The sequence below is a fragment of the Phyllostomus hastatus genome, unplaced genomic scaffold (assembly GCF_019186645.2).
Source record: "Phyllostomus hastatus isolate PE091 unplaced genomic scaffold, TTU_PhHast_1.1 phas_scaffold_78, whole genome shotgun sequence".
Taxonomy (NCBI): domain Eukaryota; kingdom Metazoa; phylum Chordata; class Mammalia; order Chiroptera; family Phyllostomidae; genus Phyllostomus; species Phyllostomus hastatus.
Genome location: NW_025334041.1, coordinates 97058158 through 97130246, shown reverse-complemented (window position 1 = coordinate 97130246; position 72089 = coordinate 97058158).

Here is a 72089-nt window from a genome sequence, read left to right as displayed (position 1 = left end):
CTCCATAATCAGAATATAAGTTATTCAGAAAAATAAGAAGTCATCAAGTGTTATAATGCAAAGATTGCTTTTTGAGAGAAATGTGTCCAGCATTCTTTTGGAATAAGGCAAAATATAAATAGCTAAAGCATAAATAAAAGTGAATGGGAAAAGGACTCATGGACATGGACAACAGTGTGGTGACTATGGTGGGAAGGGGGTGTGTGAGGGATAAATAGGAATGGGAAAAATACAATAAAATACTATTTTTTTAAAAAATAAATGACAAAAATACAAAAGTGCCATTTTAGACTAAATATGAGGCTTTATTTACTTGGTCATATCTCCCCTCTGAAGCTGATAATGACTAGATCATATCCAAAGTCATTTTTAGTTTTAAAATAAGTAGATTTCAGAATATGCTTGAATCACAGACTATTGAAATTAGACTTTGGGGCTTTGTGGTACTAAAGATCTAATTTGACTCATGCTAACTAGCTTCCAATGATTTACACTCCTTGTCAGTCACATCTTCATGGGATTCCACCCCACATTTTACTAGGTTTGGTCTATGTGACCAGCAGAAGTGATGGTATGTCACTCCTGAGATTGTATCACATGTGGTACCTTCTCTCCTGGGCATGCACTCTGATTTTCTCCTTGTGATCACTCACCCTGGAGAAAGTGAGCTACCAGATCATGAGTGGTTCTGGGAAGAGGCCCACATGTCCAATAACTAAGGTTTCCTGCCAACAACAGCCACACAAATGGACTGAGAAGCAGGTCCTCCAGCCCTAACCAACCATAACCCTAGCTGTTGGTTTGACTACAACTTCATGAGATTTTCTGAGCCAGAACCACCATTCTGATTCCTGACCCTCAGAAAATGTGTGAAATAATAATGTTTGTCATTTTAAGTGGCTGTGTTTTAGGGGTGATTTGTAATATAGCAATAGGAAAGCAACACAACTGACAAAGAAAAGAACAAGCCCAAAATTTCACACCCTTCATAGCTAATTAGAATTAGTGAAGTGGCCATGGATAATTAAATTGTTTAAGGTCCATGAGCTAATTATTTTGCTCTGAAAGGAAAGGTTTCTCACATGCATATAAAAGTAGGTGAACTAGAGCTATCATATGACCCAGCAATTCCACTTCTGGGCATTTATCTGAAGAAAATAAATAAACCAATAAACACAGGTTGCCTGCCTCCCAGTTCTAGACAGTCCTGAATTTATACTGACAAAACTTACTTGTGTATTTCCTGTTCTCTCCCTATCCCTCTTCTCTTTTTTTATATATTTCCTTGGCCCTGAACATGTGATTCAATGATGCATTTGAAGGATCCCCCTTATCCCAGTCCATGTTTTAAAAGGAAATACTTTAGAAGTGGAACTATATACATCCCTGGCTAGGCGATCAGGCAGTGTTGAATGAACCACTAATGAACTCTTTTCAGTTCTCACCCTGGAAACCCAAATACACACAGGGGTTGCCAGGCGCCTTGGTGAAGGGCACATTTGAAGCAACAGCACCAGGAAATGGAACCATGCCAAGGGTGTTCACATTTGACAAACATGTGGCCAGGCAAATTATTTTGCTTGCTATTCCAAACAAAGGTAGATAAATAGATAAAAAGTTCAAAATAAATTAAAATTATATTTTATTTAGATAGAAAAAATAAGATTTGACTAACTCTATGCTATGGTTTTATTAAATTATTTTGTGTCAAGTAGACTAAGTAGTTATTGGTCATATATTTCAGACTGGGTCATGACTGACTTCTTACAAGGCTGGGTCTTAATATCTGTTTGATCTAGTAATTGATTAAATACTTGGATTTCCTATTTAAAATAAGAATATACAGTTTGTATTGCAATTAATGGCATGTGTTGGATGCGAAGATTTCACCAGTGATTTATTTCATTAATTCACTCAGCATTTCAGCTGCAATCCCCTTCAGTCACAGGCAGCTAATGTTGCAATAATGACTTCTGAGAGAAATTAATGCTAGAAGCCTCTGGCCATATTTGCACATAAGTATCATGACATTCCAAGATTGATCCAGGGGAGCATAAAGACTGTGGTGACTTTTGTAGCATAGCTTGCAGAAAGTAATTTTTAGAGAACACAAAGATTGATTAAGGAGAAGAGAAACTAATCACAGACTCCTCCAGTCTTATAGTTTTAAAAGACTATGAAAAATGGTCTGCATACCATACAACTACAATTATCATAAGTTAGCTCATCTAAGGCCAAAGGAATGAGACCAAGCATCAGGTTTTGTTTTTATTTTATTTTACATGATATCTAAAATCAATGTTAAGGAGGTAGCTCACTCATTCTAAAAGATTAATGGAGGACAGAAAATTATGTATAATTATTTTTCAAGTACAGGGTCCAGCAGAAGTAATGCCTGCTTGAGTGTGGTTGGTAGGGTAATAATATGGGTGTAATAATTTATAATTTTAACTTGAACATTTCACCTAAAATGTCATATGGTATGCTTGAGTGTGATATTGTTATGTTATAGAACTACATGCTTATGATTTTGTAATAAAAAGGGGGCATTATTTGTGCCAGACCATGTATTTTAGACTCATTGCCTTGATATGTAAAAAAGTTCCCTACTATCAATTAACTGAGTATACCATGATTAAACATGAATTAATGCCTTTTTAAAAGAAAAAATACAAATCTTTGCCTTAAACACTGAATGAAATATTTTAGTACTTCTAAATTAAGTCACAATTATTTTCTTCATAGCTCAATTACTTATAAGGATTCTTTACTATTAATATTACAAGTAATATAAAAATAAATACTTTCCCAACTTAGTTTAGCAAAAAAACCCTGCAGGTAAAGGCAAAGGAAATCTGTTTCAGTGGGAATTTTGAGACCAGTTATAGTGTCTAAGCCTCATTTTGTGTTTGTATGTGTCTGTGTGTATATGGGGGGACCCCAAAAGCCCAGAATTTATTATTAAAAATTCTGTATTTATTCTTACATGTTTAAACTTTAGTCACCTTCAAATCACTCTCCATTTGATACAATAAACCTATTGAGATTTTTTTCCCACTGTTCAAAACAGTTTTCGAACTCATCGATTTTGATGCCTTTTAATGCTTCTGCTGGTTTTTTGTTTCACCTCTTCCACATTGGCAAAACATTTTCACTTTGAGGATTTTTCTCATCCAGAAAAACAATAAAAAAAAAGTCATGGGGTGAAATTGGGTGAATAGGGAGAGTGGGGCAAGGGGAGTATACCATTTTTGGTCAAAACTGCTAAACACTCAGCATGGTGTGGGCAGATGCACTTGTAAATGACCCATCATGAAATAGGCAAAAGCATTGAAAGAGTCTTCAAAAAAATTACTGAAGCTGATGCTGCCTCTCACAACACCACCAGCTGGTACACTGATACAGATGGGTTCCTAGAACACTCACCTAGCAGGGAAAGCCTGTACTACAAGGGGTCCACCCTCCAGAGGATAATTCTGTTTTTTGGGGGTCTCCATTCATGTTTTTATGCTCACAGATTCTCCTGTACAAGTGAGAAATTTCTTTACTGTAACACTTTTATTGCATTGAGAATGAATCATGGTATTGAAAAAATGAGGTCATCTGTATGCTAATGAAAGACCTGTTTGTTTCTTATTTGTTCTTGGAACTATTCTCTGAACTTCAGAGAAGCAGCTACATATTTGGCATTTTCACTTAGATGATCAAAGCCATTTCAAACTCAAAATATCTAAAGTAAAACATATGCTCTCCCTACCCACTTCTTTCCTGTAATCAAAGCTCCAAGACAACTAACCATTATGACCTCTAAATTATTCTTTCTGTATTTACTCATACTTCCAATTTTTTTTCACTTTTTGCTATTTGAGGCATCTTTTGAAGATACAAATCTTATTATGTAATTGGTTCTGAAAACTGTCACTCAAGTTTGAGATCTGGTTCTTGTTCATTCTTAGATTCTTTCATTTTGATTGATGTCTAAAGATAAAGAACACATATATGCAAGTTCTAAAAAGCAAACTTACCTTTTATTCTCCTTCTGTATTCATTCTTAGGCTCTTAAAACAGAGTCTGTAATGGGTGGGAAGGACCTTGCTTTCTGATGAGGGCAGGTGCCACAATCCTCTTCTGGTGGAGGCCAGTACATCTTAGGAAGGACGGGGAAAATAAGAGTCAGGCTCATAGCTCGATGGACCCTAAGACTTTGGGTCATTATCCAATCAAGGAAGAGACAGCCTTGCCATCAGCTGGTCCCAGTGGTGTCAGCAGACACCAGGGTGCATATATTCAAAGGGACAAGATTCTTCATAAATGAAGTATAGACTTTCTTTATATAGGAGGTTAATTTGTATAGCCAAAGTTCAAGAAGTTTTTATTTGGTATTTCTAGCTTGTAGATGCTCATCTTCGTTATGGGTAATTAATCAGAATCTCACTACCTCAATTTTATGCCCAGAGTCTTTTATTAATTAGTTAGTCTAGAGATCAAGTTAAAGGGGTATTTCTACCTGATGTAAAAAAAAGCCAGGCAAACTAGCACTGGTCTTTCTCCAACTGAATGGTTTATACTCAAGACTTCAAATTGCTTTTAGGACAAGGAAAATAATCCTACTACAGTTTATAATGCCCCTGGCCTTTTAAACTATAGATACAATTTCATGCTTCTTTTAGTCTCAATGCCTTTGCAAATCCCATTGTATTTGCTTGAGATATTCTCACTCTGCCTTTATCTCATTAGCACATCCTTCAAGTCTCAGCTTTAATCCTTTCCCCATCCAAGGTGAGGTCTTCACGTGTCAGTGCACTCTTCTACTACAAAGCCTTCCCTGCTACATTTATACATGTGATTATTTAACTGATTCCCATCTCTATCATTATAATATAAGTTCTATGAAGCCACAGGCCATATATATTTTGTGTGTGGTAATCTGTGTTCAGTAAGTGCTCAATGCATATTTGTTAAGTGGATCAATTACTTTAAATAAGAGAACAACAAAAAATAACTGGATCTTAAAAATCATTGAACATACATATCAAATGAAAAATATAATCTCTACTCAGGAATGGTTATAGACACTTAGACAATAGAAAAATAAATGCCCTTGTTATATAAAATTTTAAAGATAAAATGCATTAGAATACAGGATAAAAAGAAAGGGGAATTATTAGACTTGCACACATAAATAATTGTGTACCCTGATACTTTCATCACCAGAGTTAATATCAACTATTTCCATGCCTGGAAATGGAGTGCATCATAAGAAAGAAATGAAATCAATGTCTACATTTCACAGGTTTCACCGGGGACTGAAGAAGAGTGGAGGCATTTACATCATTTCAAATGCACCAGTGAACTCCAGTCAGGACCTATCTTCATATTAAAATATTGTGAAGGAGAATATTTTTGAATTATGCATACATACATATTAGAGGAACATATCCTGCTCAGTATATAGAGCCCAGTTTATGCATCAGTTAAAAGAAACAAATAACAAACAACTGCCCATATGAAGGAACATTTTGAGCACAATTTTTCTTTCCCACCAATGAGAAAAAAAATGAAGAAATGTGGGGTATTTGAAAAGCTCATCCATTTGGATTATTTCTGTTTTATGATAGGTAAAGCCAAAGAGATTTTGACAAATAGCATGTTTTCCCTACTTATCTCTGCTGTGTTAGCAGGATTTTTTTTTAATAATACAACTGAAGCTTATTTCACTACACAACAAAATGCTCAAATGGGTTCTGAAGCAAAATTTAATGTCAAAGAAAGCCACTGTTCAGTGAAAAATTAAATGCAAGTTAAAGACATTTTAAACCTGGTAAGTTAGATGGAAAGCCTAATGAACACATAAAAAAACTATTATCCTTTTAGAGATAAATTCAGTCACCAATATTAAACATCATTAGTTTTGGTTGTATGAGGATTTAGACATTCTTTACTTTAAATACTGTTTTGTGAAAAACTGGGAAAAGTTTTAAATTTATTTTCCATAATCAGCATTAGGGAGAGAAGAAAAGTGTTGCAATTTACTGGATTACAGAATACAAGAAAGCCAAGGTACAAGTATGCTAAGGAGTTAAACTCTAAACAAATATAAAATGAACTTAAAGTTTAGTGCTCTATAAGAGATGAAGATATTTGGTGACTGCATAACATGAGGAAAAAAACCTAGTTTCAAAGATACAACCTGGACTAACTGATTTAAGATTATTCTTGTCCTGTGGTAGGTTTTCAATAATGAATAAATAAAATTAACATTACAGATGTTGTAATATCTGTCTTTTAATATTAAAAGTATATTAATCCTGCTTAGCCTGTATATAGCATTTTTGTGTTTTGTTAAGAAAAATGATCTAATAAGTATCACTATAATTTGTTATATCATAGATTTCAGAATCTGACCAACATACTTACACTTAGAATATCCTGGAAATGAAAATATATTTAAATTATACTTTCTTGGGATATTAACTTTGCATGTGATATGCTTTGCCTAACTAAAGAAGCTGACCTTTGGATTTTTCATTTCTTACTTTTGAGTTTGCATAATACTCAAATTGGTGGTCTTCTTTCTCTTTTCTCTTACTCTTTTCTATGTACACTATAGGTAATTGCATTCAATTTATTTTTAGGGAAACCTATAAATTTTCTAGCAATTTCTACCCACCTCCATTTTATTACTAAACTAGACCCTTTTCTTTCCACCTTAGTAAGAAAAGGTATTGTATTATGATAAAGTGGTATGTGAACAAAATGTGGGTATTGACTTTTTTAAAAAATTTACTGTATTTTTGCAATTACAATATAGTCCCCTTATATCCACCTCTCCCTCACAATCACCACACTGTTGTCCATGTCCATCAGGCCTTTTTCCATTTTGTTCAATTCCTCCAACCAGTAATCTCTACCCCTATAGCTGACATCCTGCTCTCCATCGATCAATCTGTCTCTATTTTGCTTGTTAGTTCAGTTTACTCATTAGATTCCACATATGAGTGATATCATATGGTATTTGTCTTTCCCTGACTGGCTTATTTCACTTAGCATTATGTTCTCCATGTCAATACGTACTGTCAAAAAGGTAAAACTTTTCTTCTTTTTTACAGCTGAGTAACATTCCTTTGTGTAATTGTCCCATAGTTGTTTTATCCACTCATCTATTGATGGACATTTAGGTGGCTTCCCTACCTTGGCAGTTGTAAATAATACTGCAATGAACAAAGAGGCACATATAGTCTTTCAAATCAGTGTTTTGGGTTTCTTTGGATATATTTCCAAGTGAGATAGCTGGGTCAAAAGGAAGATACATTTTTAATTTTTTAAGGTACCTCCATACTGCTTTCCACAGTGGCTACACCAGTCTGCATTCCCACCAACATTGCAAATGAGTTCCCCTTTTTCCATATACTTGCCAGCACTTGTTGTTTGTTGATTTATTGATAGCAATTCTGACAAGTATGAAGTAATATATCATTGTGGTTTTAATTTGCATTTTTTTTGATGATTAGTGACATTGAGCATCTTTTCATGTGTCTATTGGCCACCTGTATGTCCTTTTTGAAGAAATGTCTATTCAGGTCCTTTGTCCATTTTTTAACTGAGTTGTTTGTTTTTCTCGGTGATGAGTTTTGTAAGTTCTTTATAAATTTTGGACATTGACTCCTTATTAGATACATTGCTGAATATGCTCTCCCATTCTGTGGGTTGTCTTTTTATTTTGTTGACTATTTCCTTTGTTCTGCAAAAACTTTTTAGTTTGATGTAGTCCCCCTTGTTTATTTTTTCTTTTGTTTCCCTTGCCTGAGGAGATGTATTTGATAAAATATTGCTACAAGCAATGCCCAAGATTTTGCTGTCTATGTTTTCTTCTACATTTTTTATGGTTTTGAGTCTAACATTTAAGTCTTTGATCCATTTTGAGTTTATTCTTTTGTATAGTGTAAGAAGGTGGTCTAATTTTTTTTCCAGCACATGTGTCCTATTTACCAACACAGTTTATTAAATAAACTTTCTTTACCCCATTCTATGTCCTTGCTTCCTCTGTCAAATATTAATAAGCCAATATCCCTGATGAACATAGATGCTAAAATCCTCAAAAAATGTTAGCAAACAGAATATAGCAATACATCAAAAAATATAATACACCATTATCAAATGGGATTTATTCCAGGAATGCAAGGTTGGTACAACATTCACAAACCAGTAAATGTGATTCACCATGTAAACAAAATGAAAGATAAAAAAATCACATATCATATCAATAGATGCAGAAAAAGCATTTGATAAAATCCAGCACCCATTTATGATAAAAACTCTCAGCAAACTGAGAATAGAGGGAACACACCTAAACACATTAAAGGTCATATATGACAAATCCACTGCCAGCATCATACTCAATGACAAAAACTACAAGTGCTTCCCTTAAGATTGGGCACAAGACAGGGATGTCCACTTCCACCTCTCTTATTCAATATAGCACTGGAACCCTAGCCACAGCAATCAGACAAGGAGAAAAAATAAAAACACATACAAATTGGAAAGGAAGAAGTAAACTGTCTTTATCTGCAGATGATATGATGCTAAAGATAGAGAACACAAAAGATTCCACCAAGAAACTACCAGAACTGAAAAATTAATTCATCAAAGTAGCAGGATACAAAATTAATACCTAGAAATCACTTGCATTTTCATATGACAATAATGAACTAACAAAAAAGAAAATTAAGAAAACAATCCCATTCACAATTGCTTCAAAAGAATAAAATACCTAGGAATAAACCTAACCAAAGATGTAAAAAGGCCTGTACTTGGAAAATTATGACACTGAAGAAAGAAATTGAAAAAGATACAAATAAGTGGAAATACATACTGTATTCATGGACAGGAAGAATTAACATCATTAAAATGTCCACATTACCCAAAGCAATCTATAAATTCAGTGCAATTCCTATCAAGTTTCCAGTGATATATTTCACAGAAGTAGAACAAATATTTCAAAATTTTATACGAATCACATAAGGACTTGCATAGCAAAAGCAACATTGAGGAAAATTTAAAAAAAGTGACAGAATCGCACTATCTACAAATATCAAACTATACTACAAGGCCATAGTAATTAAAACAGCATGGTACTGGCATAAAAACAGACACATAGATCAATGGAACAGAATAGGGAGTCCAGAAATAAACTCACACCTTTATAGTGGTTATCAATTTTAAATCCCAAACCTACCATTTTAAATGATAAAGAGGTTGACATCTAAGCACAATATATTCCCTCATTGCTGGCCACTACTTCTCATTACCAAATGAGGTGGTCCCACAGCCCATTGTAAATTTCTATCAGTGTTTGTAACATAACTATAAACCAGGCTCTGAGACAGAAACTCAACAGATGGGGATTCTGCTCGGGAGTAATTTATTTTTAAATTCCAATTTAGTTTAAATTGGTTCAGCTATTTTTAAGTGATAGGAGAGTAGTTGAAAAAGTAAATTTGGGAATGTAGCATGTCTAATTTTGCATTTCTGTAACTAGGAAATTAATTTCTTTCTTAAAATACAAAGTTTCAGATTGTTAGTTGGAGACACAATTTTATTGTTAAAGGGAGAATATTGAAATTTGTTGAATAGTCAAGAAACTAAACAGCTAATGAGAAATGAGAATGTCTAGTGTCTCCCTATATTTATTTATTTACTTACTTATTTTAAGATTAATAAATCCCTCTAAAGCCACTGGTAATATATCTGGTAGACTAATAATTTTCTATTAAAATAACTTTGAACACATAAAGTTGGTGGAAAAACCCAGCAGAAACTAAAAAATATTATTTCTTTTTAAATGTAATTTAATGTCAATTCAGTATTTACAAAGGTTACTTAAAATTAGTAATGCATTATTATACTGAAATTGGCAATTACTATAGAGGTAATTCAGTACCAACTCAGTATAACAATTCATCAGACAATGCTATATATAATGTTACATGCTAATATGTAAAGATGTATTCATGGATTTATAGCTCTCCAACTTCACATATGCATTGGGGTTACTGCTTTGAAGTGAATAATTATACAAATTACGAGAGTAAAATTGCAAATTATACTGCAATTTCTCTTTCATCATGAAGTTGCATACTAATATGCCATTTAATATCTTCTAGACCTAAATTTAGTAGGGGAACCATTTTGAATTATATATCCAGCAATTGGGTGCAGTCATGTGCCATTCACTCCTGTTCATTCAATAGTACTTTTATCTAGAAATCTGGTTTAACATAACAATCACCAATTGGGGAACACAGAAGAATTCAAGGACTTACATGAGAATTTAGTTCTCAATTTGGACCCTATGACCTGAATTTTCTACCTATAATCCCTGTAGAAACCAACCTCAATACTTTAAACAGCATTTTTTCAGTTTTCAATTACAGTTGATGTTCAATATTGTATTGGTATTTAGACATTTATATAACTTATAAAGTTATCCCTCAGTTAGTCTAGTACCCACCTGGCACCATACAATTATTACAATATTATTGACTATATTCCCTATGCTCTACTTTACATCCCTGTGACTATTTTGTAACTACCAATTTGAACTTAATCCCTTCACCCTTTTCACACTGCCACTCAAACTCCCTCTCATGTGATAAACATTAATTTGTTCTCTGTATCTATGAGTTGCTTTCTGTTTTGTTTGTTCATTTATTCTGTTTTTTAGGCTCACACCTAAGTGAAATCATATGGCAATTTTCTTTCTAAAGCCTGAGACTGAAAGCCTGAATGAAAGGAATGGGAGAAAGAGCAGCCAGGCAGAATTTGAACACTTAGGTTAAACCTGGATCTTGGTGGATCTGCACTTCTGCTGTTCTTGCTTTTCTTATACTTCCCACATCATCAGCAAATATCTTTCTGCCCCTGGTGTTACACACAGCCTGCAATGTATTTATTTAATTTGACTTAGATAACCTTTGCTACTTGATCATTGCCTCTGGTTCACCAGACGCAACCTAGCAAGTATGAAATCAAGGAGACTAGTTGAGGAATTTCATGAGCTCCCTTGATAGGTGGTTTTGATTGGTATTCGGGTGTCAGCCTTAGGGATGGAAAAATGTTGATGGGTGCAGAACAGATTTTGGAGTTTGAGCTTCCAGGATTTGCTGAAGAATTTCACACAGGGGCTGAAAGAAAGAGAGAAATAAAGACTGACTTCTAGGTTTTGTCTTCAGCAACAGGGTAGGCAATAAGGTTGAGGGGGTGAGGATCAGATGAAGATAAAATTAGAAGGGGAATTCTGTTTTGTCAGTGTCAACTTTGCCATTGCTATTAGAAATCCAAGCAAAGATTTAATAGGCATTGGATATACACGTCTAGAGCTCAAATAGGCAGACAGGCCTGAAGTAGAAGTTTTGAGTCAAATACATTGTGATGAGTGAGGCAGGCTCCCACAGGTGCAAGAATGAAAGTCATGGGGAAATCAAGGGTCACAGGGAGACAGGGTGGCTGCCCAGAAAATGAAAAGACAAGGTAAAACAGAGTCTGGAGCTGGCTTACCCAAAAAACAGTTACCCAGTTATCCACTACCCAAGAGAATGGATATACACAGGGGTCTAAAGTCAAGGAAAGGTTGGAGAGAGTTGTGAAGAAGCAAAAAGATTAGACAAAACAGCGAATCATAATTCAGTTAATGGAAAGACGGAATAAAGGTTTATATGGTCTGAACATCATTTCTGTTTTGGCTTCTTTCTTTTTGATGGGGCTGGAGTCACTTCTGGAGTATGGAAAATCCATGACCCAAAGGTAAAATAAGGAAGCCAACTAAATTAATGTAGACAGAAATAAGGCTAGATATTAACAAGTGTTTTAGGAACCTAAAAGATGTGGGGTGATCATATACTACAGATCAGTATTTAACTATCTACTTTACAAAATTCTGGAGATTTAGTTAAAACCAGGGAAGTCTACCATCTTTGTCCTAGGTTATTTAGTTTATAAAACTGAAAAATAAAGCAGATTATATTGCAAAGTATATTTGTGAGAGTAAAGGCAGTAAAGATGCTTTATAAAAAAATAAATATATAAGGGAATTCCTTTAAATCTAAGATTTTGTATTGTTTCTGGCATAATTTATGTATATAATAAAGAAGCCATCTGTAGACATCTCATTGATTTCAACATTTTTCTTAACAAAAAAAGTCTTAAGAACATTATTTTTGCACATCTGCCATGTTCTTATATTATTTTAAATCTATCTCTTCTCAATTACATAGAACTTGGACCTGTATAAGCAGAGCTAAAAGAAATGAACCTTTTATTCTCTTTCTCTCAGTAGCTAGATTAGAATCTTGGGCTGGTCACTGCATCTTTGTACAACACTTGAGTTTCTTCAGCCACAAAATGATGAAAATTTAGTAGATGATTACAACCCCAAATGTTTATGGAGAGAGATGTCATCTAGAGCCTTAGGTTGCCTATGTACATTTTCATAGGTGATGGTTAACTTGAATTAAAACAAAACAAATAGCACTGTTAAAGAATATATACTCATTAGAAATAGTTTTTTTAAGTGACAATACTGTTCTAAAATTAGATGCAGTGATAGTTGTACAATTCTGAATTTACTAAAAACCACTGAATTACATGCTTTAAAAACAATGAATTGCATGGTATGTGAACCATAGGTCCATATAAAATATATCGTATATAAAGAGAAAACAAGTATCAAATAAAATAAATTAGAAAATACAACTGAGGTAAGGACACAAAAATTCATTGTTTTGAGACTATCAAAATCAGTATATGTATGCATTGTTTCTTCTATTTTTTTGTACTGTAACATTGTGAACTTTAAACTTAAATTTTATTTTTTAGTACATTAAAATTCATTAGCTACAGAATTCCTTTTTTATAATCACAGATTATATACCTGTTTCCACAGTGGAACAGTTATATTAGACATGGTTAATCCAAATTTGAATTATAATTTAAACTTTGATATTGCCTATAAATACAAAAAAGGAATAGTAATTTATTAAAAGAAAGATTAACATGAATTACTTTATCCTCCTAAGTCTAGTTGTAGAATATATCATCTTTAATAAAATGACTGATTTTAAGATGCATCAAGATTTTAATGCATTATCTTCATCTCTACAGAGCAAATATATTCATATAACTTCCTTCATGTTAAGATAACATTTGCTTTTCCATTTTATAACAATTGATGTAATTAATAGAGAAAATGAAAATGGACGAGCAATAAATGCTATTGGCAAATTTAACATATACGTGAAGAAAAGTGAAACTGAACCATCTTCTTACACCACACACAAAAATAAAGTCAAAATGGATTAAAGACCTAAATGTTAGACTCAAAACCAGAAATATCCTAGAAGAAAATATAGGCAGTAAAATCTCGGACTTGCCTGTAGCCATGTTTTTTCTGATATACCTCCTCAGAGAAGGAAAACAAAAGAAAAATTAACAAATAGTACTACATTAAACTAAAAAGTTTTTGCATGGCAAAGGAAACCAGCAACAAAGTGAAAAGACAACCCACTAAATGGAAAAACATATTCACCAATACATCTGATAATGAGTTTGGGGTTAATATCCAAAATTCATAAAAAACTTGCAAAACTCAACACCAAAAAATCCCCAAACAATCCTGTTGAAAAGTGGGCAAAGGGCCTGAATAGATGCTTCTCAGAAAAGGACATACAAATGGCCAACAGACATATGAAAAAATGTTCAACATCACTAATCATCAGAGAGATGCAAATTAAAACCACAATGAGATATCACTTTGACGCAGATGCCGGCTCCTGGGGTTCCTGTTGTTATGGATGAGATGAGACAAATTCATATGGACTACCAAATCCTATGGAGGAAAAGGGATGGCGTGGCTTCTCTCTCAAGGGGAGAGTGCCTCAACCCTTGCCTTGATGAGCTTTTATTTGGTTCAATTTGCACAGGAATACAGGGTTTATACACAAAGCTCATCAGTCATTGTCAGGCAGAAATGATTAAACAACAGATAACATTCAAAGAACCCTAAGGGCTTATTCTGAATTAGGGTCAGATAATTAAAGGCCATAAAACTTTGGGGAACAAACTCATTTCCTGCTTAGACCCTTATCATTTAAATTGAGGGTATTACCAAAGTAGGTTTCATAGGATTTAATGCATTCTTTCTTAGGCCTGATTACCCTAGGGAACCCACCCTTTTCAGCACAGGGCTGCACCCACCTCTGGCATTGATTCAGGCTTAAGTCAGGCAGGAAAAGTAAGGCAGCCAAGAGATTAGGAGATTTCTTGCAGACAGAATGAGGACTCAGGCTATGTCAAAGCCAAGGGGCAAGGGTCCATCACTCTCTTTTTCTATAGCTTCCCAAGTTCTTCCGTGAGGCCCCCTTCATGACTGTGCCTGTCTTAGGTTGTCCCTCTTTTGAGGAATCTTACCCATCATTGGCTAAACAGTCACCTGCCCAGGGCCAAGCGGGGTGAAGAGAAAGGGGGCAGAGGTGGTGCCCCTACAAAAAAGATAAATTTTGTCTTCTAAGTGGCTTATGTTTCTAAGGTCCTTTACTCAGCATTAGCAACAAGTGATTACAGCTTCTGAAACCAGGCAGGGCAGTTCCCACCATCCCTTCACACCTGCCAGAATGGCTATCAATAAAATAAACAACAAATGCTTGTGAGGAAGTGGAGAAAGGGGAACCTTTCTGCACTGTCGGGTGTAGCCACTGTGGAAAGCAATATAGAGTTACCTCAAAAAATTAAAAATGGAACTGACTTATAACCCAATGATTCCACTTCTGGGAATTTATCCAAAGGAACCCAAAACACTAATTTGAAAGAATATATGCACCCCTATGTTCATTGTAGCATTATTTACAGTCACCAGGATTTGGAAGCAGCCTAAGTGTCCATTAGTAGATGAATGGATAAAACAACTATAGGACATTTACACAATGGAATACTACTCAGCTGTAAAGGAAAAGAAAAGTTTACCCTTTGTGACAGCCTGGATGGACCAATAAGCAAGTCAGAGAAAGACAAATACCATATAATTTCACCCTTCTGTGGAATCTAATGAATAAACTGAAGTAAGAAGCAAAATAGAGACAGACTCATAGGGAGCAGGATGACAGCTCTGAGGGGAGGGTTGGGGATGCAGGGATCAAGCAAAAAAGAAAAAGATCTCATGGACACAGACCACAGTGTAATGAGTGAAGGGAGAGGAAGTGGGTGGAGGTGAAAGAGGATATAAGGGGGATCAATGGTAGGGGAAAAAATACAATAAAAAATAAACTATTAAAAAAATGAACAAGAAGATAATATTAAAATTACCAAGCATGTTATTGCATTAGAGGTAAATAATTATGTTTTAGAAAAGCAGCTATCACAGAATTTAGAATAATAAAGTTATATTTCAAATTGACTTAAATTGAGGCCTAATATACTACATGAATAATTAAGAATCTACAAATGGTAATATTTTCTAAAAATGTATGAGGTTGTAGATGAAAGCATACTAAATTTCTACCACAATTTGATACATTTACTACTTCTGTAAAAATTTTTATAATTCATAATTTATTATCTTGCACATTATGCTTTAATTTAATTCTTTTAAATCCTATGCTCTTCAGTTGGTGAAGTTTATTTTCTGTGCACATGTATGTCAACAACGAAATTTCTATGACTTCCATTTAATTAAGGCTATAATAATTAAGTTAATTACTATGTTAGGCAGAATTCTAAAATGAGCCCTATGATTTTGTTTCTTCAAGTTAAGCCCCTGATTATTTTATATTACATGGCAAAGGGATCTTGCAGATGTAATTAAGGTTTTTAATCAGCTGACTTGAGTTAATCAAAAAGGAAATTATCCAGGCAAGCCTAACCTGATCACCTGAGCCCTTTACAAACAAAGAGCTTCCTATGGCTGTTTGTTTACAGAAGTCAAACTGATTCAAAGGATGAGAGCGATGCAAGTTTGCTGTGATGGAGGGTTTACAGGGCAAAGACCTGAGAGCACCTTCAGAGGCAAGGGGAGTTCTTAGCTGACAATGAGCATGAGCTTGAAAATAGAGACATCAATCCCGTGACCATGAAGTAATGAGTCCTGCTAACAAACCGAAGAATGACTGAAATCAGATTTTTCTCAAAGTCCCAAGATGAAGCTCAGACCAGCTGACCCCAGGACATTAGTTTCATGATGATGCCCCAACCAGAGAACCCCCAGCATAGGTGACCTGGAATTCTGACCTACTGAAACTGGGAAATAATAAATTGGTATTTTAAACTGCTAAATTTGTGGTAATTTGTTATGCAGCAGTAAAAAATACTAATCCAATCAGTAAATTTTATTTGATGGCCTGATAAAAATCCCTTATAGGTTCAAAGAAACCAGTTTGGGAGCATTGAGTTGCAGGCTGCTTTAGAGTACTAGATTGCAGGCAGATCACTAGGATAAGCAGAGAGTGTAGAGTGGATGAAATAGGGCCCAAAGGAGGCTATTCCCCAAATTTTGTCCGTATCCTCACATGAATATAGATAAATAATATGGAATCAGAGAATCATAGCATCTTCCTGGGAAAATTCCTGGAAGCAAAGTGAGCTTTATCACTAAATGATGGGAACGTGCTATAGACTAAAAATGGCAGCTTTTCTCATGGACAGTAGTTCCTGAGTAAAGAAAGAAAAAGTAGGTCAGGTAAGAATTTAAAACATCATAAGTGACAAATCTAAATTTGGATGAGAAGCCCAAAGAGAGAGAATTTTGAGAAAGAAGACAGGGGAAAGGGAAACTGTCTAGAAAGAGTTATAGAAAGAACATAGTACTGACATTATCTAGAAGCCAGGGAAAAGGCATCTGGGTTTTTTTTAACAGACACCTGCCTCACATCAATGAACATAAATAGCTTATGGGGAGTTTTTTCAGGCACTATAGCAAATGCAGGAGTAATAGTTTGGGACCCCTCTGGTTATACCTGTAAGGGCTGCCTGTAACTCAGGGGTGTACTGGCACAATCTTGAACAGTTCCATTATCTTGGCAACTGGCTAAATATAGTGCATTTATATTTATAATATACATGTAAAATATAGATAATACTTGCTAATATTTTTAAAATCTCATTCTTTTTAGACAGCCCTTATTACTTTTTAATTTTATTTGTATTACATTATTACTTTATGACTGATTCTGTTATTTCATTCATTTTCTTTCTCACTCTCTGATTTTAATTATGGTAGGCAGAAGAATCTACTTATATATCCTACTAGTTTTGTCTTCTGAATGATGTTAACTATTATTCTTATACTCTTGCTCTACAGTTCCTTTGGACTGGTTTTATGGTTCATTTTATGATTTGAATGATTTGAATACATGACTAATATTTTTATTCAGTGTCCCTTCAATAATGAAAGCATGTATAAGCCTGTGAATTTTCCCCAGAGTAAATTTTGACAGTATATGACAAAGATCAAAACACAACTTTATTATCGTTATTTTTCTGATAATTTCCAGTTCCCCTTAGGTGTAATTATTAATTTGCAAAACTGTTAAAAAGTTGTCTGTAAAAGTGAAGTTTGAAATAGGATGCTCCACAAAAACGAACCAGATATATTGACATCTGGGCAGAGCCTTCCAGGTAAAACTACTTCCGAGGTCCTGACGGGGCAAGAAGCTGGTGGGGTGGGGACAGAACTGAAGCCACACACTGTGTTCACGCCCCTGAATCCAGTTTGGGGTTTTCACCCACAGGCTCCTGGAAGCACCTTCACCTGAAGACCTCACCGATCTCTGTTTTAGGTTTGGTGTACTTGAAAGAATGTGAAAATAAGCTTCGGAAAACAAATCCAATTTCTTGTGAGCAAAGAGAGATGGACCAGGTCATTGAGGAGAATCATGCTGGATAAGAGAAAACTTGTCTTCTTTTGTTAAGGTGCAGCCAAGTAACAAAAACTCAGCTCCCTCATCATCACAGCTTCATTAAACTAAATGCCGAAAATATAAACGAAATCCTTGTGAGAAGGGATCATCTCAAAAGGAAAAATCGAATTAATGAACTTTGATATTAAATATGATTGATTTTTGCCAACTACTCCATGTGAATTTCTCCAATGATTACCCTTAATTACCAGGTATTAAAACAAGCTCAGTTGATGTGCCAGACACTATCTTTTACCCCATCAAAAACAAAAGTCAAAAATACACTTACACTTTACTGTGTATTTTACCCTTTTACTTTCTCAATAAAAAAGGGAAAGGATGACAAATCTTTAGAATAAACACTTGATTCAATTCGTCCATGTATGTGTTCAAAAGACGTTAGTTGTCTTTTTGGCTTTTTATTGACCTTAATTCTGACGGAAACACAATATTTAAAAATGTGACTAATTTCTCAGAACTCTAAAATAAAATTGTTTTTCAAGAAAACTCAGGGAAGGTTACATATTTTCTTAAAAGTCATTGCCTTTTCCATTTGTTTTCTAGGTTGCCATAATAAACTGGCTCAAATTGACTTAAAAAAAAAAAACACCAGAAATTTATTCTCTCAGCAGTTCTGGTGGTTAGAAATTGAAATCAGAGTCTCAGAACCATTGTTATTTTTCTGAGCGCTTTGAGGGAGAGTCTGTTTCAGGCCTCCTACCCAGCCCCTGAGGTTGCCATCAATCCTTGCAGTTCCTTGGCAGCTAAATGCATGTCTCCATTCTCTGCCTCTGCCATCACATGGCATTCTTCTTGTGCGTGCCTGTGTCCAAATGTTTCTCTTGTCATAAGGACTCCAGTCATTGGTTTTAGGGATCACCCTAATCCAATATGATCTAATCTTAGCTTTCTTTATATCTGTTTAGACTCTGTTTTTATTTAGGTCACATTCATAGGTATCAGGGCTAGAATGTATCTTTTAGGGGAACACAATTCAGCTCACAATACCTATTCTTTAGCTTCTCTCAGCAATTGTATTAGTCAGATTTCCAGAGAGACAGAATTAATAGGACACATATGTATATGAAATAAATGTGTGGCTGAAGAAAAATGGGTGAGGGCTAGCTGTAGGACCTTGTCAGGTTACAGTTTAGGAATTTCTAAATGGTTCTGTAAGCATCAGATATTTATAGCAATCAAACTATTTTTATCAGCTATGCATTTTTTGAAATGTAGCTGTTTTGACATGTAGAGGACATATTGAGAACATTAGTGATGATGTCAGGGAAAAAGTTATTTCCGTGTTCAGTTAAGAGAAAATAAAGGGCTGAACTCCTGGAGTAGGTGTGAGAATGCAGAAAATGAGATATATGGGCGAAATCTTTCATGAGTCATTACATTTCATGCCAAGTATTGAATGCCTATTTAAACCTCAGGGAGTATATAAAGCACCCCCCAAAGTTGTTGGTAAAGAAGGTAAATTTATCATTCAATAAATGTTAAGCATCTTCTCTCTATAAAGCATTTTATAATGACACGGTCTGATTTTGTGATAGTGTCATAAAGTTTGCACAACTTCCTTTTTGTTTACCTTCGTCTAACTCACCTTCAACACAACAGCTCAAGCACTGGCAAAAGATTTTTGGCCTAGTGGTCGGTGGGAACCAGAAGGGATGTCAGGATGGAGCAGGGCCCAGAGAGGGAAAGTAAAGCAAATAAGGTATTTTGCTGACCTTACTTCTCCAAAATAGGGTTTGTTGAAAGGTAAAATTAAAATCATTCTTAAAAGATGTCTTCTAGTTGCTATGTAAATTTTTGATAATATACATGAGTTAGTCAACTCAGACAAATACTGTACAGTCATTTAAAAATTCTTTGAAAGAGATAAATCATAGTTAACTTCAGAACAATGTGGCCTTCTAACTTCTGAAATCTGGGACTTGTCAATTAGCATTGATAACTGCTAAATATACTTCTGATTTTACTCTTCAACAATTCAGTGAGAATTGAGATTTTTTGGTAATGATTTCTTAATCTCCTCATTTCCCTACATCTTCTTTTAGCATGAATTTTCCACATTAGCTTTGAGTTATATTTCCAAATTATGATTTATATTAAATTGTATGCTTTTGTCCTCTGAAAGAGTCAACCTAGTTATATTAGTATGCAGTTACATTTCTCTTTGCTGTCCTTTCAAATTAGCCCCTTTATTTAAATTATGAAGCTAGAATTTCATTCCTATGTTTTAATTAATTATTTTTAATGTCCACTGCAAAGTTCTACCAACTTTCCTTGCATTGTATCACAAATAATTTTCTTATATCGTTGCTGAATGTTCTGTAAGTTAATAGTTTCCAGTGACACACTACATGTTTGATATTTGAAGAGTTTATAAAATATAAGAAATCAATGTAAAAAAACTTTCAGTTCACAAATCACATTTAACAGAGGTATTAAAGTTTCCCTAATGCTTGTATAAGACTGATTGAGGTGTGTATGAGACTGGTTGAGGCATTTCTTTGTAATACACAATCTCACGTGCCTCTAATTACACTTTTTTAAGTTATGCACGTGATTCCTTTTATAGTCAGCATTTAAGCATCATCACTACTGATTCATAAGTTATGCAGTAGCACTGAAGTCTGCCTTATGACTTAAACATCAGGCAATTTGGTTTTCTCTCCCTTGGTGCCCCTCCCCTCCCCTCTCTCCCAGGCCTTCCTATCAGTGCTTTCCATGTGGCAGTTTGTTACATTAGCAAGAAAACCAATACAGATGCCGGCTATACCTGGAAGTGAGGTGCTGCTATGACAAATACCAAAAAAATGTGGAATTAGTTTTAAAACTGAGTAATGAGTAGAAGCTGGAAGAAGTTTGAGGAGCATTATAGGGAAAGCCTAGCTTTCCTTCAACAGACTGTAGTAGAAACACAAGCATTTAAAGAAGCTTCTGGTGAGGGCTTAGGGGAAGGGAGAAGCCTACTAGAGAACACCTATATTGTCTTAGAGAATTCGTAAATCATCGCAAAATGACTACTGGCATAATATGGATATTTAAGCCACTGCTGGCAAGAGTTCAGAAGGAAATAAAGAAAATTTTACTGAAAACTTAAGGAAAGGATATCCTTGTATATAACAGCAGGAAATTTAGCTGTATTGTACCTTACATTTGTGTGGAAAGTAACTGTTGTAGATGATGAATTTGGCTATTTAGCTGAAAGATATGGTTTGGTTTCTTCTTGTTACTAGTAGTAAAATGTGAGCGGAAAGATAAAAATTGAGGGATGAAGTGCACAGCAAAAAGGAACCAGGACTAGATGATTTGAGAAATTGTCAGATTATCCAGGGTTCAAAAGAAGTGAGTGTTACAGAATGGACCCGCCTGGGGTAGGGGGTGGGCAAGACACTATTACCAAAACAAGCCTGCTCCCCCGGGGTTTCTCTGTCTCTAAGTTCTTTGTCTGTTGCCCTTGGGAACTGTGGCTCTCAATGCCAAGTTTGGTAAAAAGGAAAGGGACTATTTATTCAAAAGTTATACAGGTCTAGAGTAATGGCAGAATGTCGCCATTAAAATCTCAGGATCCCTTAAAACACCCACAGACACAGTCCTTCCTTTCCCCCTTTGCCCAATCAGGCCAGTCTCATGGGTACCATATCTCAGGAAAAAGAAATAGAAGCCCGTAGTTCAGCTAGATTTCCAGTTCCTCCCAGTAATCTGTGCTTGGTTGGTAGGTCTCCCACAGTCCCCAGCACCATCAGCTGTGTCACTGTCACTGTGATCTCCAGTTTTTAATCCCAAACCACAAGGCACCTTCTCATGGCCCACCAGCAAGAGTCCTTTTACTCCTCTCCTTCCCACATGGTCTTGCATTGTCCTCTCGCATAGTCTTGCATCATCTCTCTACATTCTTTCAAAACCCTCAGAGAGAGAGCTCTGCATGGCTGCTAGATCTTGCTTTCCTGTTTCCTAAGCCATGTGGTCAAGGGAACCCTCTCTCTGCTCCCCAAACTGTGTGGTTAGAGAAGAAATGGCTACTACGCCTGGGTTTAAATCCTGGTATGAATCTTCCTCTGTAACCCCATTTCTGACTCCTCCCACAATCTGCTACACCTGCTAGCACTTCCACATTTTCTGCCTTTCTGGGCTGCCATAGTTAGTCTGGGAAGGCATGGCCCTGTGGCAAGGAGCAAACTACCTCCAAGCTCTCACGCAGGCTCTGTAAGGGGAGTTGCTTCCCAGTTACATCATGAGTCAAAGTCACCCATCTCCCTAGCTAGACTTGTTGTATGCAAAATAACCATTTTTGTATATCAGGTATGAAGCTATCCTGCTGTTATTGATATGCAAAATAACTCTCAGTGGCTCTGCTCCATATGTTCCATCCCACAGTCCACATTTGTGGGGTTGGAGATATCTTATATTTCTATATTTCCTGGGCACCCCAAGTTCTGGACTCCGTTTCAAATTCCCTCTTGGGTGGGGGGCCTGGCTGCACGCCACTAGTATTAGGGATTCATTGTCAGGAAAGCATGCCCTGGAAAGAAAGCCAAGGGTGTGGCTAGACAACCTTTTGTTAGAGCTGCAGGGCTCAAAAGATGAGTATTTAATCACACAGAAGGCTTTTTGAGTAGATTAGGCACATGAATCATGATTTCCCTCAGTCATCTCAGCAATAAGGGAGTAGCAATAGAATCATCCAGAAAGCTCTGTGGATGAACCTTTGTCTAATGGAATAAATTCCCATGATATATGAGGGAGACCATTAAGATTCTTGAGAATCTAACACCAGCAGAAATGCTGCCTGCTCGGACTGAAAGAAACAAAGAAGAGATGTGGCTAAAAATCCAGAGGTGAGAGTATTGCCACATGCCAAGGAATGCTGACCGCCTTTATGAGCTGGAAAAGGCCAAAAGGAAAGAAGAAGAAATCAACACTGCCAACACCTCAACTTTAGCCCAGTGAGATGGCTTTTGTAGTTTTGACTTTCACATAAGTGTAAGACAATATGTGTATTTAGGTCACTCATTTTGTTATAATTTATTACTATAGCAATAGGAAATTGTTAGAGATTTTGATTCCCCAGGGACTAGCTATTACACAAATGGATACAAGAAGGCATGAGTTGGTTCTTAACAGTGGATTCTGGGTAGGTTTCCTGGAAAAAATATGCATCAAGTTCTTTTGCCAGGTTACTGCCAAGAAAGTTCAATCCTTTTCAGATGTAAGCTCTCTGAGGGAAAAGGCTTGCCTTTCTTATTCTTACTGTCTCCCAACACCAAACAGTCCCAGTATCTGGATGTAGTAGGCACTGGATAAATAGGTATTGACTGGAATATATTAATTAATTAGTTAATGGTTTATTGCATCTTCAAATTTTATTTCACTCTTTTGCTTCAGCAAAAAACTTCCATTCTTGGTTAACCTCTAACGACTTCATATCTCAAGTAACAAAGTTCCGTAATAATTCATTCCCTCAACTTCTTTTCCCTCTACTCAATCCTCCTTACAGGTTAGTCTTTGGAAGATAAAGCTCAGATATATCATTTTCCTGCACAGTGACCTGGAGACCTACTGGCTTACCCATTCATCATAAACTTCTTAACTTACTATCTAAGGTCCTTGGCTTAGCTTCACCCTATTTTTTTTTAGCCTAAACCCACAGTCTCCCCCATATTATTTTATTCCAACTATTGCTTCCTTATCCTGAACTTCCCCACCTCTCCATCTTCTGTAGTTGGAATGTTCTGTCCCGACACTACTATCTCCACCTGTCAAAATCCTGCCTTGCCTTTGGGTATTTCCTTCAAGCTGCCTTTTGTAACTCAATAGACACCTTTCTTTTCTTTGAACTTTCTGAGCACTTCTTGTACCTATAATAATTTGTGTGTCCTTACTCCCCACTAACTGATAAGCTCCTTAAGGAGAGGACCCACATCTGTAATAGTGTCAACAATTTTTAAAAAAGCAGATAGATTTTTTTTAAGTTTAATCCTGGCACACTTGTGTATTTTAAGAGTCTAAATTCTATGAATACTCAGATTCTAAATTTCCCTGTCAGTATTACCCATGTAGGAGGAATTACCTTTATTTTCCCATCTGTGTATAGATGGGGTAGGGAGCAGGGAGGAGTTATTGCAGAAAAATTAAATCTGGGAATAATTGAGAACTTAATTTTTTAAAGCTTGGATCAACATTTGGTGAAGCAAGGACTTCCATTTCATGCTACTCTTTTATCAAAATTAATTTCAAACCTTTTAGAAATTCTGGATCCGGGCATACAGTCAACCAGATGTTGAGCCATTGTACCACACAAGACATAAAGTATCTTTTTTTAAAGATTTATTATTATTATTTATTTATTTATTTATTTTTAGAGAGAGAGGAAGGGAAGGAGAAAGAGAGGGATAGAAACATTGCCCCACTACTGAGGACCTGGCCTGCAACCCAGGCATGTGCCCTAATGGGAATCAAACCAGCGACCCCCTGATTCACTGGTCTACACTCAATCCACTGAGCTATGCCAGCCAGGGGCCATAAAGTATCTTATTCAAAATCTTAATGTGAGATATTACTTTGGATAATCTTCATACAAATAAAGAAAAACTCTGTACCTTTTATATTATGACAAATTGGGTGGAAATTTAGAAAAAAATAGTCTGAAGTGGGAATTTTAGTGTTATTGATCAGCACTCAAAACACTGAATAATTTAGGTATATAAATTTTGGCAAACTCTGGGGGTTATTTTTTTTTTGAAATTTACGAAGTCATATTCAGGTGATATCAAATATATTTTGTTCACATGGTCATTCACAGAATAAGAAAATTGAATGCCACACAAATTTAGCAATACGCAGTTTGTTATTTCTTCCTCAGAATGTGTTAGCACAGCCATTTGTAAGAATATTCTATAAATATTGACTTCTTAACAGAGTAATTTATTAAAAAGCACGACTTTATATAGAGAAGGATTTTTTAAACATAATTAAATTTGATCATCTCATCTTATAAGTGAAAGATACAGCTTTTACTGTTAGCTGGTCCCAAAGCATATTTATCAAAGACCCCATAAATAATAGTGAACATAGGTTCATAATAATAAAATAATTATCCTTATATCTATTTAAAGTCCATTTTTATTACTTTAGGTCTTATCAAATAATTTGGAATCCAGATCGATTTAGTTAGGCATGGTGTCAATCTTTTGTAATTCCCAAAAAGGTTGTTAAAAAGGAAATAATAGAAATCCAATGTAAAAAAAGAAGAAGAAATTTGATATATTAATTTGTTTTCAACCACACAACACAGCATAGGAAATTTACAAGCCCTCAGAGTGAGAAACTGCAAGTGGAATGCCGAGGTCTGACAGCATTGTGAGTGATGATTCTTTCTATTCTCTAGCACAAGGCGGCTCCAAAACAATGAATCACATACGTACATTATCCAATATTCTGACAAATTTAAACTGTCACATTATTGTGAACAGCTGGGAATTTTATCTTATTTAGAATACTGCTGGATGTATGATTTTGTAAGCAGCTTTTCTGAAGGTAGTTTATATGAGACAGCCTTTGTTGTGTCTAATTAGGCCCCTTGAAAGCTCTTTGACCTTGGTAAAATCCCTTTATTTATGAGAGCTCACTTTTCTCATCTGTATTACATCTCTTCTCTTAGAGCTATGTAGTTGTACAACTTAAAGTGTATTAAAATTGTTTAGAGCTTTCCTGGATTCTAGTGTTAATAATCAGAATCTGTGTAGAGATTCTGTATTCTTTAAATATTTGTACTCTCTAGGGTACAGTTAACTCCACTTTGAAATAAATCATAGTAGGAAAAAAAACTCCAAAGCATTTGTAGTTACTTTGCTGTGTGCTAGTCGAGCAGTAAGACAGATGGAAAATACAGAATGAGATGCTGTGATATGACTGGGTATACCACATAGAGAGATGATATAGCAAGCTGGGTGACTACTAATAGACACCTACTTTTTCATTACATTAACAGCATATTCCTTCAAATATAACTGGCATTTCTATGTGATATTAATGCAAATAAAAATAATAGTAAGTAGAAAGGGCCATATGAGATGGTGCATGGTTTATAGGCAACCACCCTGCATGGATGAGTATGTCTTATTTCCATTGGACCAATGAGAAAATCAGGTCTGGGAGAGCCCCAGTGCATTGCTCACATCACTCAGCCAGTAAGTGGAGAGTCTGTCTTGCTCAATGCCCATGCTTTTATCATTATGTCATGACAGTGCCTAAGAAATGTATTTGCATAAAAGAAAGTAAAATATTGTGTATTTTGGATGATGGATGAAGCATTTTATTAAAGAGGCAGACTTATGTTGCATCTCCTTAGCACTTTATGTAATAAATCTTTCCATTTTGTAATAAATTTTCCATTGTCTCATGTTTTAAAATATTACTTTTTTTGAAGTCTTAAATTTAAGAAAATATTGCCACCCTGAGTGATTCACCTGCTAAAAAATATAAAATGCACCTACAAAAATCAATTATTCCTTTTCCAAGTTTTTAAGGAGTCCATGATTCTGAGAAATTGTGTCTCTCTCTTTGATGCTAATCAATTATCACACATGAGAATATAACTATCTCTGTAGTTTATTAACTAATTATGCAAAATTGAATATTCTTTTATGTGCCTACTCATTTTGGGAAACTGTTTACTAATGTTAAAACACACACACACACACACACATACACACACTTTGGCAGTGCCTTTGATGGTTCCCCGGATCTGTCTCTTGTTCCAACAGCATTTGGACAGAAGGAACAGACCCAGGGATGCCCCTTCTTCCAGAATTCCCACTCTCCAACCTCTTCCCCAGTCACAGCTTCAGAAACTTAACTCTTTACTGCCAAACAACCATGAGCTCTCAAATTTGTCAGAATTATTTGGAGGCTGCCGTCAGCCTCCTCACCTTGTATCTATGGGCCTCCTACACCTACCTGTCTCTGGGCTTCTATTTCCATCTTTGGGATGTGGCTCTGTAGGGCGTGGGCCACTTCCATGAGTTGCCGGTGCAGAAGAGCAGCAGAGGGAGAGGGGGTCTCTTAAAGATGCAAGACCAGCATGGTGGCGGCCACATCCTCTTCCAAGAGGTGCTAAAGCCTTACCAAGATGAATGGGCTGACATTCAGGATGCCATGGATGCTGCCATGGTCCTGGAGAAGAGCCAGAATCAGGCCCTTTTGGACCTACCTGCCCTGGGTTCTGCCTGCACACACAATCACCTCTGTGACTTCCTGGAGAACCACTTCCTGGATGAGGAGGTGAACTTCATCAAAAAGATAGGTGACACCTGACCAAGCTTTGCAGGCTGGCCAGGCTGCAGGCTGGCCAGGCCCCAGGCTGGGCTGGGTAAGTATCACTTTGAAAGCCTCACCCCCAAGCACAAGTAGGAGCCTTTGGAGCCCAGAGGCCTTTGAGAGGCCCCTCTGCACTGGCCTGGTGTCTGCCTTCAGCTGGAGCCTCTCCCTGCAATCATGAGGCATCCTTTTAACTACCTGGAGCCCTCTTCCATGCACTAGACCAAATGGAAACAATAAAGCTTTTTTTTAAGAAAACAAAAGACTTTTTAACACATAATTAGAACTCATCTTTTTAAGTAGAAGAGGAAAAATATGCTTGATAGAGTGCTGATGAGTCCATAATATTTGTGCTTCAATGTTTGTTATTCCAGTCCAACTAACTAAAAATTTGGTATGATTACATAAAACACAAAAATGAAGGAATCATTAGTTTAGCCTAGGAAAGATTCTTTTATTGTTGTTTTTCTTAAAATTTTCACTGTTTTTTTTTTAAATAGTGAATTTCCTTTTATGGTATGATACTAATTCTGTGATTGAGAGGAAACTTTTATTTCATTATATTAAATATGCTATCTGTTGAACTAATACTCAGAATTTATTGCTTTAAAATATGTATTCCACATTAGAGGTTGCCAAAATTTTTGTGTTTGGAAATCTCCAAAACTGTTCTATTTGCATATTTCTATGGAGCCCATCAATATTATTTTTTTCATGTTTGTATGTGAATGTGTGTGTGTATTCCTTGTGGACAACAGGCATTTGCTGATTTAAAAAAGAAAAGAAAAGAACATATATTACTCTTATTTCAAACTGAGGTACCATGGTAAAGTGGGCAATGACCCTACATGCGTACTATTTAGTTGCTCACTCTTTACTTACTAATGATCTAGACAACCAAACTGACCTTTGGGTAACCAGTGGATCCTGAATTTGGCATACAGTGAATATAGTTGGTTTGCTTTTTGATCTAAGATTATAAAACATGTGTATATATTACTGCAACTTTAAAATAATAAAACAGTAATTTTAAGATTCTGTCAATAATGTCTCAAGACTCCCTACTCCCTTTATAGACAGGATGGTTGTTCAGTAGCAATTAAGTTTATAGTGGGAGAGAAGTTTTACTTTGCTTTGGGGAAATGCCTTCCTGGTAATATATTCTACCTGTAACAGACAGCTTTCCATATTTTGCCTTCCACAGGATATTTTCCCTATATGAGTAATGAAATATATTTGCTATAGCAGAGAGTTTCTTACAAGTAAATATTTTTATTGGTATTTTTCTTATAGAAAATATACTAAAAAAAACCCTGGGTAGATGAGGAATTGGATTTTTGGATAGAACAGTATGATTTGACTTTATCCATGCTATCCACTCTGTGTAATAATATAATTGTAATGTGTAGTAAATATACACTTACCTAGGTTCAAATTGTAGAGACTAGTGGAGAAGGAGATGTGATTCAAGATGCTCCTTCAAGGAAGCACTTGTTGCCCAGTAGCTGTGCATGCTGGCAGTCTCTTCTGAAACGGCCTCAGTTCCAGAGAGCTGTCTTGCCTAAGGTGATGCCCTTCTAAGAGCAGGCCAAACCAGTAACTGTTGGAATCAGAAGTATCAAGGCTTTGTCACTTTGGCCCAATGCAAAACATTTCTGATGGATCATTTCAGCTCCACAGCTCCCTGTAGGGCTGGCTGAAGCCATAGGGCCTACATTGTTAACACATGTCTCTTTCAGCCCTAATACTCGTCCCACACTTTCAACTCTGCCTGAAATTCTGCTTCCCTGGAAAACAGTCTAATCTGCAATACAGAGATCAGATAGCTCAGGAAGCTCAGAGGGGGCAAGAATCCTAATGTGGAATGCATGCATTTAAAATTTATTTATCCCACTTTTATCCCTCAGCATTACATATATACCAAATGTATATGTGTGTGCATATGTGTATACATATTCATATGTAAATGTGTAGTTTTAAGGAAGCTTTTAAAAATGTAATGTTACATATGAACAATTTATTAGATCAATAAGTGTTCTGGACAAGTCTGTAATTTTTAGAATGATCCCAAAATATTAATAATCTCATGCCAACATATATTTAAATATGTCATATTATTCGGCACTAGATTTTGCTTCCTTCAGATTTCCCTTATTATAAGTCATGTTGTAGTAAATTTCCTCTTTGTAAATTCTGTACATGAATGTTCCTCTTTAAACACTCCTATGCAATTCTAATTATTAAAAAATAAATTGTTTTTATTCTTTGAAAAGTAAAACAATTAAATCTATATTTGTGTATTTAAGAGCTAAATTTTAAAATATAACCTGGTCCAAGAAAATGTTAATAAGAACAAAAACCAAGAGCCTAAATAAAATTCAATTTATTATAATTAGATTTTCTGAGTTATAATGGGCATTAAATTAATCATGAGCCCTGGCTGGTGTAGCTCAGTGAAGTGGCAATAGGCCTACAAACCAAAGGGTAGTCGGTTTGATTCTCAGTCAGGGCACATGCCTGGGTTGCGGACCAGGTCCCCAGGAGGGGGTGCATGAAACACATTGATGTTTCTCTCTCTTTCCTTCCCTCCCCGTCTCTAAAAATAAATAAATAAAATCTTTATTAAAAAACGTTAATCATGACCGTCTTATCTAGGCCTTTACTTTGGGAAAAGAATAGAATTTTATAAGTTTAATCTCTCTTTCCTCAGTTGTCTGCATTTTACTTTTTAAAAAAGAAATTAATGTGCCTTGGAAACTATAAAATTGTTAAGGGAGACGCATAGATGAAGAGCAGGATGACAGCTAGTGGGGGAATGCTAGGGAGCAAAGACGAAAAAGGACTCATGGACATGAACAACAGTATGATCATTGCTGGGGGGAGGGGAGTCTAAGGGGACTAAAGGGTAATGGGAAAATAGAATAAAGATTAAATTTTTTAAAAATTAAAAAAATTGTTAAGGCAACCTTTTTATTTTCAAACTGTTGAGTTAATTCTTCCTTATTGGAATTTTTCTACAACTTATAATTGGCTTCACTAGCTTTTACTATCATCTGTAATACAAAGTTTATAACAAAGTTTAATGATGCTAATCTGATTTTCTGGGTTATCTATAATGCCTGGGATTACTGGTTATCTAACACCTGTTAGACTGAGCTGTGTATTTTTAACCTTCTATCTAGATGACATCAAATTGGTAACAGTTATATAATACTTCCTTTTTTAAAGTACTTTATTTATTTATTTTTAGAGAGAGAAGAAGGGAGGGAGAAAGAGAATGAAAGAAACATCAATGTGTGGTTGCCTCTGGCGTGCCTCCTACTGGAGACCTGGCCCACAACCCAGGCATGTGCCCTGACTGGGAATTTGAACCAGCGTCCCTTTGGTTCTCAGGCTGACACTCAATCTACTGAGCCACATCAGCCAGGGGTTCTTTCTTTTTATATTCACCTAATTAGTGTGTTGCTGATAGAAAAGTCCAGGTAACTTAAATAGCAAAGTCCATAAATGTATGTGGATCCAGATGGGAAGGCTACTTCCAACAGATTCAGAAAATATTCATCTGCAAAGGAATCTCTCACTCAGATACCTGCTGCTGTAAAGAAAGGGGAATTCCCTTATTCAATTCTCCTCCATGCAAAACTATATAATCAAACCAACAGCAAATAACATCATAAGCACAAAATGCTAAAGCTGTCAATGTAAGAAAAGTTTAAACCTGTGGAGAATTTTTATGAGTTTATTTGAGCCAAACTGCTCACAATTGCTGGGAAACAACATCTCAATGGATTGAAAAATGCTCCAGAGAATGGCAGTTTTGCACCATATTTTATACATTAGAATTTAAAAAGAACATGAAATTCACTGGTGATAGACTGGGGAGGTGGGAGAATGCAAAGCAGGAAAATCTCTGGGACTGGAGAAAAAGGAATAGACACATATTTCTTTTACATTTGTAGGTATAGGGTAGTTAGCAGTTAACAATAACTATGACAACAAAAATGAAGAGAGGTTTTGTGGTCTCTGCTCTGGTGCACCAAGGGGCAAATGGGAGGGGAAGGAAATTACCCTGACATTCCAAAGGTATTGTAGATGCAAAATGACATGGACAGACTTGGTTAAGGTAAAGACTGGCTTTTGCCAGGGAAGGTACCCACCTAGGACATGACTGCCCGCCATGACTCACTCTTGGTCTGAAGTTTGAATTTCAGACCATCCAATGTCGTTACAGTAGGTCTCAGAGTTTGTGAGGCCACCATGCAGGCCTCCCCTGATCTTGTCAGGGTTAGTAGGAGGCCCCTTTTTTGTCCACAAAGCCAAACCATTGAAACCATTGAAAGCATGATAGGGAATATATACTAGCATGATTACCTAGTAACATTTAGAGATTCTAACTAACCCAATATGAGAACAAAATAAGATCATTTGGAAAGTGTTAACATAAAGAACTATTGCATTATAAAATATTAAATAATTATGGTCATATAATTATGATTATATTATGATTATTGACAGTTCAAATGGAATAAAATCCAGACACAGGGCTATCTGGCTTTTGGAGAGATTTTTACTTACAAATTGAAGGACTGGAGGCTTTTCCAGAAGACTCTTTCAGGAAGGGAGGGAGACTGCCCCCTTCTCCTTTATAAGCAGAGAAAAGCCTTTTACATTCTCTCTCAGCTGTGGAGTATTGGACCCCTTGCATAGCAAAAAATTCTATCAGCTTTCTTCCTGTGGTGTGCAGATAGGGGAAGAAGAGTCAGTGTTTTTATACTTCACTGTGAGGTCATAGGAAAACTGTCTCTAACCCAGAATATCCTTTGTGAGCATTTAGGATAAAACTAATGAAGATAAATATTTTTAAAAAATCAACAGTCAGTTTTTGACAAATATCTATTAAACATCTCTTATATTCTGGGCACAGTGTTAAGACCAAAGACAGTGTACAGCTAAAAGGAGCACATTCCCTAACACACAGGGTCTATAAGGTAGTTAAAAGACATTCACTGAGAAAAGTCACACTAAAAAATGTACTCATATATTCCTGTAAATAGTAAAAACAAAAATTATAAATCAGATTCTTATGAAGGAAAATCCAATTTAGATTTATCAGACAAGGCTTTACTTAAATTACTTCACAGCACTTAATATATATCAATAACAATAAAGATAAACATACAGGAATTCATTTATCTCCTCCTTCTTCTAGTTTGGCCACTACTTTATTTCATTGCCTAGGACAAGGCCTTGTAAGTAGTAGAGTCAGGAAATGTTTTTTGAATGATGAATACATGAGTGAATGAAAACAAAGTCATTTTGTCATTTAACCAGAGTCCTGAAGTGTGTAGCAGCTAGTCAGGACAAGAATGGAGGGGAAAATTCCAGATAGAGCAAAAAGTTTGTTGAAAAACATCAGGGAAGGAGTTAATGAGGGCAATTACTAATCAGGTCAAGGATTTTATATTTATCTTAAGAGTAATGATAATAATTTACACATCTTAACAAAGAATGCAACTTATATTTATATTTTATTTTAATGTTAGGATGCAATTCATATTTTTAAAATTTACATTTTAATTTAGATGCAAAAAACTGTTATGTAATATATATTTTTAACAGGATGCAATTTATATTTTTAAAACACTGAATTCAATTTATATTTTTTAAAAACCAATTTTTATTTATGTCTTAAAAATTTGTACAGGCTATCTATCGCCTTATTTTGACATGTATAATGTGTACTTTTCTGCCAAATCTTTGAGGGAAAAATAAAGATGCCCATTATACATGGGTAATACTAATTCCGTATCTACCTTTTATTATGCATAAGTATCATAAATTTGTTATCAGTACATAAAATTTTTTGTACCTTGTATCTGTCATTGTGCTTTGTAATTATTTGTTACATAAAATTTCTTGTACAAAAATAATATGTTCAAAAATAAATGCAAAAATTCCTTTACAATACAAAAGATGAGTATCTAAATATAAATAAATAAATAATTGAATGAAAAAATTAAAATGAATGCCTTTTTCCCTGAAAGTTTAGGCCAAAAATGTGGCTGCGTGCTTTATGTGGCAAAATACAATAAGTGGAAATTGATTTTTGAGAGCAAGAGGAAGTAAATAACTCACTTAAGAAGCACTCCCTTAGGTCATGGATGATAGATGAGTGAGGTGACAATGGACAAGGAAATAAGTGAGCAGACAGAATCACGGGGCTCCAGGGGCATTGAGGGAGAGACCAGCATCACTAAGGGCAGCTGCGTGAGCCAGACACGAATGGGAGGCAAAGTTCTGTGAGTTTTGAAAGGACTACTCAAGGATACATTCATCACCAAAATTAAAATCACAGGAAAGAAGCGAAATATAAGAAGCAATGGAGAGCAAATTAATCAGTAAAATAGTTGGGGAATAATGCTTATTACTGACTACAATATGTGGCTCATTTGTAGGTATCTTTAAATGCCAGAATTAAATTTCCAGACGAAAACGATTTGCAAAAAAGCAGCTGAAGTATTTTAAGAGTAGTTAGCATAAGGTTCTTGGTGAAACACTTTGAATTATGTTGCAAATACATACAGTTAAGTGTATATTTTGCAATTTGAATTTCTGAAAATAGAACCTATAATATCCAAGCCAAGATATGAACTAAGACACACAAAGAGGGAAATAACAAAAAAAAAACTAAGATTCAAATGACTTAGAAGTTTTCAAGGATAAATGAGAAGATAATTTTGTATAAACAGGAAAAGGATATACAGGAAGATGGGACAAGTTCACAAAATATAAAAGCACAATTTATTACCCTGTCAAGGGCAACAAAAATGAATTTAAATTACTAACAGTTTCTTTAAAAAGTGCAATCAATTAATCAAAAAAGGCATATCAAGACATTTTGTTTAATATATGTAAAATCTACTCATTTCTGACCATTGACTTCTAATGGAATGTGAATAGAAACCAGCATAGAAATTGGGAATTGTCTCTTAAGTAGGCATTTCCATCATTATTCAAAGAAAAATTTGTACCTGCAGGATCAAAGAAATGAGGTGATGTTTGCTTTCTTAGCCTTCAAAAGGGAAGGCAAAGAACTTGACAGAGAGAGAGAGTTTACAACAGCTGAACACAATAGAGCAGAACCTGGTAGGCATGCTTGCTTTTATTGCAAACCACACTTATTCAGGTACAATAGGAACACAAAGAACACACCTGTCATGAAAGAGGGTGCCATCAATAACTCTGTTACTATACTTCTTAGGATACAGGCCCACAGTATCTTCATCATGATGTCATCCTTTTGTTCATTCGGTCACCAAATTGAGTCCCAAATTTGTTTCAATCTTATCCCACACTTGAGCCTAATTATTTTCAAAGATAACAAGTAGTTTATAATTATACTGTGCTTTATAAATTTGCATTTTCACACAAATCCTGAGTCAAGTTGGTATGTATATGATTGCCATTTCACAGATAACAAAACTCTGGTATGGAGAGATGAAATGACTTTCCTGTGTTTACAAGTCTTCAGAGACAAAAAAAAAAAATTGGGCAAATCTCAGATTCCCTAACTTCAAGTTTGTTTCTCTCTGTGAAAACAAGGTACATTTTAGACATACCATGTAGTAAACATTAACTGTAAAGTTGGTTTGGTTAAACTGATTTATAAAAGACTTAAAGCATAATTACATGATTATAGTTTTAAATTAGTAAAACCACACTGCGCATAGTAGATTTGATTTAAAATTAGTACTTAGGGAGGTGTGCATTAATAAAATATTTTAATAATAAATGTGAATAAAAGTTGAGAGCATGAAGTCAGCATACGGAGATAATTTTTCTTGAAAGCCTGGTTAGCTTTAAGGTATTAAATCTTACAACTGGGTAGAGTATTACTAGTAAAAACTAGATTTCTTCTCTGATCTCTCTCCTTTGTGTAGTTTGTTTTTTAACCCCCTCAAAATATGGACCAGTGTGTAAATAAAGGATGGTGGAATCAACAAGTGCTGTCACAGGACCTGGACCACACAGGTACATAAGCCTTAGGCATCTGTGGACACGCCTCTCCTTTGCCTACCTAGTCTCCATGGGCTTATTGGAGAGAGGTGACCTCACTCAGTTCTCACTCTTACACTTCCTTCTGTGAGCCAAACTAATAAGGAGGTTTGAAAGTGAGGACGAATTTTTCACAAACTCTCAAGTAGTGAGTGCTTTACAAACCTGACTGAGGCACAGAATCTCCCCATGGAGCTACTTGAAAATACAGATGTGTAGTCCTCACCCTTTGATATTTTGATTCTCCCCTACTGGGGTGCACTTTAGGCCTCTGTATTTGTTTAAACTTTCCAAATGATTTGGCCCTTGGGATGGGAATGAGTATTGCACTTATCAAGTATCAGCAAAGGAGGCTGGGGACTCTCCTACCCTGTCTTCTAACTTCTGGATTCTCAGCCTACCACTTCAGAAACACTCCAGTCCCAAAAGACAGATAGCAGTTTGTTTTACTGCACAAAGATCAGGACATTCATTGGCCACATTTTCATCTTGGATGAGGTTACTCTTCCTTCCCGGAGACACCTCATGATGGTACAGTCTTCTGAAAGGAACAGAACAGGTTTTGCATTTTTCTACTACTTTGACCTTGAATGAATGGCTATTTTCAACACAGCCTGATCTCTATATCCTTTTCTCGATGTCTCAGAATGTCCCACAATGGAAAAGAGTGGGGGCAGAGGGCTGTCCTGTGGCACTGAGCCCTTAACCTGTAACATCTGACACTCAGTGGGGAACAGTCTCCACACATTTGGTGACCAGAAGTGCAGTGTTCTTTGTGGACAATAAGGGAGACACACCAGGGGAAGAGCTTTTTTTCCTAAAACATACAGGAGAGGGCAAAAATAGGTGCACCTAAGTGCGCTGTACCATTGTGACAGTCTCCTGAGGTCATAAATCTACTGTAATAACCATAACCTGCATGTCTTTTCCAACAAACAACTGTAAACCTGCTTTTGCTCATGCTGCATATAAACATTCATGAACACATTGTTGCTAATATTATTTTGATCAATTTTTAACTATTATATCAGTTCACAATTAGAAAAGTAAAAGATTTTGTTTTACCTTCACTTTCTTTTAATTATTAGTTCATTTTTAAGAAGAAAAAATTGTGTCCATCAATAGAGGAAATTTTGCATTTTATATTCAGATGATATATATCACAAAGAAATTCTCATTAAAAATAATGAAAATACACATTGTAGGAGATGTTATATTTGCAGCTACTTCCTAAACACAGTTCTATTCCTTGAACAGTAAAGCAAAGACATTTAAGCCACATGTGCTATTTTGGCTCTAGCATCTCTTTATCAAAAAGGTTCATCTATACATGAAATAAAAGATAAAAGTGAGTGATGAGAGATCATGTTTTATATTGACAACCTGTTGCTCAGATACAGGGTTGAAAGTGCTGGCAGTTCCTAAAAACATGTAGATTAACTCCAAGTAAAATAGATGATCTTTATACATTTTGACCAAACCTATTTAATGAGAGAATGGAATTTGGCAAGACGGGGTGTGTGTGACTGCCCGTCTGAGAACAATCTGTCTCACCTAACAATGCAGTCAGGTCTGCAGCTTTCCTTTAGCTGTAATCAGTGCTGAGTATTCCAGAATCCCCAACCTCTCCTGCATAATTCAGGAAAACAAATGGGCTCCTTTGGATATTCTTGTGTAAAATCTAGATCTAGATTTACAATTTCATAAACTCAATGTTCCCACTTCATTGATACATAAGAAATGCATTTATTTACCTGACATCAAGACCTAAGTGCTTATCCTATACTCTCCTTCTCTATGATTTTATAGTACTCCTTTAATAGAGATAGCAATATCCAACACAGATGGATAATCCAGATTTTATATCAACAAGCATATTCATCTAGACACAGATGAATAGACACAGTTAGAGTGAGGAACGCTAATTTTCTCTTCTTACAGTAAAATTAAGTGTATTCATTTCTTCACTGTCAGAATAGCATAGTAGACATCCAGGAGTAGGATACAGTGTTTCCAGTGTTGCTCTTTACTGTGTGTGGGAATCTTGGACGAGTTGCACACCTTCTGTCAGAACTTCATTATTATCCACACATGTCAGCAGGGTAATTTTAGGCCCTGTGTGATTCACCCCATAAGCTAATTATAATTTTCAAAAATTTGAAAAAACACAAAGGTCTTTGCATTTGATCCTGACCTGTTATTACACTGTGAATGTACCCTAAAATCAGTACTCTGTGGGTCACACTTTGTGGGTCAGTGAGGATGTGGCTTTTGACCATGAGCAGCAATGGTTGCCCTTTCCTATATCACTGTCTTCAGCCTCACCACTTCTCCCTGCTCCTTAGCTTATTAGCTGTTACAGTGCTACCTCCCAACAAACCCTTGTGATTGGCACCTGGCCTCTCACGGTTCTTACCTGGCGCTAGGAAATGAGATAGGATGACCATTCTTCAATCCCCATCTAGGGGGCTGGGAGTTTTCTCTTGCACGTTCCTCAGTGTCGGCGTTCCTCACAAGCCCAAGGCCAGAATGTCCACCAGGAGGGTTGGCTTTATTTTCACTCGAGACGAGTGGTTCTTGACATCAATGGAGCTTCAAAAATTGCTGATACCCCCCACTCCCAGATTCTGATTTCATCAGTCTGGAGTGTGGCTTAGACCTTATAATTATGTAAAGCTCACCAGGACATTCTACTGTGCCTACAATGATGGAGACCACTAATACAGCAGATTCTAGAAAGTCTGAGGAAGAGAAACATTGGGTTAGCATTCATTAAAGAAACTAATTATATTTTTATAAACATCCCAGTTTTCAAATGGGAGATTAGTGAAAGACGCCTACTGTTTTCCCCATGAATTAAAGTAGGTAAAAATATTTTATGTCTTAGAAACCATTTACTCTCTGATTCCACAGTAATAATAGTAATTGTTATAACTACTACATACAAGCCAGAGAAATATGTTACATTTTGACCTACCAGGACTTTTGAAATTCCTAGAGAGAGAGACCTTGTATCAGAAAGTTATTTCATACCACTGAACATTTGAAATAGAAATTTAGCACTTTTTAAGACTTGGGGTTAAGAAAAATGTTAAACTTCCTCTCAATTCAAAAATTAACTTTTCCTCTCTTTTAACCACTCTAGTCCCTCCTTGCTTGCTTATCAGTTTTTATCCTAATTTTTTGTCAATTGCAGATGATACTGTATCCCAGCTCTAGACTGAGTGCTCCTTGAGAGCAGTGGCATCTCATTCATCTTCGATTTCCCTGGTCTTTACACGGTCCTTGACATTTAAAAGACTTTCAGTAAAAACTGACGTCAACTCAACCGAAAGCAACCTATCTCCACCTCAATCTGATCTCCTGGTTTTCCAAGCTGAGTAAAACCGGGCATCATCATCGTTTCCCCTAAAAGCACAGACAGTGGTACTGCAGAGCCTCCAGCAAAGCACGACCATTCCACAAAGAGCCAGCATTTTGGTTATGGACTGTATTTACATCTATTAATTCAAGATGGCCTAATTAAAGTGTGAGTGTGTTTGAAAGCATAGTATAGTAACAGCCATGAATAATCATTTTCCTTCCTGTCATATTGATAGAGAGAAAAGGAGAAAACTTTTTCTCCGGAGATGAAATGCTTGATCTCAGTGTCAGTGGTTTCATGTATTAAAAATCTTGATATTAATATTTAAAAAGAGCATCATTGAATCTATTAGTAATCTGGACCATGGAGAACTTGCACGTTGCTATTAAATGTGTGGCATGTTTTCTAATTATAATCAGCTAAACCACTTAAATGAGCCATATTGTTTAAATTAGGAAATCAAAAGTTTGAATTATTTTTCTGTAAATTTTCTACTGCTTCTTAAGGAAGCCAAAGCCTTGTCGAATGCCAAATTCACATACCCACTGATTGTGTGCTGTTTACAATCGATCTGTAATTTGCCTGGCTGCTTCCGATAAAATATTAATGAAATCAAACCTAAACTGTTTTCTTTCCCATTCATCTTCTCATCCTGGGTCAGGCTATCAAGCTGTTTTATTAAAATGAGGCAAGCTTTTTAACTGCATATATGTAAGTTTGTAAATTTTACCCTAAAACATTTAAGAAATTACTTTTGTGTGTGTTGGGACTCATCATCTGTAACTTTTTGATTTTCAACAATTTATTGTTGATGCACTTTTATTTTTAACATAATTATACCAGCCAAGATGTAGATTACTAAGGGATGAAGGATGAATGCTCTGACATTTATAGTGTGATTTGGGAGATACCAATACACACACACACACGGAATAATTGTCCGACAAAAGGCTCTCAGAGGAGTGCTAGGGGCCCTCATTCCTGAAGAGGAGGGGTCTGCAGTGAGGTCCGGGGTGGTGTCGGAACTCGCTGGGTTGGAGAGCAGGGCTGGAGATGAAGGGAGGCGGTGTGTGAGTCTTCCTCCCCGCAAGGGGCTCTGTCTGACCCTGCCCCTTCCTCGAAAGTAGAGAGCCACTGTAAAAATCGTTTAATAAGAGGAAAATCTCATTTTTTCTTGAAATGGCCAAGTATCAAATTAGAGAATATTGTTGTACTTGAGCTGAAGTCTTTAAGACTGGAAATTGAACAGATGGGAAACTAAGGGGCAGAGACTTCCAGCTGCCTGAAAAAGGAAAACAAAACTTCAATCCAAGCAAAACAACAATGAACCATTGGGAATGATTATGACCTGCAATGATTGGGCAGGGATATGATAAATAAAAATGAAGAAAGTAGTCTGGCACAAATACATTTACAGCATCTTTGAAAGGCAAGGATAAAACTTTTTTTTTTTTGTCTCAAAAATAAATCCCAGGAAGGCCTAGATGGTGCTGGAAGAGCTTTTATGCCCAGACATCACAGAGATTATACTGGGCGGAGAAGTTCTTTTTCCTAGACGTGATTAGAGCAATCCTCAACTTCCTTGGTGGGCATCAGAGGTTCCACATTTAGTAGTGAACGGAGCCTGAAACCCACTTCACACTGTGCCCTGCTGTGTGTGTTCACTAACTGGGTTACTGGCTTCTCCATTTGAAGCAGCTAACATTACCACAGTGAAACATCTTCCCACCTCAATCAAACAAATAGCCTGATTTGTTCTGATCAGAAATGAATGTCTTACCAAATATCCTTTGATATATGCCTCATGTGAAATCAAAATGTAAAGGCCACTATAATTGAGTAAATAAAGCCAAGTTCACTGATTATTGGCAAAAAAAATAAAAATAAAAAGAGTTATATCACTTAAGAAACAAATTTTGTGGGTCTCCCTGAACAGAAACATAAAGGGTTAATTTAGGGTTTCTCAACAGTAGCACCTGCTGACATTTTGGACTAGATAATTTTCACTGTGAGTGTGTGATGTAGGCGTCTTATATATTTTAGATGCTAAGCAATCTCTCTGGCCTCTACATGCTAGACGCATGTCAGCCCCTTAGGGTGTGACAATCAAAACTGTCTGCAGACATTTGCAAATGTCCCTTATGAGTCAAGTCACCCATGTTTGACTATCACTGGGAAAGAAAAAAGAAAAAAAGAGTACCAATCTATGCAATATCCTGAGTTGTCTTCGGTTGCCTTATGAAACAAATAACTCTTTTTTACATACAGTCTTTATATGATTTAAGTATCAAAAGGAACATTACAGCTTTCAAAGAGGTCCAGATGAGAAGAATAAGACTTTACAGGCAGTTAAATATGCATGATTGAGGCTGAAAAATTTGTCTTTACTGCCTACTTTATCGATCCTTATTATCCTTGAAAATACAGGAGAGGCTAACATTGGGTTATATGTTAATAGCTTCCAGGTCTTCACCACTATACACATTATTACGAGCAGATGTTCTATGAAGTGGATTTGCATGAATGTTCTACTCTTCAGTCTCAGCATAGCAGAAGCAGTTTATTTTCCTTTTGTTAAAGAATGAGTTTTGGTGCCATCTGACAAGAAAGCAGTTATGCAGCATTATTTAGGACTCTGGAGACCAGACATCTGAAGACGTGAGATGAATAAGAATAACTGCAGCCATTTACGATGCAAGTAGAAGGCACTTAAGAGCCACGTCAAAAATTCCCAAATCGGACAAGGAGAACAGGTCCCCAAAACCTCCAGTGTGTGTATGTGTCTTTTCCCCCAGCCAAAGCAACACTGTCATTACATAAAATTGTTCAACATATCTTTTTTTTGGCATTCAACACTCTGTATTAGTTTCAGTTGTACAGCACAGCAGACAGACATTCATATAGGTTACAAAGTGTTTCCTCTGATACTTTGAGTGCTCACCTTATTCCCCATGTTTTAATAACCAAGTTGCTCTTCCTTTAATGTAAATGTAGAGTATACGACTATCTCAGTGATATTATTCCACATATAGGAGGAGATGTTAACAATAGCATATACTCTTCATCAGCACACCAGAATAAAAACTGGGCTACTCTAATATCCAAAAGCACTTAAACCAATGTACTCAGTCTAGTTTGTTGTGCTTTTAGGGGTTATGAAGTGTTAGTCAGCACAAGTCAATATTAGAGTAACTTTTGGATTGGTGGCTTTCCTTTAATATTTTGAATTTCTCTATTCATATGTAATAATACCTCATCTTGATGAGATAAGGAAATGTGGTATAAAATTAATGTAATATGTAAAACTGACATTATTAATTTCTGCACTATTTGAAATGGTGTCATGATAAATCTCAATATTATAAAAGGATTTCTGGATGTGTCTGGTTCAAGTGAAGCTTTTTCATGAAAGGTGAGATGGCTTAGTGAAGGATATCATCTGAAAATCTTATTTAATCCCTGCCTACTTTCATATACAAACTTTTATATGTGGTGTATTTGCATATCACCATAGAAACTGTGCAAATGGTTACAACTGGTTGATCCATAAATTTCTTCCTTCTTGCTAATATATCTATCATCTGCAATCTCCCTCCTGGTCTCTGCATCACATCACCCACCATGGCTAGCCTAACATAAGAACCACAGCTGACAGCTACCTTCCCTTGAACTTCCATCTCTGTCTTGTTTACCTTCCTTCTTTTTAAAGACATGCTGCTCTAGTCTAAATACCATTTAACCCAGGGATTCATTTCTTCATCATACACAAACACCCCCTCCATCTTCTGTCTCTTTCTTAAGTGGACCATGACTTAACATTAACAGACAGTTGGCTTCCTCCCTTGAGGACATTTCCCATTGAGAATCTGGTGAAAGGAATTCTATTTACTTTTCTTAACTAACAGAGTTTTATTATTGCCCATCTAAATTTCTGGTTTTGATATTAGTTCATGTACCATGCGTCCACATTCCTGTTTCAATCACATCCTAACTTCAGTATACGAGGGATGAGCCCCCAAAATGGAATTATCTTCTGGAGGGCAAGCCCCTTATAGTTCAGGCTTCCCTCACTAGGTGAGTGTTCTAGGAATCCATCCGTATCAGTGTACCAGTGACTTTTATTGTGAGAGGCTGTGTTTGGCTTCAGTAAATTTTTTTAAGACTTTTTTATTGCATTTTCCTGTTTCATGATGGGTGATTTATGAGAACACCTGCCCTCATTGTGCTAAGTGTTCAGCAGTTTTTGACCAAAAAACAGCATGAATCCCTGTGCCCCACCCTCCCTATTCACCCAATCTTGCCCCAGGTAACTTTTTTATCTCATTTCCAGGGATGAAAAAGTCCTCAAAGGGAAACCTTGTGCTGACGTGGAAGAAGCAAAAAATGGGAGAAGCATTAAAAGGCATCCAAATCCACTAGTTCAAAAACTGTTTTGAGCACTGAAAAAAAATGTCTTGATAGGTGTATTGCATCAATGGGGAATATTTTGAAGGTGACTGAAGTTTAAACATGTAAGAAAAAATACACAAATTTTTCTAAGTAAATTCTGTTTTGTCCCCCACACCATGTAAATCAATTTTAACAACAATTCGTAAGGAAAGAAAATATAGTTCTATCAGTTTTTTTATTATAAGTTTAACTGTGGCAGCGACAATGTGGAATTTCTGCCTCCATCAAGCTAATTTGTCTGGAGATTGCAAAAATAGACCACACAGTATAGATAAATAGAGAGATTTTAAACTCCCAATTTACTTTGAATTTCAGTGTCTGAAGTTGCATAAGCTCTGGCAACCACACTTGAAAGAACAGATGTCAAACCTCATAACTGTGGAAGGGAAGAGAGCCAGAAAGTGGATCTATCTAGAAAGCAAGTCAAATAAGAAAATGTTTTTGTATTCAAGGGCTATGCTTTCTCTATTTACTTATAGTTCTAGCTATACAATTTAGAAATGTATTTCTTTGTATTTAAGTAGACAAGAAAACTATGAATGATTAGAAAAAAAGAAAAAAACTGTATCAAGATCAGGAAGAAATTGTCAAGTGGCTAAGCCTACTAACCTGGTAGAAAGAGGGTCTCAGAGTTTCAGTAGGATAGATCAACCATGTGCAGTAAGGGCAGATTTACAACACCAATTCAGTGTTCCCCGTTCTGAGAGATAAAGCTTCCAGATGACTGTGCTAGCAACAACTCATTGCTAATAAGTCACACTGACTAAGGGATAATATTCTTTGGATAAGCCTTGATGGATTTAGGGGAAATCTGCAGGGGTACCAGAAAAAAGTTGAAAGTAAAGAGAAAGGTGAACAAAAGGAAAGACTGTCTAAATTTTGTGCTAATGACTGGAGCCTTGTGGTTGTTCATTATCCACTTCAAACTCTAGGTCATGGTGTGAATCAAGTATTTTGCAGCAGAAGAAATTAGTGATGTTCAGCTATGAAAACAGATGACATTAATAACCATCCTTAAAACTAAAAGAGTGAGATTAAACCAACCAGTACCATCCTTAGATGTATTCTAGGGACTCTGCTGCTCTGAGTCACGAGCTTTAGGAGACCTGGTATCAAACACACATACGCACACACACAATACATGGGTTAGAGAACACTCAGACACCTCTGTCACTCAGAAAGTGGCATGCAGCGCTGGCTTAGCTCAGCCTGTCCCAAACATCTGCTCTCACCGCTAAGTCTTTTAGGCCTCTAGCAAATTCTCCTACCATATTTCCTTGCCCTATATCTTCAAAACAAAAAGGCAACTGTGGCTAAAGGTTTTGATGGTTTAGATTAGGTCACTGCTTTAAACTAAAAGGAGAATTTCAGCTGTGGAAACACTTTGGTAGGAGCAGAAAAAAAATTAACTTGAGCATATTTCTTTTACAATAGCAAGAATGAAGTAAAATATTGCAGAATGAAGTATCTTTGCCTAGTCATGCCAAGTTTTTTTGTTTGTTTTTTCTGTTGTTTGTTTGCTTTCTTCTTTTTTTCCAATCTGTGATTCTGAAGATCATCACCCAAATAAGGCAATTATATATATTTCAGACAAGACATGAAATGTAATAGGGGAAAAATATGAAGCAAGAATCGTCTTCAAATAAAGAACACATTATATTCTTTGGCAGAAGCCAAACATAAATTTAACTTTGCACTCTCCACATTATTTGGTATAAACTGTTACTTAATGTAATAATATCAGTAAATGCTTAGCAAAAAATAGAAAAAGTTTACAGATAAGAGTTAAAAATGCAACATAAGTAACATTCTAATAAAAAACAGATCATTATAACAAGAAAATGAAAAATAATATTTTGCAAACCAAAGTGTCACAGGTTCGATTCCCAGTCAGGGCACATGCCTAGGTTGCAGGCCACAGCCCCCAGCAACCACACATTGATGTTTCTCTCTCTCTCTCTTTCTCCCTCCCTTCCCTCTCTAAAAGTAAACAAATAAAATCTTAAAAAAAAGCAAACATTAAAAAAAGAATAATATTTATGTATTTACAAATAATCTAATCACTTATTTGTATAGAAAATAATATTTTCTGGAATTATAGATCAAAATATATGAAGACAAATTGGAATGATTGGATACCATATTGCTATTTTCATTTTTAAAAATAATATCCTAGCATTGAAAAGTTTGAAAGGAGAACACAAGCAATAATATAAGGGAATACATAATATATAAGAATATATAAAATTAAAATATTTTGTAATAGTTTGTGTGATGATGATACTTCACTCTTTGCTGCCCAGTTATAATGTTTGAGCATATTATTTAAAATCTGTAATTCCTTTTTAGATCTTTTATTTAAGAATTTTATTAACAATTTCAATGGCCTCTGTATCACTAGGTTATAATTTGTCCATATTGAAATTATAAAATAACTAAAAACTACCAATGACTCAATAAGAACCACTGGGGGCTAAGGGTAGTAGGAGGGGATATTTTAAAAGGGACATGTGGGAACTTGGATGGATACCAACTAACTTCATTGTTTTGGTGGTTACATGTGTTTAAACATTAATCAAATTCATCAACTTTCCACTTAAAAAGCATAAATATCACTATTTATAAACATAATCAACAAATTCATTTAAAAACATTGTGATATCTGTTCTTTGAGTTCTACTACATACTAAAACACTGCTATTTTAACATACTATCTAAAAAATAATTTGTGTTTTAAAATTGTCTAATTTGGTATTACTATCAAGAAAACAAAATTACAAATGTTTTAATATCTTAAATGCTAAAATCGTGATTTTAACAATAATTAATGGTGTTGATAAAAGCTAAGATTGCATAGAATAAACATTAAATTTTATTAATTATGCCAGTCTTAATTTGTTAGTCATCCAAACACCACCGACCCATCAATAATTGGATATCTAGAGAAATGCAATGAAATTAAGTTTATTTACAGTTTACATTTTGCCATCTCTCAGTCCAATAAAAATTATGTCTTAATACATAAATTTTTATCTCTTACGTATGTAGGCATATTTTTCAGAACAGGAAAATAGAAAATATTTTATGTATCAATAGTGCCAGTTTGACTGTAACTTTTAGACAAAGGGTATGTAACCCTCCACCTATTCACAGGTCACAGGTCCCACAAATTACAGAAGTGGGTCTAAGACCCCCTTAATCTATGAGGCCTCTATGGGGCTATTTATAAGGGATATATTTTGGTTCCAACATAAACAAACAAACAAACACAAAAAGCATGCTAGTCATTAAAGCTGCCCAAAACCAGAATGGACACACTCCATAGGCTGCATATGCCCTGTGACTGAGAGCATTCAGCCTCAGCTTGACCAGTTGCCAGGGAAGGATGCTTTAGAAGAGATTACTTGCATTGGAATAAGGTTGGTAGATGACATTATATGGGTATTTAAAACACCAAACCAGATCCTTAATACATTGATAATTAATATTTATTGAGTACTAGATTTTGTGGTAAGCATTTCTTAGATATAAACTCACTAAAACTTTACAATTTTGGGGGGGTGGAACCAAAGGAATTTATTTATGCCAATGAGCAACATGAGAGTAGAGCACTCAAGGGTGGACTTTACTCATTTTCAGGTAGGTGCCATGTTCTCCTTTTTATGTATAAGGAAGCCTCTTATGTATAAGGAAGTCTCTTATGTAACATGAGAGACATTAAATGATTTCCCCCAAATTAGACTGCCATCATACAGCCTGGATTTGATTTCTGGTGTATCAGCCTCCAAAAACCCTGTGATTATTCATTATGTAATAGTGCCTTTCATGTTTTTCTCATTTTTAAAAGGATGTTTCCTCTAGTAGACATTGCAACAGATGCTATTGATGCCTTACAGTATCTTCTGAGCACTACCTATACCCTGAGTTCCAGCCCATGTTCCAGCAGTTTCCAGCACAGTTTCCAGCACAGTTTCCAGCACAGTCTCCTGCATATTATTGCCAGAGGAATTTCTCTGACCCAAGAAGAACTAGCTCTGCATGCATGAGTGACAGGGTAGATATACCAAGGAACTACTCTGGCTAGTGTGGCTCAGTGGTGTCAGTGTTGACCTGTGAACCAAAGGGTCACTGGTCCAATTTCCAGTTAGGGCACATGCCTGGGTTGAGGGGCAGGTCCCCAGCTGGAGGCTTGTGAGAGGCAACCACACATGGATGTTTCTCTCCCTCTTTCTCTGCCCCTTGCACTCTCTCTAAAAATTAATAAATAAAATCTTTTTCAAAAAGGAAATACCAGGGAACTAAGTCTCCCTGGGAACAGCCTCCTGACCAATGACTGATGGAAATTACATGGTGAAGACCCTACCTCTAAACACCTCAGCTGAAAAACTCTGAGTTATGTGCCTCCGGGGCTTCCCAGTAGAATTGAGTTCTCATCAAGTATTTTTTGAAAAACAATTGGTTTATCTTATATAATACAATTATTCTATAAATATCTTGCAAATATATAAATTCAATGTCATATAAAAACATATTAATTACTGGTCAATTCATATCAGGCAGTTCTCAGTTAGAAACCTATGTTAAAGCAGCAGTGCTGTAAATTATTAATTTCCCATTTCTAGTCTGTAGTGTGTTTAGGACTGCTCAATATAGAACCTCCAACAATTCAGGTTAACATAAGTAAATAAAATATTTTATAACATAAGATAGTTAAAGCTTAGTTAACTGAAAATGCTTGGAAATACAAAGTTGGCTGTAATTAAAAGTAAGTCTTGGCCCTGGCTGGTGTAGCTCAGTGGATTGAGCACGGGCTGTGAACCAAAGCATCACAGGTTTGATTTCCAGCCAGGGCACAGGCCTGGGTTGCAGGCCATGACTCCCAGCAACCTGCACATTGATGTTTCTCTCACTCTCTCTATCTCCCTCCCTTCCCTCTCTAAAAATAAATAAATAAAATCTTAAAAAAAAAAAAGTAAGTCTCCCATTTAACTTTTCAGGCCATAGTCTTAAATGTAAAATTAAATAATAGTCATTCTCTTCTATTATAGGTATTGTGTTACAGGTATTAAAGTATTTCAGGTTTTTATTTCTTATATGTATAAAATCATTTACATTTCAAATATTCTATATTAAGTAAATTTGCATGCTTTCAAGTAATTCTTAAATTTTAGAATAAATGAAATAGCTTAAGGTGCCTACATACTGCTTGGCATAAATGGATACTGAACAATCATTACTTCCCTTCTCCCACTTCTGCTGGATAGTTTTATAGTCAGTAAATTAAAGAAGAAGACTCATACTGAGAAAATGTGATTATGTAATAAAGCTTTTTAATAAAGTTATATTTATATTCATGCTAAGGAATTTCAAGAAGAGGGGTATTGAAAAGGCCAGAGGATTATTGCAGTGGACCTAGTGAATTCTCATTTCCCAGAAAGAGAAGACGTGTGGTTGGTAACTCTCAGGGGGTCTAGACAATGGCAGGGGACCTCAGGCAGCTCCCTGGAAGCTGGATATGTGAGATGGACTCCCGACATGCGGGTCTTCCAATTCCCACTGCCCACAGACACACCTCCATACTGAAAAACGGGACATGTGTCTTGGTTAAAATTAATTATTTATTTATTTTCCACTAGACATTTTTAAATGTATTATTTTAACAGTATCCTTTTAATTGCTCATTTTCCACTTTCTTTTTTTACCATTGTTTAAGTACTGTCATCTCCATTTTCCCCCCACTACTTTCCCCTGCTCCACCCACCCCCCACCCTCAATCCTACCCCCCTTTGGCTTTCTCTTTGGGTCCTTTATACACGTTCCATTTTCTGTAAGTATGTTTGGAGTGCTCGCCTTGGGATTTAGATTAGTGTTTTGCATGAGACATACCTTGTGTTTTGGGAAGATTAATTCTGTAGTAAGTGGATAGAATCATGGAAACCAAGAGGTTCTATAGACACATATGCTTAGAAATGCCATATGATAAAAAATGTCAGTCAGTCTGGTGTTTAGCAACTGTAGTGTGCTGAGAAAAAGATATAAAAAACATCAGCAAAAGAGGAGGGGGATAAAAAAAGAAAGCAAAGGAAAACATAGAACCAACACTGAGTAAGAGTATCTTTCAAGACTTGTGCTCCATGTACCTAGTTTCCAAGATTTTATTTATGAAGAAATGGAAGTGTAAAAATATATTCTCCCTAGGAGTATATTGCTCAAGAAATAACTAACAAAATTACAGACCCTTAAAACCCTCCAAAACTGAGTTGAGTCCAAATCAAAACAAGGCTGCCTTGACGCAGATTCTGAACAGTGCAGTCCGGCAACACTGGGAGGAGAAGGGGTCGTCCAGCAGGAGTGTCCTGTGAAGTTATCATTAGGTGAATAAAAGGGGGTGACAATGAAATGTTGGCACCAAAAATACAAGCACACATTTCATTAAAAGGAAAATATCTTAAAATAAAAAAATCTCACTATATAACATGACATTTACTCAAAGAAATTTATAGCTTTTAAAGCTATTTGCAGGATTTAAATGTTAATTATTTTCATGAATGTTCTGTGTGATGAATATTCAAATTTAAATAACTTTGGAAAAGAAGGATGCAGGATAAAAATCAGTCAGGATATCATTTATTCTACTCATCATAAATCCATTCTATCTGATTGGAAGGGATTAGAAATGTATGTACTTTACTTATTCCTGCTGGTGTGAAAATGCAATCACTTTCCTACATGGTAAGTGCCTGGTATATTTCCTGGGTTTCAGCTCCAGAAATAGGAAACACCTCACTCTGGGAAAGACTATGTTGCTCTAAAGAAAATAAATATCTCCATCTAATACTTCTTTCTGTTTTTCTTTTTTTAGTATTTTAAGTTTATAGCAGTAAGCTACCTAAAATATCTTGAGATATTATTTACAGTGGGTTTATTTTGCTTCTAGCTGTCACCCTATAAACATTATTAAAATTGAATTAAAATAACAGACAAAGAACAGTCTGACCTGATTTCAAAGAAGTCACACAAATGCTGATAACCACAGGAAGTCAGAGTACTACCCAAGCATCATGAAAAGTAGAGGGAAGGGCTTCTTCTACCAAGTTATTACTAATTCATTAGTATTACCAATTCCTTCTCTATAATGTTGAGTACCTCACTCTTAGAATTTATTTCTCTATTCCAGACACACCACACACCACACACACACATACACAACTCTACCCTCCCCGACAGTGAAAGGAAAATACACATGCACCTAGATGACAAAAGAAATCTACAAGGTAATATTTTTCAAAGTATTACAAGTATCAAATGGTTAAATGTTTATATCCACAGAAAATTGTTTTGTTTATATAGTGAATGAAATGTAAGAATGAAGTAGGTTGAGTGTTTTCTTTAAATTTTGTGAAAAGGCTGCCTGCATGGTAGTACAGAGGTGAAGAATAAGAAGCTGGGTAACATCTGAAAAAAAAACAGCAGGGTTGATGAACAGGAAAAAAATGCAGGCAAATAAGAAAGGCACTGACTAAACTAAATTGAATTTTCTTTTTAACTCTAATAGAATAGAACAATAAAAATATCACTCTTGGAGTTATTATCACTACCATCACCATCACTACTAACTGCAGTTAATGTAAACAAAATAAACATTGAATCTCAGTACTAAACGATAATTCTGCAAATTACATATCACCATAATTAAAGCAATAAAGTGTTCTAGAAACTGAGTGCATCATATAATTTATCATTTATTCCACATGTATTAGGCAGCCTTTTTACCTGCTTTCAAGTCATAAGATACCTGAGATGACTTCAATTTCTAGGCTCTCATCATTTGTAAGACTAAAGGTGTTTGTTTATTTGCCCATTTGTGGTTCTACACTTAATAAATTGATTTAATCAGCAGGAGAAAGTTTATGTCCTTCAATGATTTTTTATGGATGTGGAACCAAAATGAAGTCAATAAAATTACAAAATAATAATAGTAATTAACACATCAGATAGATTCACATACTTAATATTGACAACACTTGGAGGTGTGCTCTGTTGTGTTTTTCTCACTTTATCTATGAGAAAGCAAAGGCAGAGAATTAATTAGCCTAGGCAGCAAGCAAGAATAAAGAAATTAAAAAGAAATGAACAACTTAAATCTTCCAGAAACAGATATTTAACCTATCAAACTGGCCTCTTCAAGTTACAGATAACTTCAGGAACATGTAAAATTTTGGAAGGCGTCCTTGTCAGATTTTTCCAGAACTGGATGGAACGTCTCCTGGGAAGGCACTACTGGTCTCCACACTGAGGCCTCTGGCTCCGTAGCTAAATGTGGAGGCGCAGCATGTTGCCCGGTGGACACCACTGCGAAATCCCTGGTCTTGCTTGTGACAGCAGGTGCTGTACACAAACGGTTCCGCGGGCTCAAAAAGACATTCCTTTGCCTGAGATGAGCTCTTTTCTGGTTATTTTTCACTCTGCCCATTTTCTGGGGGTGGAGCATTTACCATAACTGTAGGAACCAGGGGATTTCGAAGAGGGCATTTCATATTCTCCATCGTTTAGAGGAAGATGTCAGAGCAATAGTTTATGACCAAGACTACAATGAATGGTCTGTCCCACTGGGCCTACATGTGTTCATATTTCTTAGAGCTGTATAAGAGCAGCATCCAACATTGTAGTGTCCTCAATTTTTTTCTTTACCTTCCCAATTTCACCATTGTGCATTCTTACCAGGGGAAAAGCAGGTAGTGTGCTAGTACAGGAAAGAATGGAGGATATAATCTATGATGTAAGGATGTCATCATAATGCCAAAGGATGAAACTAAAGGAGATAAAATCTGGCAAGTGTCCATTAAACTTTTGTATAATATCATAAATTCAATAAATACAAAGATGGAGGAAAAATGATAGATAAAAGGGTGTATTATTCTTCAAAATAATTTTGATGGAAAAAGTAAAAATAAAAAAATTTTGATGAACCTGAAACTAGAATAATATTGAATGTCAACTGTAATTGAGCAATAATATAATTTTGGTGAGGATGAGTGGTGGGATAGAGTCCTAGCTAGAAAGGATATTGAGATTGAGTGTAGTTTTTTGTTTTAATGTTGGGAGAAACTCGAGTATGAAAGGCAGATAAACACAGATAGAAGGGTGATGGGGGTGCCATGCATAGCAGAGAGCCAGGCAAGTTTTGTGGGGGAGGAGGGACATTATTTCCAAGAAAACAAAAGTGAGGCAGAGAAACTCTGATTGGATGGAAATGTAGAGGGATGTTGGTGAGAGGGAGAGAATTTAAGGAACTTCACACCTAATGGACTTAATAGACATTGGGAAACAAGAGCCAAGGGCACTTGCTGGGAGAGGGAAGAAGGTGGCGTGGCAGGGCTGAAAGGAGTGCGGTGGCATAAGTTACCAATGGAAGGAAAAGTTTCTATGAAAATCTGAACGTACAACTGAGACAGGAGATAATGAATGTATATGAGGTCTGTCCAGATAAAGTCCAGCCATTGTTAATATAATGAGAATGGTTTGCCTGACATTCATGTAATCTGGCAGCCAAAGAATGCACATGCATGAATGATGACAACTTCACTGTACTAGTCAGTGGGGGTGGTAGATGCTGTTGAGTGAGCATGTTCACTATCTGGCGGCCATCATGCTCAAAGTGACTGAGTGAGTAGAGCAATGAATCTGCATCAAATTTTGCATTAATCTTGAACATTCCTTTGTGGATACTATTCAGATGATTCAGAAGACTTTCGGGGATGATGCAATGAGCATGGCACAAATAAAAGTGTGGCACAAATGCTTCAGAGATGGCCAAGAATCTATTGAAAGTAACCCACATCCTGGAAGGCCTACAACAAATAGAATACCTGAGGATGTTGAATGTGTATTAGCTACAATCAGCAAAGATTGGCAACTAACAGTGCATGAACTAGAAACTGACCTGGAGATTCCCAAAACTACTATGGCTGAGATTTTGATGAAGGATCTTGACATGAAATGTGTTGTGGCAAAATTCATTTCCTGGCTTCTGTTAGCAGAGCAGAAGGAACATCATGCTGCAGTTGCTAATGATACTGGGAGAACTGCGTGAGGTCCCGAGGTGCCTACTTCAAATGGGACTGAGGGGTTATTGTTCTATGCACAGTGTTTCTTGTATCTTGTATCTTCTTCAATAATTGTCACTGTTTTTCATATTACATGGCTGGATACTTTCTCTTCCTTCTGTACAGACCTCAGCATGACCTCAGGACCAACAATTGTGGATCTTTCCTCCAGGACTTAGCTACATGGGTGTAAGGACTGGAGAAATGAACTGTTGGGTTTATACAAGGTTGTTACTTTTCTGGACATGGGTATTTTTAGGTAATTTGTGTTCAATTCAATGAGGAAAATAAATGAGAAAGATGCATTCAAAGTATCTGCAGCTTTGGCTTCTGTTGAAGGAATGTGTTCCAGGGGCTGTGTCAGAGAAGTGTCACTAACCTCTCTGAAGTCACACCTTGCACACACATGCCTGGGCACTGTAGTCAAAATGTTTGATTTCAAGCCCAGCCTCTGACACTTTTCCACTGTGTATGTAGGGTCAGTTTCTACATCGCTGAGCTTCCTTACCTTTAACATGGAAATAAAAGTAATTGTCCCCATTATTTCATGAATATTCATTGAACTAATACCTACAACAGTGCTTGTCTGGTTACATTAAACATTCTATAAATGTTGCTACTAATTAGACTTTATGACAGTCACTTCCTTAAATTCAATGCAATCTCCAAATGATGAAATCAGAAAGTTAAACCTATGCAAGAAATGAAGCCAAGAAATAATTATTTGATATTATTTGAATTATTTGATTTTTCTATTAACATTATAAATAATATATGGAGTGATCCATGTCTCAATTCCATTAACTACTGAATGAGAATAAGGTTCAGGGTAAATTTTTAAAAAGCAATTAGTTTGCTCTACCAGTGACAGAACCTTAATTTATTGCCTGTTCCTCCATTTCTTCACACAGACAAAATCTTAATTCAACTCTGAATATAGCTGTTTCATTGGCTAAGGGCTGTTTGATCACCAGCTCATTAGATCAGTTTTGAAAATCCCTGCTGAGATATGGTATTTTAATGGCACAAGGTCTGCATATGTCAGGTAGAGCAGGGTAGTGAAATTTGAAGAGACTGATCTTTCTCCCCTAGTCAGAAGTGATGAGGTATTTAATTAAGGATAATTGGCACACTCTTACATTCATTCATAGGGTAAGAGAATAAACAATCAATTCCTAAATGTCTGGTGTTCCCTCTATTTCATTTGACCACTAGCCTTAGAAAAGCATGGGGATCTATGGTAGTTGGAGAAGTGACCTTGCATAGAGACTATGCTTGATGGTTGTGCTCTGAGTAATTGGACCAGTAACCCCGGCACCACCTCTTAGAAATGTAGTCTCAGGCCGCATTTTAGACCTATCTAGACAGACCTGTATTTTGACAAGACCCTGGAGAATTGCATGGACTTTAAAGTTCGCAAAGCCCTGCCTAGTAAAGTAGTCATGCTCCAGGAAAATGAAGGCAGATTTAAGGTCTCAGCATCCTGCCCTTTCCCATTCCTTTGGCTTCTGATTAATCAAAAAGACTGCTGAAAGCAGGTCTGGGAAATCTGAGAACCTACCTCCACATCACCTCTCTTTCCCTCCATCTGAGTGAAAAGCAGTCTGTGTGCTCACACACCCGCCTCACCTTGATCCTCCTCATAAAGTGATGAATTTTTGGTTGAAGAAAAAGGATGCTCAGGCTATGGGTACCAGAACAACACATCAATTTTGGCAACCACAGCTTTGAAAACAAAATCATAAAATATGACTGAACCTACAGTTTGAAGACTAGGTATAAATTTTCCTATGACAAGAACATTTTTAAACCCACACATTTGTACTGGGTAATATGTGCTTTGTCAGTAAGGACAGTGGTTGTGTCAAGCTGTCAGCTGAGTGGATTTAAGAGAACAAGGAGGGATGAGAGAACACAGCCCAAACATATTTGTTTAAAGTCATGAGTTACGTATTCCTTGTTTAATTTGTTTCACTGGCCTGGGAAATCTTCACTTTTAGTATAGAAGAGGGAATAATTAATTTGGTTTTCGGAACAAGATCTGAGATTAGAATTGAGTTTGAAACAGCACTAATCATCTCAGATGTCTTTTTAAATGATAGACCAACCCCTTATTTTGAAGTATTTCATAAAATTACAGTCCCACAATGAAATGTGAGTAAAGTTTTTTCTTCATCAAGTTCCAAGTAGCATACGCCTGAAGTCATTTTTAAATGAAATTTTCCTCCTGAGGACTAGGGTCTTTAAATACATCAAATAGAGAGTTTCCTGTTGCTATACCATATCAATTTCTAGAACCACATTATGTCATCTGTATTATGATGCAGATGAATTGAACATTTTCATGAAGATAACCCATTTTTTCTTGCCTTGATATATCTTCTGTGGATTAATTTCTAACTCAAAATTTGCTTTGAAGCTCAAGGTTAAGAAACAACTTGAGAAAAACAAAGAAAGCCTAGGTGAATGAGACAAAAAAATAGCATGATTATGAATAATCTGTAGTAGTTAATCTGCAATTTTATTATCCTATCTATTGAGAATTTAAATATTAGATAATCAGACTTTGGGTATTCAAGAAATATTTGAGACTTGAGGTTGAATGTTGCCTTTATGAGAGTAATCCAAACACTGTGTTGTATGGTGACGGGGACAGCAGGGGCAATGCAGAGTGCAGGCTCGCTCCAGCCTGACTGAGTCAGAATCATTTGCATGGGGGGATGGGGGCATGGCCTAGGCGTCAATATTAAAAACTCTCCAGGTAATTTTATCTACAGAGTTGAGATCTAGTTCCATCTGTTGAAGGACATTTATAAACATAGTAGTTGGTATATATTAAAGGCAATTTTAATTACATATTTCCAATAAGAAATATTCTATCTCTTATACATAATATCTGGGTATATATTTCAAGTGGGTAAAAGTCATTTTATAAGACCATGATAATAAAATCTCCAGTTGAGTGAATACTTGTTTAATATATAAAAAAGTACATCTTTTCTTTTAAAGATTTTAGTTATTTATTTTTAGAGAAAAGGTAAGGGAAGGAGGCAAAGAGGGAGAGAAACATTAATGTGTGCTTGCTTTTTATGCGCCCCCTACTGGGGACCTGGCCTGCAACCCAGTTGTGTGCTTTGATTGGGAATTGAACTGGTGATCCTTTGGTTCTCAGGTCTGTGCTCAATCCACTGAGCTACTCCAGCCAGGGCTAAAAAAAAAAAAATACATCTTGATAAAATAGATGGACACATTTCCTTTGGAGAAGATCACAAATATTTTTTCCCACTAGTGCAACTGAGATTTTATTGCCTTTTAAACTTTATACAAGGGAGAATATACTTTAGTAAATATCCTTCTAAAAAAATAGAATACAACTTTCAGCTTTCATGGCTCCATCCACAACATAGAAATATACAGTTGACTTTGAACAAGGGTTAGGAGAACACTTGTGTAGTCAAAAATCCACATGTAACTTTTCACTCCCCAAACTTAACTACTAATAACCTGCTTTTGACTGAAAACCTCACCAATAACATAAAGTCAACACATATTTTGCATATTATATGCATTATATACTTTAACCTTCCAGTAAAATGCGCTAGAAAAGAGAAAATGTTATTAAGAAAGTCATAGAGAATAGAAAAATATATTTACAGTTCTGTACATACTGAAAAAAAATCCATGGATAAGTGGACTGTGCAGTTCAAACTCATGTTATTCCAGGGTCAACTGTAGTGGCGCTCAGGATTTGAAAAAAATTGCTATGTTTTGTTTGATGTGATGGTCATTAACTAAAATATTATTATTTACTTTTTCTTATAATGCACGAGTTTTAAAACATCAGGAAGTTTCATACCTAAGCATTCTGGGTGGCACTGAACTGAGCTATTGTCTCTGTTTACGGCTTAGGGAGTTCTCCTGAGTTTTGAGGAGGCCCTGGAGAAAATGGTACTTTGTCCATTAGTTTACCAATTTGGGGGGAAACATAGCTTATCTGAGAGGTAGGTTTTATTGATATGTTTGGTAAAGGAAGTATTAGAAAGTATACACATTTGCAAAAAATATACAGACCTAAAATAAGTAAAGCGATATACTGTTTATATTTTAAAAACTTCTTTAAAGATTTAGGAAGGCAAACAAAAAAACAAACATTCCACTGGAAAAATTTTTCTTTTAAGACCATAGATTGTATATTCTACTTAAATTAAAGTAATATATAACAGTTTCATTGGTTAAATGATTTAAAGTTGTTATCTGAAGTTATGTAGAGAATATAAAGATTATTATTATTTTTAAATGGGTCAGTATAAAATCTAATATCTCTAGTATCTTTTAAAATATATAGGAAAAGAAAACATTTTAAAAATTATATATATATATAATTTGTAAATTATGTTTACTTTCAGCCATTACACAAGTACAGATCCGAAGAAAAAGCGGCTCATGACCCTGGGGGGAAAGGAAGATGTGATATCCGTGGAAATCTTTTCTGGGCAGAAGTGAAAGTGAGAAAGTGAGAGGCAATCAGATCTGAGATAGTAGATTTAAAGGAGAATGGAGGCCAAGAGGAGGAAAACAGTCAGAAACTGATGTCTTGACCTCCCATTTATCAGTTGAAAGTCTTGGAAAGTAGACTTAGGAATGTGTCAGGTAAGTTTGAAGGGACGTGTTTATTCCACTTCTCTGTGTGACACTAGTGTGACTATGAGAACCTAACTCCGTGAGCCTGGGAAGGCAGCTGCTCAGAGACTTCCTGCTGCCCTTCCAGCTATCTAAGTTCTCAAATGTCCTGTAGAGAGCTGCAGAAGGCACTCGATGCTGCTGAGGGATGAGCTGTCCAAGATGTTACTGTTGCTCAAGAGAAAGGATTCTATAGCTCAGCTTCACTGGGAAGTACATTTGGGTTTAAGATGCATGTGTCCAGCCCTTCTTCAGAGCAGCCAAGCCAGGGAGAGCTAAGGTGGGGCCTGACTGAGATGGATGGTACCATTACTCATAGGTTACCAGCTGCGGAGAGGAGGTAGGTATTGGGAGAGCAAGCAGTGACTAAGGAGCAAGGACAGCCCTGCTGTGAAGGTCAGTGAGCATCCTGTAAGTGCTCCCATGCACCAGAGGTCCTCTATGGAAGGATAAGAGAAAGAGCCACAAAACAGTATGTAAAATCAAGAAACTGAGTTATCCAGAAGAGTTCACTCAAGCCCCAGAGACCAAAACAAGACTGCACACCTACCTCTAGAGGGTTTCTGCTAAAGTCTTAGTCATGAGAAAAGTGGAAGAAGACTGAATGTTGTTCCAATTTATTTCTTCTCCCTAATCATTTCACAGGTGGACTTGAGCATTTGAAAGCTCCTAGTAGTGGTGACATATTTGCTTGTCATTGCTATGGCAACAGTGCTTCTCCTGAGACAAGGGCTATATATTTTTGGTTTCCAGTTTTGAAATCACATGTTTTCCAACAACTACAGATTTGTAATGAGGATTTTCAATTTAATTGTCTCAAGCAATGTGCTTTGGACACTGTGCTATGTTGCCCAGATATTCCCATCAGGATTGAAGGATAGTTTCACCCAATTTAGGGGAGTGCTGCTGTCAGCTGTTTGAAAATTGCCCTCAGCTTAAGAAAGCCCCCTTGGTCAAAGGCATGACCCCATACCAGGCACAACCTAAATCCAGTGACTGGTTAATAAAGGATGTAACACTTGGCTCATTACCCCAACTTAAAACAACTTTGAATATCCATTCTAGCTTCAGAGCCTGCAAGAGATCAGCCAGAACTCCACTTCCCCCTCTGCCCCAGTTTGATTCATTTGCGTTCCCCTCAGGTGTTAATTCTAAGAGCACTGCCTACTGAACATCCTGCATGAAAAACTCCATCTCACAGTCTGCTTCACTAGTGCCTTGACCTGCAACAGTTGCCTCTAGTAATAGACTAAGAAAGTAGATGGACTGGATCACTTGCTATCCAGGTGATAGTGAGGCCAAGTCACTAGTGCTAGATGGAACCTTGATAGCTTCTGTGCAAGGTATCAGTGAAATTGTAAAAACCTTTATCAGTGGTGATCTAGAGAGGTAAATTGGTGATCTAGAGAGGTAAATTGGACAGATAAATTACTAACAGGTACAATGTAGTAGGTGCTTGAGAAATATGGGAGAAATAGTATTTATAAGCATAGTAGAATTGGATCTCTAGTCTGGGGGCAAACAATGCTGTATATAAAGAAAAAAGAAAGTCTGGGGGTTTTTCATTTTCTATTCAAAATTAACTATGTTAGCTAGAAGAACTTCTTGGAAGCATGTAACAGCTTTTATTCCCATATACTAAGGACAGAGAAATCTCAGGTCCATGACCAGGACTTAACGGAAGAGTAGCACAACTCCAGAGAAGGTTAAGAACTCAAATGTACTTGAATGACAATAAAAAAAGAGATGAATAAAACAAACAAACACAAAAGAGAATAAAATCCTTTTCATCACACACACACACACACACACACACACACACACACAAAACAAAAAAACCCAAACAAGTTAACTGAGATGCCAAGACAAATCTCAGATGCCAAGTTCAGAGCCCTAATAGGGAAAATGTGAGACCCTGAGATACAGGAGGAAGTACTTTGGGTTCATGCCCTTGAAAATTTTGATTCCTCAGATTTCTTTGAACTCTCTGGGCCCCAGAAGTGGCCCCTTTCACTCTGTTACAGGATAATGCTCCTACCTGTTTTGAAGAAAGGCTCTCTCCTGCAAGACCTCATGTGCCTTTCTCAGGATTGGAACCTTCCTTTCCTCTCAGGAAACAAGTCAATAACTAGAATTATGCTACACTACAGTCTGGCCCTGGAAGTGACAGGCTTGCTAAAGGGGAAAGAGGCTCCAGCCCAAGGAGCTGCAGGACCAAGGGAACTGATCCTGTAGAGGAACCAGAAAACTATATGTGGAACCGAATTCAGAGAATTTACAATTATATAAAGGAGAGTTTATTGAGATGATAATTTTTTTGGAAAACATTCTGGCAAAAACACTTTCAAAAAGATGAAAGGAGATGGTGTTAGTAGGTTTCTAGGATGTCCCTTAGAAGCTTAAAGAAAATGATGGCCCATAACAAGTGAAAAGATTGCTATGGTAAGTGATAGCCAAAGGGAAGAAATGGTTCAGAGATATGGGCATGTCACAGAGGATCTATGGTGTACGACTAGAAAACTGTGAGATAATTATGTTCTGCAGGCTCCAGGAAGATACTTCATTTGACAAAGTCATAAGAAATATGTTGGTGAGAGAGACATCAGTGTTAGAGCCTAGAGCCTAAGCTAGGATTTAGGTAAAGAGAATGTTAGGGCAGTATTCTCACTGACAAGAATGGCGCTGGTCAGCTCCCTAAATAATGAAGTCTAGGGAGTGGTTCTTAACAGTTTAACGCAAGGTAGGCTCAATGATTCTGATGGGGAGCAAGGTTGCAATGACAGAGGAGCATGGCAAGCAGACAATTACAGACATGGGTAATATAATACAGCTTTCCTGTGATCAAGATAGATGTTCACCTAAGAAGGCTATTGCTCAGTTTCTTAAACAACAACAACAACAAAATCACAGAATGATGATTAAGGAAGGGGACTTAAGGCAGACATCTTAGTAAAGGTGTCAATTGCTTGCCAAACATCCAGATGTGAGCCAGTGTTCCAGCTAAGAGCCCACTGAGTGAAGGGCAGGCTGGATGCCCAGGAGGAAGTATCCTCAAACACTCCAGCTATAATTACCTCACCTTTCCCAAAGATACCTACAGCTGTTTACTTGAATAACCACACACTGAGGAAAGTGGGGTTCCCAAACACTCTGAGGATTGTTATACACAAGAACTAAAGAGACATTGAAAACCCAAAACCCAAATCATCTTCACAATCTCCCTGTGAAGGTCAAAGCACATGGATGCCAGGTCATAAATGGAGTCCTGGTCCAAATTCAGATCAAAATGTTTCCACTGGTCCCACGCCTCAGTGGAACCTTTCCCCAATTCCAGATGAATGATTTTAGTAAGCATTCTTGGCAATTGGCACAGTCCCTAGGTTAGTTCTTTGACCCAGAATGTAAAATCTATCATGGTGGAAAAGGCAAAATGAAAGCCCCTGACACATCGCACCACCACCAACACAGACAAATACTGAAAATATTCCAGGAGAAACGGCAGCAGTTAGGACTACCTTAAAGATATAAAGGAGGCAAAGGTAGTGTCTCCATCATATCTGCATTTATTTTACCACGTTGGCCAAGAAAAATGCAAATAGATCTTGCAAAATATTACAGATGAACACCACCTCAACCAAAAAAAAAGTAGCCACAGTGAAAACTACTGTGGGCCCTGGCTGGCTAACTCAGTTGGTTAGAATGTTGTCCCAGTGCAACAAGGCTGCATGCAGGTTCAGTCCCCAGTCAAGGCACATACAAGAGCCAATCAATGACTGCATAGATAAGTAAAACAATGGAGCAATGTTTCTCTTCCTCTCCCTTTCTCTCTCTCTAAAATCAATTTAAAAGATCATAAAATTACTGTGGAAGATATAATGTCTTGGCTAGAGAAGAATGGCCTCATCACATGCAGAGGATGTTTAGCCACTGATCTCTCAAACATGGTATTTGCATCCCTATCAGAAAGAAAGAAAGAACGAATAGGAAAAATTAATATATTCAAGTGGAATGGACAACAGTATTCACTTTCTCTTTTGGAGCAAAGCTTTGCTAATCTCTCTCTCTTCATTATAATATGGTCTGAAGAAACCCAGTCCACGTATACATTCTGTAGACCATCAAAGCAGTTCACTATGTTGATGACATCGTGCTGATAAAACTGTATCAGCAGGAAATAGCAAAGGAAGGCTTACCAAAACCTGTGTGATCCAGGAAGTGGGAGATAAGCCTTAGTACAGTTCATAGGTTTGCAGTCAGTGTTGGTGGTCTAGAGCATGCTGGGACATTGCTTCTAAAGTATAGAACAAATTTCATCTCGCACTCCAACACAAAGAATGATTAAGTGGATAGGTTTACTTGAGATATAGAGGCAGCATATTCTGTATATTTGTCAGCATATTCCATAGCTAAATCATATATATATTTCATATTTTTCAGTTTTTCCTCATTTACTTGTTTATTTTAATTATCCGCACAAAAGTTCTCTTCATATTCAATGTGCCAAAATAAACTACTTCTTATATGTCCTTGCTTAAAGTATGAATTTTCAAACCTAGTTTGGCCCCATGTTCTCTGCAAAACTGTAGAATCTTTCAAAAGTGTTATCTTTGTCTTTCAAATGTCTACTTATTATTTATACACATTATTTCAGCTTATCTAACTCAAAAGAAGTTGTTTTCACCACTGCTTGGCACCTTACAAAGACTGACTTGTGTCTTGTATAGGAAGGACTTCCCTATACTTCACAGACAAAGGAACATGAACTACTGGGGAGGGGTCTTTGTTGTCACAGTACATGGCTCACTTCCCTAAAATATAAGCTTTACCTTGTTTGGGAAGAGCAATAATGGGAATAACATATTAATTTCTCAGATTATTATTAAAATTAAAATTATTTAAAGTAAAACTAGCATGGCATAAAAACAGAAGACATAGTGATATAAATGCCTTCTTTTCAGACTACAGTGATCCTGATTAATACTATCGGGTCTATATAGAATATTTTTAAAGGAAAAAATTAGGTTTGGAAATGTCACTTCTGTTCTTAGATCATGAGATAAGAGGTGTAGGGGCAGTGTGTCAGGAGAGACCATGTTGAATAGCAGAGAGGAAATTTTGTAAAATGAAGAATTATACAATATTACTCATTTCCTATTGGTCAGAGACTCAGTGGAGGTCTGCGGGCACCTATTCACCTTCCTCCTGCTTTTCCCCTCGACCTACTCCAGTTCTTCTTTCTCTCAGCTAACATTTCTCACTTCCTGCCACCCTGTGCTCTCAAACAACTCAGATGTTCTTAAAAGCCACAAAAGTAATTTGTTTGTAGATAATCTCTGCTTTCATCCCTGCAACAAAACTCTCCTTGGGGAAAAAACAAAGCAAAATGATGGCTATATGCTTTGTGAAGAGAGAGTAAAAAACATACACAAATTAAAGTCTCAGTAAACTTTGTGGCTGCACATTACAAAACACTGCTCTATACAAGTCTCAGGTGAGTATCATTATGAGATACCAACTGCTCAGTCCCCATTTAGTGAGTGTAAATGTATGTGAACCCACTTATGGAAAAGCCAGCTTCGTGTCCTGGGGTCATTTCTCTGAGCCTTGAGTATCTCCTTCATGAAATGAGGTTGTTAGACCCAGTGATCTCTAAGGACCCTTTAAGCCCCAAGTCTGTCTTTTTATTATTGAGACTGTAAAGAAAAAACAGCTCAGTGGGACAGTAACTTATAAAAAATTTAACTTATTCCAGCCAGAGATTCTTCATCTTTGCAAGTTTTATGTTGTGATGGGAACAAATGCCATTTGACTTCGTAATCAGAATTGAATTGATTTACAGGCTTATGGTGCCCTGCCATGTGGGGGCTTCTCCAAGTAGGAGAGAACTGCTTCTCAAGAAGATCTTCACATTCTCTGATGTGCAACTAAGCTGATGTTTCATGCTGCAATCCCGATTGCCTTTCTGACTTTACCCAGGACCCACCCGTGGTCTGATTCTCCTCTAGTCCCTCTCTCGTCACACCCTCTCTTGGCGTGCTCTATCTGCTCCTCATAGAAAACTCTGCATTACATCTTTCCACACCCCTTTCCTGAGTTCATCCTTCATTTCCATTTGCTTAATGCACAGCTCCACATTTTAAAATTAGAGTTTACATTCAATATCATTTTTATTAGTTTCAGGTGTTTAGGAAGTACAGTGGTCAGACAAACACACACTTCACAAAATATATCCCTTGATATTTCCAGTACCCATCTGACACCATACCTAGTTATTACAACATTGTTGGTTATGTTCTCTGTACTGTAGTTTACGTCTCTGTGACTATTTTGTAACTACCAATTTGTACTTCCCAATCCCTTCACCTTTTCCACCCAGTCCCTGAACCTCACCACCATCTGGCAACCATTGGTTTGTTCTCTGTATCTGTGATTCTGTTTCAATTTTGTTTGTTTGTTTATTTTGTTCTTTAGATTGCGCATGTAAGTGAGATCATATGGTATTTGTCTTTCTCTGACTTATTTCATGTAGTATAATATTTGCCAGTCCATCTGTGCTGTCCCAAAAGGTAAGATTTCATTCTTGTTTCATAGCTGAGTAATATTCCATTGTATATCTGTACCACAGGATTTTTTATCCACTATTCTATTGATGGGCACTTGGACTGCTTCCATAGCTTGGCTATTATAAATAATGCTGAAATGAACATAGGGGTGCATATATCCTTTTGAAGTCATGTTTTGGATTTCTTCAAATATATACCCTGAGTGGAATCGCTGGGTCATAAGACAGTTTCATTTTTAATTTTTTGAGGAATCTCCATACTGTTTCCCTTAGTGGCTGCACCAATCTGCATTCCCAACAACAGTGCACTAGGGTTCCCTTTTTCCTGCATCCTAGCTGGCAACTGTTTGTTAGTTTATTGATTGTAGCCATTCTGACAGGAGTGAGGTGATATCACATTGTGGTTTTAATTTGCACTTCTCTGATGATTATTGACATTGAGCATCTTTTTATATGTCTACTGGTCATCTATATGTCCTCTTGGGAGGAGCTGGGCTGGACAGCCCCACTTTTATAATCCATATGGATTGTAATTCAACATTTTAAAAATAGACTCACTTTGTCTCCCTTCATTCTACTATGCCGTTTTTTTTATTATCACCTGTATCTCCTCAATCACTAAGGCTGGAAAACGTTCATCATGTCAGAATCTTTCCCATGCCTCCCTGTCAGTAATGAGGTTCTAGAATAGCACAAGTGCTGAGTACCAGCTCTACATGGAGACAGCCTGGTTCAAATCTCAGCTGCCTTGTTCCCCAGCTGTGTGTCTTATTCCTCAGTAACTTCTCTCAGAAACTGAGCCACTAACCCTTATCTTAGTCTTGTCATGGGGATCATATTAAATAATGTATGTGGAGTTCTTGGTGCATAATAATCATCTAATAATTAAATGAAAGTAGTTATCCTAGTTGAATTCCGAACTTCTCAATAGTTCTCTCGAATCTCCATTCCTAGTCACATTAAGATATCGTGAGCTTTCTTTGCCTTGCACGTAACCTTTGCCCTGGTTCCCTTGCTGTCATTTTAACCCACTGGTTATGATATCAGTCTCTGGGTTTCCATTTCCTACAGAATAGTTTCCCAGTTTCCATTTTCTATTCAATCTAATCATCAAAATTCTTTAGTATTCATAAGCATTCATGATATGTACCCCATGTCCTTTTCCTAATGTACTTGCTATAGTTCAGTTCTGTAACTTAAATTCAACTTTAAATGCTTATTTTCTTCCAACCATAGTGTGAAATTTGCCATTACTCATATTTACTCTTGCATGTTCTTCCTACCAATATCTTCATACCCAGGAAGAAGTTCAAACAATACTTAGGTCTTTATATCCCACATCACTTGGGAGTTTATTTCCATTTCTTTTAATTTTCCATACTTGACCTGTCCTTTGCTGACAGTAATTACCTCCTTTCTTGCTTTCATTCAAATTGCTCAGGTACCTACCTCACCTTTCTTATTTAACTGCAAAATAGTTCAAGGAAGAAAACATTGAATTTCATATTTGTATACTCCAAATGGCTATTCCATTGTAAATGTAAGTAGACAACATTTTTAAATAATGAAAGAAAGAAGGACATAAATAAATAATGACTGGATGAATGAATGATCAGACAATACTTATTTATCTAGCACATGTTGTACTTTATAAATGCACAGAAAATTGGCCACACCAAGCACCAAAAGAATAGCTGGGTAGGAGAAATTTTAAAAAGAGTGAAAATTAGCTCAAGAAATCATAATGTAAATGTCACCACTGACAGAATATGACAAATGGAGACAGAAAAAGTCAGCCAGGGTAATCAACATGGAAGGACTACACTTTCCATTGAACATATCAGGGTTGTTGTCTTAATCAATTACATGCATAGATGCAATTTTATCCTAACATAAAATACCTTGAATTCAAACATGGAGCAGTCTAGTTAAATATTAATAATACTATTTAACATAGTATATTGCTTTATTGTTTCCAGGGATTTTTTTGTACTTGTGGTCATTTTTAGTATTCTCAATGATGTGGTATCAGTATTTTCCTTACTTAACAAAGGGATTTGGATATCAAAAATGATTAAGTTGCCCACCTACATGGTAATATAAGATCTGGGACTCAAATTTAGAGTTTATGAATTGAAATCCAGATTCTTTAATTCTTTCATTCCTGCAATTGATGTGGATAGTCTGTATTCAGATTCAGCAAACCATAGTGACAAATCTGTATATTATCCCTCTAAAAATGTACTCCTACTCTGATCAATGTTATTTTAAAACAAAATAAAAAGTTCAGTTTGTCAGGGCTGAATCTCAACCTCTTCCTTCCCCCTGACAAGGAATAATGGCCCCTCCACAGCTTTCCCACCTGCGTGTAACAAGTCTGGGATGCAGAGTCTATGTGCTCACTTGTTCTGAGGAATTGTGTCATTCCTCTGTAATGTGTTTCCTTTCTCCCTGGAGTCCATATCTCTGGATGGGTTTAGTCCTGAAAAGAAGGCAGAGGTAGCAGCAAGCATATGAATGTTTCTGATAAATGCAGCATTATTGTTCGGGAACACAAAAACATAATACATGGAGGAGCTCTATATTGTAATAGTATGAAAAGAATCATTATTTTTTAAAAAAAGAATATTAAAAAGTAAAAAAAAGTACTGATTCAGGGTTTCTTAGCCTGGGTGAGACAGACAAATATTTATTAGAGAATGTGATCTGCTGTATTTAAAGTTATTTATTTAATTGGTTGACAAAAGAGCTGAAATCTGAGTTAAAATTGTTATTCATATATTTTTTCTCTGTGTTCTAAATGTGGAAGATAAAATTCATTTATATTAATTTTATATAAATCATATATAATTTATTTATGTATTATTACAAAAAGCATATAATCAAAATTAAATGTAAATTTCAGCATATTAAATCAATAATTTGAGAATCTCAAAAAATAAGAACAAATTCCAAATGTTTTGCAAAGCCTGCCCACTAAAATGCCTACAAAGGACAAAGAAAAACATGATTGCAAAAGACTGAGGGGAAAATCAACCTCAAGATAAACCCAGTAGCAAACAGCTCACCAGGAAGGCAATGAATAGAACTGAATTTAAAATCACAACCAGTGAGAAACATTAGTTTTGCCCCTGAGAGGTCTGACAATTGACAAAACTGAAAAGTCTTGCTGGAAAACTCAGAGCTTCCTCTGCCTTCTGTCTCCCAACTTACAGTCTTAGAATCATCAATAATGAGAGAACTGAGCAATTATCCTTCTCTTTCATTTTCATCCAGTAAGAACAATATTTTCTCTCTATTTTCCCACATGTCAGTCACATCTCATCAATATCTCTCCATCTGAATTCACCTGCAGATTGCAACACATACATGTTAGAAGTTAATTGTGGTGTTACTCATATTTTGGAGAGTGGGAGACATGCAATGCTGATTTTTTAAAAAAGTTTCACAGTTACGGAAGAACACAAATGTACAACAGAGTAGTGCATCATGGGAAATGAAGGTTCTGTTTGTCCAGTGATCAAATCTATCAGAAAAAGATCTTTGCTGAAACTAACAGCACCTACTGGTTTTGAAGTATATCATATTCTTCTGTATTTTAAGGTTAACTGGGAATAATCCAATTTTATAGTGACCAAGGCTTAAGGGAAGTCTAATTCTTAACTTGATGCCAAGCATGGACCTGGGATAAACTATAGTTTTTTAAAGAATCAGTACCCAAGTAAAGAAAATAATCCACAGTGAGACATATGAAATTACTTTAGCATAACAAAACATATAATGGTACCTGTAACTGCTCAAAAACCAAAAATACCTCTGAAAATTATTTTTCAGGAAGAAACCAAAGAAGAAATGGAATTCATTTAATATTCTCAGTATAGTGCAATTATACATGAACCACAAAGAACATTTACTTAGAAATGTAATTATACATGAACCACAAATAATACTTGCTTTAAAATGTTCCTGGAACATGTAAGCATACAACAAATTGTATTACTCTGTTATGTTTGGTATGGATGCATAAGGGCTTTCAATATACAAGATCATGTCATCTACAAGTGAGATAATTTGTAAGATATTACAAATTATTTGTAAGATGAGAGATAATTTCACTTCTTCTATCCCAGTTTGGATTCCTTTTATTTCTTTTACTTGTCTGATTGTGCTGGCTATAACCTCTAATGTGCTGAAAGGAACTGGTGCAAGGAAAATCCTTGTTGTGTTCCTCATCGTATGGAGCTAACTTACAGTCTTTCACCATCATATATGATGCTGTTTGTGGGAGACTCCAGCCAGCAGAGTCTGCCTGTTGTGACTGAAGATGAGAATAAATGCACAGGAGACAGCAATCCTGTGGAGAAAAAGGGGATGGCATGGCTACTCTCTCAAGGGGAGAATGCCTATGAATGACTTGGCCACTCCCCCAAGAGGAGAGCGCCTCGACCCTTGCCTAGACAAGCTTTTATTGTTTTTCTTGGGTCTTACATCAAAGAAAGATTTATTATCTATTACATAGAATATTATTGTCTACATTTTAGGTACAATCAAGGAAATGAAAATAACATACAGAGGGGGATGGTAATGAACTGATTAGCTCTGTTCTTGGGAAAATTCATGCAGGCTTTGGAAATTACCTCAAAGATAGACAATACACATTTGTTGTTTTAGACCAGGGTGGTGGTGGAGCTTTTGTAACAGCAAGCCATAACAGTCTGTATGCATTTTCTAGGCCTCATTCCCATGGGAAAACTTGGTTTGAAGGTCTGGCTCCTGCCCACCACTTCACTTCCGTAGGTTCTCCATACAGAGCTGAGTCACATTTGCCAGACTGAAACAAACCAGTCCCCTACAATTCCCCCCTTTTTTTCCTTTTTGTTAAGGCTATTGTGGTGATGCATCCCACAAGACTTGCTACTTGCTGGTCTCTTTTTCCACCCTGGGCAAATAATTTGTAAATGCATCATAATATACAAAGCATTATTTATTTTATTTTTTTTAAACTCTTATTTTTAAAGATTTTATTTATTTATTTTTAGAGAGGGAAGGGAGGGAGATAGACAGAGAGAGAGAGAAACATCAATGTGCGGTTGCTGGGGGTTATGGCCTGCAACCCAGGCATGTACCCTGGCTGGGAATCGAACCTGGGACACTTTGGTTCCCAGCCCGCGACAAAGCATCATTAAAATCAGTAAACCACCAGTGGCTCCAATGAACCACAGACTTAGGTTGAGGCCATCAAACCAGTGTTTTAGGTTTAACGAGCTGAGATTATTATGATTAAGGGTTTGAAGAATCTCCTGCTTTGTTAAGCATTGAATGTCCTGCAACTGTTGGTGTAACTCCAGTTGCAATTTATTAATTTGTCCCTTTACATTAGTAGAAAAAGTTCCTCTTTGGTGATGTTTAATATTACTCCAGGAATATTGGCTGGAGTTCCGTTGTAGTGGGGTGACACACAGTTTGGAGAAACCAGGATCATAGGTCAGCTGCTGATGGGTCACTAGCGTGTCTGGTGTTCACCAATCCATTTGAGGGCTGATTCAATTGATCAGTCTGGGCCTGTTGAAGTATTTTGTATTTTTTGGCATCGGAATCCAGTGCTCATTTTCTTCTAATAGGCTGTCTGGTCTGTTAGCTGATTGGTTTTCATTTCCAGGTAGTGGAACTTGATGTCTGTTTTGTTAATGTTAAGGCTTCACCCTTTTAGCTGGCAGCCAGACAGGACCTGTAGGGGGGGAAACTCACACATACCCTCTTCCCCAAGTTAAGAGTTCTACAGGGCCCTACCAAGTATCATCTCCCAGTGGATCTCTGTATAGAACCTAAGGATAAGATGACTTTGGTTCTTTCTTCTGAAAATGTTTCTCAATTAGAGTACAGAGTGATTCATCACAGTTTAGAAAATTATAGGTTAATATAGCTAACATAATCAAATTTGGGGCATAGACTCTTGACTCTCCCTTTTTTGTTTTTTAAGAAAGATTTTTAAAGGTATGATGTGTTCAGTCAACAGTTGCCTGACTGGTTGGGTTGTAAGGTATTACTGTTTTATGTTGGATATTCTAATGCTGAAGGAAGGCTTGAGTAGAATAGGCAAGATATCTTGGGCCATTATCAGTCTTAATTTGCTGAAGCCATCCTAAATGACTAAAGGCTTTCAAGCCAATGGGTTTGTATATTTTTAGCAGATTCTCCTGTTAAAGCAGATGCAAGCAGGGCACCAGAATAAGTATCAATAGAAATATGAATGTATTTGAATTTTCCAAAGGGAGAGTAATGAGTGACATCTGTTTGCCAAATCATTTGAGAACTTAGTCCTCAAGGGTTAACTCTCATGGATGGAGATGCCTTAGTAAGAGCTTGACAGTCAGGGCATTCTTTAATAATTTACTTAGCTTGGGAATGATAAAGAAACAGTCTTTTAACTTTTTCTATTACTTTTTCTGTTTAGTTTTGGGGGTCTGAGTTTCACCCTTTTAGAAGGGCTCTTTTAAGCTTTTAAGTCTTGGCCTTCTGGTCTGCAATAGGTATGGAGCAGTCAGCTGAAAAACAGCCTCAGTTTTAAAAGAGCCATTTTTTTCCCTACCTGGAAAGACAGGCCTTCTGCTCTTTTTGTAAGCTGCAATGAGTTTGAGCCGCAAGTTAACTGCCCTGTTGTTCTTAGGATTTTGTAGCTCCTGGGTTTAGAATTTGCAGTGTTTCAAAAAATTAGATGCTTAATTTTCCTTCTTCTTATTTTTTTCTACTTCTACTTCCCTTCTTTAGTTACTCACTCTAATATCCTTCCTTCCCGTGCTACACAGGAATGTGGCACATATCCTTTTCCTTTATTCCTTCTTACCCTTCTTCACAATCCTTCATTTTCTTCTCTCTCTTTTCTTTTTCCCTAATACAATCCTCCTTTAACTTGTACAGACCCACTTCAACTTACACAACCCTTCTTCAACTTTTCTAGCCCATTTTACTTTGCCCTTTTACTCATTTAGACATAACCAACTTGAGAATACCCATATTCAATCCTATTTTTTCAAGACTAAATGCCATAATTTATACTTTTCATTACCAAAACCATATATTTTTCCCAATTTAATTAAAATTCTCAACTTTTAGTGACAACTAAAAGTAACTAATTAGCATGCTTTAGATTGACAAATTTATGAAGACATTTCATAACTTTCAGAAACAGGTTTTTTTCCCCACTGGCAAATACATTTACATTTTTTGTTCTTGGTGATTACTGCATTGCTTGAGTGTGCTCAGGTGAGCTGTCTCATTATCTACTGCCCTTGACAACTCTAGGGAGGCTACAGAAGAGGCAGGGGAGATACTAAGCTTGGCACAGCTTGTTTCCAGGACAAAGCAGTGTCTGGGCCTCCAAGAGGAGGATTCAGAGTGTTTAAAAGACATGCTTTCTCATTGTTTTTCTTCCTGAGCTTTTTACTGTCTGAGAGGGGAGCGAGATCTTCTTCCCTCTCAAAACAAATAATTTAAATTCTTTCTAAGTAGAATCCTTATGATACAACATTAGAGATCTCATTTCATTTACCACAGGTTTAGCAAAAACATCTTGAGACTGAGACTGAGCCATTCCTTTCAAA